The following is a 72089-nucleotide window of genomic DNA, read 5'->3' on the forward strand; positions in this document are numbered from 1 at the left end:
GACCGGCCAGATGACGATGATGATGATTACTAATATTCCTGTAGGTCTTTCTTGTTCTTTTTTTTTTTTTTTTTTAAGCGTGCACATGATCTGGCGAGGGAGTTACTGGGCTGCAGCCTAATGACCATGAACAGAGCGAGACAGGCTCCATAATGAAAGCCAGGACTGTAGGCTAAAGAAATGAATCCTCATTAAGAGCAGCGAGAGCAGCTCGCAGGGGCGAGGGGCTGTCCCCCAGGTCCCCAGCCTTTGTTCCCCAGAAACCGGCCCGGATGGGGAGATGCTGGCAGCTCTGCCGGGAGGGGAGAGGAAGAGAAAGAAAAGGCGACACCGAAATGGACCCAGGAACCCTGTGTGAACCATTGAAAGGGTGACCCCAGGGGGAAAATCAGCCCAGCCCCAGCAGCTCTGCGCCCTCTCCAGCCGTCAACGCCGGGCTCTGTGTTTGGGAAGTGGCACAGTCCGGGGGGAACCGGCTTGTCCCTGGCTGAGAAAGGCCCCGGGGGCTCCTTGCTCTGTGCCACCAGCGCCGAGAGAGAGAGATCAGCTCCAAGGGAGCCCCTCCGTCCCTTTCTCGCTCCCTCAGGTGTTTTAGCCTCGCAGGGACCCCGGCAGGTTTCCCCCCGCCCGGTCGCTCCGGAGGAGCTTTACGGCCGGGCCGGGCCGGGCTTTGCCCCCGCGGCGCGACCGGGGCCCCCAGGAGCGACCCTCACCCCCGTGGGACCCGGGACCGCGTCCAGGAGAGGGTCCCCGGGAAAGCACAGGGTCCTGGGGTGCCCCGGCTCAGCCCCGCGTCTTGTTAGAGCCGCCTGCGAGCCCGGGTCTGCTTCGGGCGTGTCCGCTTCGTTCCTGCTCCCCCCCCCTTTTCCTTCTTCCGCCCCCCGTATAATCGGGACACTACTCGTGACATTAACAGCCGGCAATGACAACCACCTTAATTTAGGTCACGGCTCTGACCCTTGCTACAGGTAGAGTGAGGAGTTATCTCGGCAGAGATGAACCCACTGGAGAACGAGGAATAAAACAGCACGTTAAAAAAAGATTAATCAAAAATCCTGCCAGCAATCCATACCGGCCCGACGGCCTGCATCGACACGGTGTGCTCTCTGGCATCCCTTCCCAGGGCCTTAAAGCAAAAATATGCTGAGCAACATGTCTGTACACCTTCATACCAGCAGCTATCAGCTGTCCTGGGTCCCAGAGCCGCAGTCCCTGGGGATTATTTTTCTAGACGGAGTTTCCAAAAGCAGCAGAGGTGCGAATACGTTTTTTTAAACCTCTGATTGGCGTTAGGCATTGCATTAAAAAAATACCCCGGGAAGGAGAAGCCCCACTTTAAAGGTCTCGGTAGGATTGCCGGAGATACGGGAGTTCATTAAGTGATGCTAAGCGAGTCTGCGGCGTTGGCTGAGAGAGCCGGAGTGCAGGCAGCCCCTCGGGCAGGCACCTGGGAAACCAGTCGGGAAGTTTTGGCCTTGGATGGGTCCCGGCTGCCGGGATCCGGGGTCCCCCGGCTGCCGGCAGCGCTGCGGGTCGGGCAGGGCTGGAGCGGGCACCGGGGAGCGGCGCGGCTCCCCGCCCTCGGCCCGGCTGGCTCTTGCCCCGCTCCCCCGGAGGAGGTAGGAGGGATGCTCGGCCAGGAGAGAGTGCCCGCTGTCGCTGAGAGAAAAGGTTACTGCAAATGTCAGCCCCTCCGGGGACCGGGTCCGGGGTTTTCGGGAGCGGCTCCCACCGAGCCACCCCGGAGCGTTGGTGGAGGGAGGACCTCAAGCTCAGGGCGATGGGGCGGGGGTGAGTGGTAGGGAAAAGCCCCATGTTTCCATGTGTTTCGTGTGCTTGCCTTTTTAAGAGTGCCATAATAGTTGAAACAGCAGCTGTCGATGGCTCCGTTTCTTCCTAAAAAGAGTTGCGTTTAAAGCTGGAGTCTGCTCAATATTAGGGAGAGTGGGCAGGTTGGATCCCCGCTTAAATTACTGATAACCCTCGAAAGCACCGAAGAGTCCCTAAAGTGCTGCCGGACCGACACAGATGTTCACCCACTTTCAGTCTCAGACCACGCATTTATTAAATATTTGTCCTTCTGCCTATTATTTAGGTTACCTGTAATACGAAGTATCAGACCATGGCTTGTATATTTGATGTTAGAATAAAGAAGTACTGAAAACTCCAAAAACTGAGTTATTTTGAGACTGGTAAAGAAAGACCTTCCTCGTACAGGGCCCTGGTCAAGGCCGGGGCTGCAGGCAGGAAGGATCTACCGTCCAAGATTTATCTTCCATTTTCTTTAGGGTGTAGCCATGGGCCTGGTTTTAAAGTCCCCGATCCATCGGGATTTGTTTGGCTGCTGCCTCTACCTGCAGGTAAATACACACCCCACCAAATCTCCTTTTAAACTGAGGTGTGTTCACTTAAAATCTTCACTCTGCTTAAAATTCCGTTTCCATCAGGGTTTTCACTGAAAATTCCAACAAAAGCAATCAAACAAAAACCCAAAGTATTCAAATAAATCTAGAAGGTTTTGACCATTCAGGTGCTTTTTTTTCCCCCAATAAGTCCTTTTTTTTTTTTCCTTTTCCTTTTTCTACCTTCTTTTTTTTCCCCGTGGGAATTGGTCCTTTGGGAAAAGAAGGCATTTTTGCGGCTCCCTTCCCGTGGGAGAAGGGAACTGAGAGCAGGATTCGTATGGAAAACTATTTCTGTCTATGGAAATGCAAAAAAAGTCTTTCAAATATTGCATCTTCTCCCAGGATGGGGACGAGGGCTGTCACGAAAACACTTATTTAGCAGAAAGCAGGAATGGGGACAATTTGCGTGTTCGGGGGCGGGTGAAGAACCAGGACTAGGTGCCCTGAGATAGTGTAGTGTCTAAATGCTTCTGGGGCTGAAGGTATGGGGCTGGGTCCGGGAGAAATACTGTGTCGCGGCTGGTCCGGGCGCTGGTACCGAGCGGGGCCCCAGCCCTTGCTGGAGGTCGCTCGCTGCGGATGAAGGCAGCTCGGGAGATGGGGTCCCTGCTTTCTGGCGAGGCAGCTCCTCCGCAGCTTTGGGTGCTCTCTGGGAGTCAGCAGCATCACGCCCAGGCCGGTCCAGCTCCTGGTCCAGCTCCCGGCACCACCCCGGGCTTGTAAACGGGACTGGGGCCGGCGCTGAAGGTGGGCATCTGCCTGGGCTCCGGCATTCACGGTGCTGCTTCAAGGAGCAAGTTTATCCCAGGGCAGCCGCATGAGGACGGGAATCGTCCATCCCTCACCCCGAGAAATTGCCATGCCTCTGGGGTTTTTTGTTTGTTTGGTTGGTTGTTTTTTTCCCGAAAGATAACAGCTAGCAGGTGCCTGAACCTTGCCGAGTTTTAAGGGCCAGTACTTCAGCCTCTCCGCGTCACCTGCTCATGGCTTTTCTGAGCTAGTTACTCACGTTGAGAAGACAGGCACTTATCCTGTCCTGTCGCTCTCCAGCTGTGATCGCTCCAAAACACCGCAGGGACCCCGTTTCCCGCCGGTCGTTGCACCTCTGTGCCAGTTCTGTGCCTCCTCTGCGGGAGGACAGCCGGGGGAGGCTCAAGCAGCGCAAGGCAAGGACGCTTCCCCGCTTTCTCGGGGGGGGGGTTGGCGGGGGTGTCCCTAGAGATCTTCCCAAACTCGGTCGTAGGAGCTGCTGGGGGCACTGGGGGCACAGGGTGCCCCGTCCTCTCTGCGGGGAAGGTCCTGGGTTTCTTTGCCCTCTCCGTCAGCTGGAGGAGCGCTGAGGGGAGGCCGCCAAAATCAGAGGAGAGGGGCACGGAGAAAGCGGAACCCACCGAGAGGCAGTGTCGGGGCTCCCCGCTGACGGGGTGACGGGCCTGAGGGTCTGCCAGCTGGGGGGAGCGGGTTTTGGAGCCCTTTCTGAGCCCTGAATTGACGATATCTCTTTTCATTCATCATTGATGAGAAATGATAGTATGAAAGAGTCCTTCCTGCTTGCCGGCTGGTGATGGAAGTAGTTGTTTATGGCTTTGGGATTGCTTTTTTTAGAGGAATGCTATGGGGAAGCAAGGCAAAACAAACAAGGTGGAACCAGCGGGACACAAAGCCCTTCTGTCACCGTTTTTTGGTGCGTGCCACAGCGACAACCTCGGGTCGGGAGTCCTTGTAGTAAATAGATGGGCTAAAGGAGCTCCCGGGCCCTGAAAAGCTGCAGTGGGGACCAGCTCTTGACAGTCCTGAGAGGGAATTAACCGGGAAGTCCCCGCTGCTTTATCCAAAGCCTGTTGAAATGACTGACAGCCTTCCGGGTGAGCTCGGGTCCCTAGATCTGTGGGAACCCCAGCCTCCCTTGACATCGCTGCTTAAATTACCGGGACACCGGGAGGTGTTAATGAGCATCATTGAGGTTATCTGCTACTCTGCTATTAACTTCCTATCTCTAGAAGCTTGGGGGGGTCTTTAAGAGAATTGCTTGAGGTAGGACAAAGCTTTGAAGCGATTTCTCCCTGGGTTTTATTTAATGGTTTGAGAAGAGGGGTTGCAAAGCAGCAATTGCGGAGGCTCTAGGGGCATCTAGGAATTAAAGTGTCCCTGGGGAGCCAGGCAGGGAGGCGGCTCTTGCCCTCCGGGACAGGCAGGGAGAGAAGGTAGGTGATGGGAGCAGCACGGAGATGCTCTTGGGAAGGATGGAGCCCCGTCGCCAGCGGGGTGCACAGAGCGGAGGCCGCAGGCATGTGGCTTCCAAAAGAACATGCCGTTTTCCACTTGTCTCTCTCTCTTTTCTTTCCCCTCCTTCATCTCTGACCTGAAGCCAGGTAGGTCAGCTATTTCTCTTTGAAGCTGCATTTCTTGTTGGTTGAATTGACTCTTCTGAAAGCAGTGTCGCATCTGACCGACACCTGTGCTGCGGGTGGCAGAAATAGTTTTCTGTTCCTCTCTTCCATCCTGTTTCTATTTTCCCTGTCCTTTCTTCTGTCACCAGCCATGCTGATGTATTTTCTTCCCTTCCACCCTGTCCCCCCATCTAATTTATTTTCCTTTGCTTATTGATAGTCTAAAATCCATCGTCTGCCTCAGTAATCTCAATAGGGAGGAAAAAACAGCTCCGGTGCTACTGCAGTTTGGAGGGAAATATCATGTTCTGGTTTCTTCCGTGCCCGCGCTATGCATTTTTGCCTTGTAATGCTGCACATCAATAAATAAATAAACGCACACAATTTTGTTAGCGCAACTTGTGCTGAGGCGAGCGGCGAGTCTGCCGTGTGCATCAGAGCTGCCGGGGCTGGTGACATTCCCCAGTACCTTCAATGTAAAGCACTGTTCCAGGATGTGAAGTGTGACAACTTTAACGCGTTTTTAAACTGTCAGAGGGCTGGGCCGCACCTTTAGACGTGAGGTACGAAGGGAAGAAGGCTTTATGCAATCTCTACACCCCCTCCCTCCCCCCCCCCCCCCAGCTGGGTCAGCAACACGCGTGGGACCTGGAGGGCTAATAAAGCAAGTTACACGCTGCAGCCTCTTCTTTTTGTGTTACATCCCGGTGTGTGTGTCTATGTTTAACCCCGCAGCACGCTTCCAGCGGACGCCCCGTTCCAGCGGCGCTGCCTCCTCTCCCCGGCTCCCGCCCGCCTGCGCGCTCTCCCCGGTAGATGGAGCATCCTCATCGCGTTTCACCCACGGCCGGCGCCGCTACCTCGGCCCTCCGCCCGGAAGCCCTCAGAAATGTTGATCTTTCCTTCATAACTCTCACTGTTAAGGCAAACGGGTGTTTTTTGGGGGGAACACGCACCCCGCTGATGTGCCCCCGAAGGAGCGGAGGGCTGCCGGCCCCAGGCGATGGGCGGCGGGCCCCACCGGGCGCTGCTTGTTGACCTGCTTGCAAAATGGCCTCAACCCCTTCTCCCGGCAGGTGAAGCTGCTCCACGTTTCCCAGCGGAAAGCCCGACCGCCGGCAGCGGCCACCCTCGCCCCCACCCACCCCTGGCAAGGAGGGCGGCGAGGCGGCGGCGGGGAGGTGACACCTGCCGCCCTCTCCGCACCATTTGACGGGGCTGAGCTGCCCGTTCCGCCACGCAGGAGGCAGTTGCTCCAGCCCGGCTCCGCACCCTCCTGCCAGCTCCCCGCCGCCCGCCCAGGGGCGCGGGGGGCTGGCCGCCCATTTTCCCGCCTCACGGCGGCGGGGGGCGCGGGCAGCGGCCAGCTGTGAGGGAGAGCGACGAGGCGGTGCTCGACGCCCGTGGGGGCTGGAGCAGGCCCTTCGCCGGGGTCCGGGGCTCCTGCTGGGGTAGGTTGGCGGCGGCTCTGGGCCGCCCATGTTACCCTCCGGGACGGCGGGGACGAAGCTGACGGAGCGGGGCGGTGGCCATGCTCCGGCCCCCTCCCGCCTGGCGGCCCTGGGTGAGGCCGTGGACGGCTGTCTAGATTGTCCTTGCCCTTCCCCTTCTGGCAGCGCCTCAGACGGTGCAGAGCCAGCACGTCCTGGTCACTTTCCAAGTGTTGATGGCCCCTCAGAATGAAGAGAGGCCACCTGGCCGCCCCGGCCCCGTCACCCCTCTCCGCAAGGGGGGACCCGCGCCCTTGCGCCGCCATTTTGTGGCGTTCGTCCGCCGCCCATGTTGGTATGCCACAGGATGGGGTTTTCCCCCTACTATTTTGACAAAAACCCGTTTTAATTTTTAAATTCTAGGAGTTTAGGGAATAATCTGTAGCAATATCCTTTTGTTTGGTATATGCCCGACTAAGTAAAATGTGGCAATCCTGAGGACTTCCTGAGGACTTGACAGGCACGTCGGTAGCTAGTAATGAAGGCACGGTACATAATGCATGGTGGCAATGCGCTTTAAAACGTGTTACGGACTTCATAAATGAAGAACCCTACAATTATGTTAACTCAGATGTAAACTAGAATTGTCACCAGTCAGGAAAGGGCTTCGACGTTGTTAGAAACAGTGAAAACAGCAGCGGGTTTTAAAAAAGATGGCACGTCCTCACCTTGAATGCAGGGTTCAAGTGTCCTCACAGGGTTCCTAAAACGGTGTTGCAGAAGAGGGGCGGAGGAAGATAAACAGCACGATGAGAGGGACAGGTTTTATAACAGAGATAAAAAGGTAGTCTAGAAATGTGAACTTTACTAAATTTCAAGAAGAATCAAATGAGCAGTCACTTAATAGAGTCTTACACAGTAATGAATAGCACAGGAGAAATACAGTTTGCTCTCAAAAGAGCCCTGCTGGAATGAAAATTATTTATATAAAGCCAACAGAAATTAATACTGTTGCACAACTGACAATGGGTAGAATTGAGCGTTTGATTTTAAGGAAGAGATTTGCCTCCTAGATTATGGGTATTTTTCACCTTTTAATGAAGAACTGAGAAATGGCCGTTGTCAGATGGGATATGAAGCTACTGCTGTAACTCTGCTATGAGAAGTGGCATTAATGTTAGTGTTATGATAATGGCTAGAGACTCCATCAGGCAGTTTGTTTGTGGTTTCTGCACTCAATACAATCTTGTAATACATGAAACTTCATTGCCACGATTGAATTCCGTGTAATTACATTAATGCAGTACAAAAATGCAAGATGCATAATAATATTTTTCTTCTGGCAGTGTTCTGAATAGCACCATTAGAAATAATATATGCAGTTTGAAGCTGTTTACCCATTGCTATGTATTACATATTTCTCTTTAACAAAAATAACAGCCCCATATGAGAACATCCTCTGAATTTGTCATCCAGAGTTGGCTAATGGTTCGATGCTACTTTTCTCCAGTAGGACCAAGAATCAGTCTTTACTACAGTTATGTCCTGGAAGTCATCAATTATTAGATGTCTTTTGTTTCAGGCTGGTTTTAACTACTGTTTTTAAAATCTAGATTACCAGTGCAATTGAATCTCTCAGCCCTTTCTACTATTGACACGTGTATTCTCTTAATTCACAACACAGATTAGCATTTGTCATTTGCAGTTATGTTACTTCATTTTAACAGTATCCAGAATAGCAGGTCTTTTACATATGCATGCTTTCAGAAGCACTGTCATTTTCTGCAACTTTACAATAAACGGTATTGTAAAATTACAGAAAAAAATTAGTCACTTTAGTTCTGTTTCTCTCTTCTACAAAAGCATTGAAAAGATAAAATTAATAGTAACTGTCAGTGACTAGATGATAGAATAGTATGTATCTTAATAATACACAGCTGTACAGTCTGCTCTATTGGTGAACTTTGTGTTGTGATTTATAAACCAATGAATATAAATTCTTTGCCATTGAAAGTAATGTTTGTGCTTTTTATTTTGCATTCATCTGTGTACCTTCTGTGTACACCTCGATGTCGTGCAGTTTTTATGGGAACTGTTAGGGAAGCAACTAACAAACATTGTTAAGCTGTTTCTAGAGAACGGATTTTTAATATATGCTCCAAAGTGATTTTTGCATCCAAAGGAATTACTTAGGATTTCTCTCAAATCGTGTAAAAGCAAAAATATTCTGCATTGACCTGTGGCTTGAGGTAGTACTTCTTAGTATTTATCTTAGTATTTTCAGAAAATGTTTTGTTTGCTATCGTAAGTGTTTCCAGGCACTAGGAACTAGGGTTCCAAGCTTTTAAATACATGTGGTAAAACTATTATCTCTTTATCAGAGTTTTTATCACAGTCTATACTAATCCAGTCACTTGGATTAGGTCTCCTGATCCTCACTTAACTATTAGGCAAATTCATTTCTGTCAGACATCCAGCATTTTAGATGCTCCCCCCACCCTGTCCCGTTTCCACAGTCGCAGTGCTACAGTATGTAGCCTTAATGCCCCTTTAGTTAAATTCTGCAGTTGTCTTCTATTCCACTTCATTCCGGATTAGGAAAATCCATCACCAATTTGTTGTGGCTTTACTTTTTACACAGTACTAAGGGTATGGGGAAGCCATTGTGGGACAGTTAAGTATGAGATAACTTTGCTTAATGTTAAGTATATCTGAGCTAACTAGCTGTATTCAGTACGTTCTGATAAAATGGTGATTGCATCCTTTTTAGAGGACTGCACGACTCCCAAACTGTTTAAAAACCCGTAACTGAATTTCTGCACATAGCAAGCAGAAGAATGGATTTGTAATAATCTGCTTTCCATTGTATGTGAGTTCTGTCTTTAATCACACTTATGCATATACTTTCTGATTTAAATGTACTTTGCAATTACTATGGGAGGAGTGTACAGAATGGATAAGTAGCTTTTCCATTACCAGCGTTGCAGTCGTTAGGCTTAGTAGAGCTGTACTTAGTACTCCAGTTTACCAGCTGGAGTACAGGCTACGCATTTTGTACACAAACATCTTTTGCATTCTTCATGCCTTCTGGGAACATGAAGCCTCTCAAAGATAGAACTACTCCAGGAACAAAGCTTTACCTAATTGATACACCTCCTTTTTTCCTAACTGTGATTTAGACGTTCAATGAGTCCATTACCACTATCAGTGAGAAATTTGGTTCCACTAAAGTGGTTTAGAGACTAATTCAAATGCAGTTAAAACTTTTTTTCTCCCTTTTATCTTAAAATGCATGGTATTGTCTTGCAATTTTGGCTTGTTTATTGTATCAGTAAAGCTTTTGACAGTATAAAACTTTGAATTGCATTTTTCTTTTGTAGTTTACACAATGAGTGACAGGCTTTTGAACAACTTAGACAAACTTCTGCTCGAGTTTGGTAGGTCATTATATATTTTTTAATTAATAATTACTAGTGCAGTGCATATAGTAATGTTTTCTGCTTTAAACAGTTATATTATTTTCAAATAAATTTATAATATTAAGGTTTGATGTTTGCCTACATAATGTTTTGTTAGCTGTGAGGTTATGGAGAAGGCTACTAACAGCTGTTTAATAGTAAAATTTCTATGTAGATATTTTATTAAAATCTTTATCAGTATTTGTGCAATTAATGCTGCACAATATACATTTGTTTCACAACTCAAGTCATATATATATATATGTGTATATATATATGAAAAAGTGTTTATTTTCTGCTTAGTTTTCCAGCTAGAACAAACTTCTTATGCTAAGGAACATGTGAATCAACAGATAAATTGTGAGTAGTGATAAATTGTCATTTTATTAGATGTTGAACACACTGCTTTTGTTTCATTAGTCCTGGTACATGTTCTGTGTTTCAGGGGCGGAAGCAAGCCTAATAATGAAAGCTGTCCCGTGTCCTGCTCTCACCCTACCTCATCTTTTGCCATCAATACTTGCTCATTCTCCCTAGCAGACTTTGCTTTTGCTTGCGACTTTCAGCTAATGCTGTTCAGCTGTCTCATGGACAGCCAGTTTCATGCTGCGCCATTTCCTGCTCTTACTCTGTAGCTCCTCACAGTCACTGGCAGTTCTTTGATTCAGCTGTGCTTGCTCAATACATCTGCCACTTGCCTCCCTTTCTTTCTTCATGTTTTTGTTCTTTCCAGATTTGGACCTCTGCCTCACTGCTTCTTCTCTCTGTTTTCTTATAATAATGAAAGTTCTCTCAGTTGCTACTACCTACTCAAGCCTGGTTCTTCTTTTCTGCAATCAAGCAGCTGGTAATTTTATTTGAAATTCAAAACAGTAAACCCAATGAGAAAGTCTTGTTCCACATCAAATTCTTTTTCCCCAGGACTAACAGACAGCATAGTATTACGGACTTAGGTCTGGACTGAATTTTTTTTACCGTGCTACTATGTGGTATCACTCATGAGAATGATTGAGGTAGAGAAACTAATCTTTAGACATCTGTGCTCATCACTGGTACTTCATAGGTAGAAATCAAAGCTCATAACCTTCAGGAAAAAGAACAAGAGAGAGTTCTGGTCTGACTGGTCTTCCTCTTGATGGCGACATTTCTAATAATCTTGACTGATATGTCAAAGCAAGCACTCATTTATTAAGAAGATTATCAATATTAAATTAAAGCATGTTAAACATTACAACATCTGTAACACTAAATCTGGTACACCTAGAATTCTGTTTTAAGTCTTCAGTCACATAATTGAATCTTAGAGTTGAGGTTTTTCTCAACATTTATGCAAGCTTATGGTAAATGAGCATGCTTTTAGGGAAAATCCAAAGGCTGTGGAGTAACATGGCATCGCTATTTGCGTGTTCAGTTCAGAGATATCTAAATATGTGTGAGCTCACAACCAACACTCAGACTTTTAAAAGTTTGGGTTAAATCCTTCAAAAAGTTACCCAGAAATAGTTCCACTGATTTAATTTTGTCTCTGTGTGAATGTTACTTGGCAGAGGAACAGTTGTAGCATTCAGCCTCAGACTTTTAGTGTAAGATTCATCAGGCTTTTTGGCTAGAGTCTCTTTATAACCAGTGGAGGGAAGTAGGCACTTTTAGGGTGTGATTTGTCTCATCCTGAAGAAAGAGTTTAAAGTAGGTTAGATAAAGTAAGCTTTAAAAAATGTCTGTTGTCTCTGCTGAGTGTGGCTGGAGCCATGCGTATCTAGTTGTGAAGTAGATGCTTGCATTGTAAAGTTGGGTGAGATGGGTTTCATCCACAAGGTCCTTGTGAAAGCAAGAGGTGAGTAGAACAACTCACACATCACAGAAGTGCTCATCTATAGAAAATACTAAATGAAATGTTAAGTTTTATGTTAAATATAAGCTTTGCTTATGTAAAAGATATTTTGTTAATACACTTACATTATATCTTGGTAAATCTCAGTCATCTGCAGAATACTTCCAAATACACCTGTTTTTTTTACAGAAATGAAGCATATGTCAGTTGTCCAATAGTTATGCTTCATGCTAAGTAAAGGCAAGTTACTGACTTAAGATATTGAAAATATTAAGATATTGAAGATATTCAGGATAACTCAAGATATTAAAATACATTGAGAATCTTTTGCTTTTTACTGACTGATGTTTCTCTCTGAGAAGTGTTTTTTTCTGGTATAAATGCAGCTGGTGTTGAAAGTGAATATATAGCAAGGACTGCAAAACCAGACCCAAACTTCGGCATGACCTGAAGTTATAGAGCAGTAATTCAAACAACTCAAGACACATCTCGCATAACTAAGATGCCCTTCCTGGTTAAGTAGATGAGAAGGGCAGGATGTCTGTGATTGAATTCTGTTTAGGGCCACCAACTTTGGCATATAGTGCATCAGGGCAGCAATGATGGCAAGAGATGATTAGGCACAAATAAATCTGAAACTGTCTATGAAAAAATAAGAAATAAACAGCACATAGAAAAAAAATGTGCACCTAGTTGTGCTCATTGCATTGCAATGTGGGCAAGCACGATAGCTCTCACAGCTTTTACTTGTGAAAGAGAACACTGATCATGTTCAACAATATGTATTCTCTACTAACCACTCATTGAGAAAATGTTGTTAGCTCTCTGCTGTTAGAAAACGCAGAATTAAGAATCTGCCTCAAGAATCTCTGCAAATATAGTGCTTGAGGATTTGTTGTTATAATGCATGCTTTTCATAATTAACCTCTGTCTCCTATATTAATTTGTCATACATTACACATTCCCACCTTGAGTAAATTCCCTTTTTATTTTAATTTCCCAGTTTCTGTTTCTAGTAATAATTTGCTTATATGCCATTAGCGATGTTTTTATTTCTCCCTTCTTGCAGTCAGCTTTCCCATTCAAAACATTTGTGTTTCTGGACTTCTGTAAAAGAAAACAAATGTTTGAAAGAGACCTTTATCTCAAGCAACTTTTGTACTCCCGGCAGTCTCCCCAGTTGCAAGCATTACCGAGGGCAAAGTGGCTTACGCTCTGGTTTCCATGTATACTACTTCCAGTATCTGCAGACGCTGTGGACTGCAAAAAAAAAAAAGAAGGGTCAGCTCTAACTGTTGAGTGCATTGGTTTCTACCACTAATAGTTACTTCAGTTTTATATAGATTGGGGTGCACAAACAGCACAAATAATGTTTTTCTTCCAAAGTCAGTCTCACAATATTAGATGATAATTAAGGTACTCACCCCGCAGCTGAAAGTCCCTGAGTTTTTGACTCACTTTGTTGTTGCTTTGCTTAATTGCAGGCTGTCCACTCATCTGGCACTATCGAGATTAAGTATTTTGGAAGAAATTTTGAATTGTTCCGAATGTAGACTTTTTGTTTCATGGATATGTTGAAAATACATATGCTTACTTTTTTATTTTTATTTTTAATTTCAGTGTATACTGTAAAAATCACAGAAAAAAAGAATGAAATCGCCAGGTTGCAGGAAAATATAAATGACAGCAATGATGCAATTGCTGATTTGTGCAAGCAAAATGAGAGTAGTAAGGAGAGCTGTAATGCGTAAGTATAATATAGCCTGAGCTTTGAATTATGGATGGCATTAAGAAAGTCAGTGAGGAAGTAGTATAAAAATACGTCTCCGTGTGTGTTCAGACAGGAGTGATGTTAAAGAAAACTTGAGTATTCTCCTATTTTTTTCAAGCTGCAAATCATCAGGTGCAAAAATTACAGTATTACCCATCCCCTGAAAAAGTAAATTATAGAAAAACAGACTACATTTCAGTTTGTTTTAATTTTTTATTAGAATCAACAGTTTTCAGAGATCACAGGTACTGTCTTTGCAGCATGCTAAAGTATTCAAGTAGTAAGGTAATAGAAACATAATTCTTCTATAGTTGTATGCATCTGAGTTCTGTCAAATGTGACCATTTTTAAGAATACTGTTAATTTTTTTTTTTTTTTAACTAAAAAAAGTTAATAACTTTTTTTAATAATCAGTGACAATAAGGCTCCATTATGTTCTTTGTTTAATTCTGAATTCGGCTTCCTGAAGTCAAAGCATCTTTCAATTCTTTGTTCATAACATGTTTCATGTTGCTTTTTGTTCTATACATGTTCTCTCCTAAGATGTGTCATAACTGCCTCTACATACAGATATGTGTGTAATTCTACTAGCAGTTTTTGGTATAATTTTTACTGTAGACTGCAAAATTGTTCTTCTAGGCACACTGTTTTGATGAATGCAATGGACTGCAGTTCTGTTTTCTTCATAGAAATTTTTCTGTCGCATTATTAGTGCAAGTGTTAAAGGCAGATCGCTTTTGAGTGTTAGTAATTAGAATTTTCTCAAGCAAGAATTTGTCTACAAGGAGTTTATTCTTACTGACACGGAATGTCTAGTTTTTAAAAATGAAAATCTCAGGTGTTTGCAAGGGTAGCTAAAAAGGCAAATCTATATTTGACAATACAGAGAGTTTGGCCCAGATGATATAACCGTGTCTTTTCATTGCAGTGTTCATCTCTCCACAATCTGTCTAGTTCCTTGGCAGCTGAAGTGATGATTTGTTAGCAAATTCTATCCATTTTGTTTTCTTGCAATTCTATACCTAAAGCTAAGTATTTGAATAAAATTGTCTATAACATATATTTGAAATTTACTTTTAGAATGTGAATGGAGAATGTGGGTGTTTCTAAGAATAAAAAGAGAATTAAAGATAGCATCAGGGTCCTTTCTAGGTTTATTTTTAACTATCTGAAAACAGAAGAAAGAATGGAATCATTAGTGAATGAAGTGGGTTTAGTGGCTAGCTGTTTGAATCAATTGCCATAACCATACTGATTTGTAGCTTTATTGTAAAAAGAGTTAGGAAAAGATTTGACCTTGACAAGAAAATTCCAGTTTTCCTTTACATGAAATTCTTGCCTCCAATGCAGTATAAAATGAACACTTTCCTAAGTTTCTCAAACCATTCACACTACTTCCTTAGATATCTTTTGAAGTCGCAAATCTGTTTGCAAATCACAAACCGTTAAATGATGCAAATAAAGAAATAAAAAATTAAGGGTAGGACTAAGGATCTGATCTAAATTTTAATCATTGAATTCAATGGGTTTTGGCTCAGGTCCTACAAAGAATAATTAATGGCATTAGTGTAAAGAGACAAAATGAGAAGTGACTCATTAATGAATACATGTATTCATGGCAGGACAATGCTTGCAGAAGAGTAGAGACTTTGTGTCTTAAATTATTGAAAATGTCATTTAACGACATACTGAAAACTGCGATAAACAAGCCCTAGCTATAAGATCAGACAATTAGAGCACTTATGTAGTAGAATAATCTTAAACTTCTAAAATTTATTCTAGTTGATACTCCATGTATACTAGACATGATTCTAATGTTGATTTTGTAAATTCAAATATTGTTTTGGAGTCACAATCAGCCTCATAGTTGACTAATTGCCAGTAATGCTCAGTAGAGCTCTCAAAGAAACAACTTTTTGTCTGGATTACTGGACATCGTAAGTATATTGAAGCATGTTTGAAAACTTTGAACACAGGATTCTTATATTCAATAAGTCTACAGAAAATAAGATGTATGAGACAGGTGTATTGGGATACTACTGTGTTTTCTAAAGAAATCCATATTGGTCTACGTAACAAAGAATGGAAGGCACAAAATGACCAAAATGAAATACATATTTTTAGACAAGTGATGACATTTTTTCTAATATTTAGTTTATTGAATGATTCAAACTAGAAATGTTGATCCCAGAACAATAAGAAGTGGTGAAATACTGCTGATGGAACCTATTCCAATTTTATTGTTTCTCTTCTATTTTTTAAATTTGGGTTCAAGGATGGTGAGATTTCATGGAAATAAAAAAAAAGCCAGATGAACTCAGAACGTTGCTAATTTGGAAAAGAAATTGTTGTCTGGTCCCACTAGCTAAACTACAGGATATTTTTATTGCTTTCAGATTAGTCTGGATAAAGATGTTTTTATACCTTAGCTGATGAAAGGAAGGACAAATAAACGTGATAGCTACCAAGAACCTCTGTGAAACAGTGATGCTTTTAGTGAACTAGTAGATGAGCTACTTGAATCTTGTATACCTTGTTGTGTTTACAAAACAGTGTTCTTTACTATGTGGTTTTTGCGTGTCCGCAGAATAGATGTGAACACGAAATGTAACGCACAACATGGTTTGTACTTTGATTAATAAAAGCTCTGTGAATTTTTCATTGCTTGTTTTTTTTTTTTCCCTCCAAAGAAAGGCATGGAGTTTTCTGAGTAGAGGAAGATCACAGCATTTGTGTGCCAGTACATTTTTATATAAGTATATAAGTATGTTGGTTTCTACTTTTTTAAAAATCTGACCCTTTAAAAAATAATCTGTCTGCTGAATTTGCAGTAGATATGGTGAAGCAGCATTTTGTAATTACATTTTTAATCACCAGTGGCGTAAATGATTTGTGCCAAAAGTGCTAAATTTCCTAAATGGATGCTGCAATTTCTCATTCAGCTCTTTTGTTGACAAACTTTACTGCTGTTACAAGTGTTGATTATATGTTGTGTTGTCTCAGCACCTGGAGTACACTATTTTTTGTTCAAGGTTATTGGACTTCAGTTCAGCAAATTAATTGTCAGGTCTTTGTTCTTTATCTATTTCCTTGATGGAAATTGCATTAAGTTATCTGTTACTGAAGCCTCTATTTTATTCCACCTTTGTAGTGATTGTCCAAATGCACATTCATACTTTGTGTGATTGCATGCTACAAACCCTCCAGTTTTGAACCATAGGGCATACTCACATCCAAAAATGCCTTTTACTTACTCTGCTCATGAATATGCAGTGCAAAGTGAACCATACATGCTCAGTTGCTCTCACCTGTCTAGTAATGAATTATTTGCTTTGTTCAATTGCAACCTTGTTCTGTATTGCCATTTCTCCTCTCCTTGCACCCCTTGTCTGGAGACAGGTTTCTGGAACCGGTGCATTTAACACTGTAGACATACTGTATAGCCACATACCAACTGCATGAAATATGAAAATATATGTGGGTGATGACTTAGAGATGGAAAAGAATGTTACCTGACAGCAACTGAAGTTCAGTTCTCACCTGCCATTAATTTATTATTAACTGTTAGTGGGCGTGTTTTCCTTTATGGGCAGAATTTGAGTTCAAATGTAGTCAGCAAGAGGTGGTATGTGGACCTGGGACTCCAAACTACTAGGTCAGTGCTCCCAGTGTCTGGGCTGTTGTACTGAAAGACAGCATCTCTTTCTGGCTGTTTTCTGAGCAGGACTAGCTTAGCAAATGGAGGAAATTCTGAGTTGGTGACTGCTGCTTGCATTTAGGTATGAGATAGGTGCTGGTGATATCAATGTGAACGAAGCTGTGTGCATCTCCAACAAGAAGGTTGTACATATCTTAAGGATTTACTGATGGCGCTGTTGTGAGTACCTCAGATGTGGATTTAGATGCCTAATTGCTTAGCATTAGGCTCCAAAAATTTGTGAAGCTCACTCCATTTATTCCTTAAAAAGTGCTTTATAATCTTTGTTAATCCTATTATATGTATTCTTGAATTTACAGCTTTAAAATCTTAGGAAAATAAATGTATGCATGTAAAAGCTTTCTGTACTAAACCCGTTTATGTTTGACTTTCAAAACATTAGGTAAATTATTTGTTCTAGTAAGCTAGCTAAAGTAACTTGATGTCTTCATTTCTGAATCACTTTTTATTAGGAAAGACCACTTATATGCTTTCTTTATTTTACTTTCTCCACAGCTGGAAGCCCACCTATGTAATTCTTAGCAAGCATGAAGAATATTTGAAAAATGAACTTGAAGCTTTGCAGGAAGCTACAGAAAATGAGAGGTATCTATGATCATGTGAGATGAGGTGTCTAGCAGTAGTACTTATTAACCTATTTAAACTGATCAGCAAAGATAGTGCAGTCTGCATCAAAAGTTCTTGTAAACTTTTCAGGATAAAACAAGTGATTGAGTAATTAAAAGAATTTTCGGTTTACATTATTATGAGGCCATATACTATTTTATAGTTGCCAATGGAATAGCATAAAAAAGGGCTTCTTCAAATTTAATTGCTGCCCAAATGCCTATTATAATTTTTCAGAACATTGTTCAATTGCCTACAATTTCAAGAAAAGCCCAAGAAATAAAGGCAATGAATGTTTCAGCTTTGGCAGAAATATGAAATATCAGAGCATATTTACAAAAGCATACATAAATTTTATCTATGAATTATTTTTTTGCCATTATTATGACATGTTTTTGCATATACTGTGATTTCAGTAGTTTCAGATATTCAGGTTTGGGAAGACTTTTTTGAAAATACACAAGTTTTATGTTTTTTTCAGAAGCATCATTTAAGTGAGTCTAAGCCTTTAAATTCACATATGGTCTAAGTAAGATAACAGTTAGAAGCATTCAGATAATTTTATGCTTTTCTTTATTTGTGAATATGAATTGCATATGATTATTAGAATATACAAATCAAGTTTTTATATACTGCTGTATATTCTTCAGAATAACCACAAAGTATGCAAATTCAGTATTAGATCCTGAAAAATAGGGTGAGTGGCTCAGGAAAGCCTGGTCTAAAGCCATGGTCTAAGACCAGTTGCGGGTAAGATTCTAGTCAGTATTAATTGCAAATTCAACTCTGTTCAGTAAGTGGCATTTCAGGTTTGTCATCTTAATTGATTAGATTCTGCCTTGTAAATAAATGATTAGTTGTGCAATGTAGCTGCCTCCATTCAATGGAATAAAGAACAGTCCCTGAAGATTTTCACTGAAATGTTCCAAATGCAGTGTGCCAAGTTAACCCTCTGAAGTTCTATTTAACACTCAGGTAAAATTGATCTTCATTTTAGAGAGGTTGCTCACCTTTACTGATCTGCTTGTGAAGGGCAAGAGGTTGGTTAGCCCTATGGTAAAAAAAGTCATGGCAGACCCATCTAGGTATCTAAATACCAATTTAGAGCTGTCAGTTCAGGTAACTTAAAATGTTGGCTTTGTTTCTTTTGTAAGTGTTCTTTTTGCCAGTTGTCCAAGACAGCAGAAATACCATGCCTGATAGCCTTTAATTAACTCAGTTAGTAGCTTATCTGTCTTCTTCCTGTTCAGAGCTCTATATTTGGTGGAAAATAAGGCTAAATTGGCTTTCTATGAGTATATGATTAAGCCATTTTGGCTTTCACTAATGTGAGCTGACAAGCCAAAGAAGCATTACTTTTAAATTGCTCCTTTAGATAACTAGTTTCAATTCCAACATGAAAGTGTTTGATCTGTTTTCCTGAGCTTAATTATAAGACATCATGAATATAAATCATAAAATAAATTTAATTCATGTATTTTACAAAAGTGGTCTCTCAAATATAGTCCCTCTGTACCAAAGCATTTGATGATATATTCAAATCAGCAAGATGTGCATTCAGCAAATTCTAAATACTTAAATTAGGAAGAAAAATAGGCACATTTAGAACTTTATGTGCTGAATGTACTTTTTAGCCTGGCATTTGGGGGCACTGAGGACATACTGCTTTAGATGGGAAGAGGTTTTAAAAAGATGGGCAGATCACTTTGCATTTAATTAGGCACTTATGGAGGTTTTAACAACGTTCCACGTTTTTTCGTTATTATTGGTTTCAAGAACATATAAGAATGCTTATATGAACTGGAAGTTCATCCTGAAAATAAGTGGTATGAAGAAGGAAAAAGGAATAAATAGCTATCCACATAATGTTCAGGGGTTTTGTGGGTGCTGTCCTTTTCCCATTGTCATTAGATTAAACCTTTTTCTAATGACTTTAATGTGAACAGTGCTGAATTCTAAATAGTCTATGTTTAACTGCATGAACTAGAGGATGTGAATTACTTAGGAAAAATATTTAAAATAGTGACAATTTTTCAAGACTGCTGTACTATACTATATATGGCCATAAATATTAATCTGTGGAAAGTACATTTTGGTAAAAGAATATAAAGTTTGAGGATTATTTTCAGAAGCTTGAAATGTACCTGCTACAACAAATTATTTCACTTATTTATATTTTTAAAATTTATTTGCAATGTATTCTTAATTGTATATCAGCAAATTTCTTTGTTGCTCAGTTATTGTTTGTAGCATCTATTAAATTAAATAGAACTGATTATTTTCCAAGTTTCATACCTGGGAAATTTTGTACAGTATATACAAATATTCAGTAAATCAAGAAACTTAGATTCCTGAGAACACCCATGTAGAAAAGCAAATAGATTAATGTGATTTTCTACATGAAGTTTGGGAAGTGTCAATTCCTTGGTTTCACAGTGTTGATCTACAACTTCTTTCCCCTAAACAGGTGTATTGAACTTCAGTCAGTTTAACAGGAACTAGTGCCTGGAGTGTGGTTTTATTTGAAAATTAAGATCTTACTTTTTTTTCCCTGTGACTTTTGTTTTACTTTTGTAAGAGCGGAAGCTTCTACTATTGAATTTGGACACAAATTTTTCTCTCTTCCATTGCCTGGGCTATCCAGCGGGCAGCCAGGAGTGTCTGCCTTTCAGTCATGCTGCATTTAAATGATTAATAGCAGTTTGAGATAAACCATGTTCTTTAAAGAGGAATGCTGTATGCTTCGCAAGCAGTGAGAGCTGGTCCTTAATGTAGGCTTTATTCATGGTGCAGGTAAACAGGTGTGTCTCTGACTGTAGTTGCTGTTATGCACCATAATTTGTTTCATAAAGGAATTTCTGGCTAATCTACAGGTGTACTAATAACTTAATATTTTTAAATTTGCCTCTCTCTGTTGTTCTAATCTTTTCCTGGAGAATGACATTTCCTTCACCTTCTGTGATTTTGTATTGGTATATTCTAATATCAGGCAACTTTGTGTAATATTTCTTTCTCAGTTAAATGACTAGTCTGCGTTAATGGTACATACTGGATGTCTGTAGCTGTGATATCTCTTTATAAACATGTGCCATCTGCATAAACACTCACCATCAAACTCTTATTATGTACTTTGCATATGCCTAAATTTATCTCCTTTTCAGGAATAAGGGGCATAGAATATCAACATTCAAAAAAATTGACATATTTTAATTTCATTTTAAGCAGCTATTAAGCTTTTGCTTTCACATGCAGAGAGAAGTATATTTACTGGGCACTGGTTGTTATTATTCATAATTTTAAAAACTATTAATAGTTAACTCTTGTCTGTGTGGGAAATACAGACTTCCTGCAGGTCTATACTTAGGTTACCTGTGTGTGACATTAAGAACCAGAACCAGTTCCTTGATTGCATTGTTAATTATTTAGTTTTCCCAAAAGATACTACTTTTGTACTGGAAATTACCTGTAATGAAAGTTACACCTAGCAGCACTGTTGGTGTAATAAAAGACTCATCCCAATGAAATAGTTGAATATTTGATCTGCCATTAGCAATCTATCCTGTAAATTCCTTGCCCGAGTGAGAAAACCTGAAAAAATAAAAAGGTCTTTTCCAATGTAGTCACTGTCATTGATTTAGCACAAGAGATTGGCTGTTCTGTGCAGCAACACTTTTCTCTCTCTTCTTTCCAAACATAATATTGATCAATTTCCAGCTTTATGTGATGCGTTACATCCTATTACTTGTTATGGTATTTGTTTTTATAGTACAGTCTTTCCAAAAGCCTATTTAAACTTTTAAAATGTCATGAACATTAATTGATGCTATCTACTTTAATAATTTGTAGCTATGTATTCACATGATGTCAGTGAAATTATATTAGTGTAACATTAATTTAGAGGGCAGTCCTACAAGAAGCTGAGCATTCTGGCTCATTGCCAGTTAAACATTTAAGTGTTTGCTTAACCTTAAGCATGAATAGTCCTATTGTTTTAGTGTGACTAATGTGTGTGTCTAAGGCTTCCCTGAGTCAGACACAGATTACTCAGCATCTCCTTGGAGGCAGCTCTTAGTCCAGAGATTCATCAGGCTGCTCTAAATACGGGATGCTAGGCCAAATTCTCTTTTACTGTAAGTTCGATACAACTCCACCGAAACCGATGGAGTTGTGCCAATATACACGAGCAGAGAATTTGGCCTGCTGTGAGTTTCATGATAATTACACAGGGAAAAACATTTGTCATCTGCCAGGCTGCCTTTGAATACGGTATGGTCTACATTCCTTTCAGAACAATGAGGTTTGACTGTTTTTTACATCATGAGCGTATTCTTTGTTACATACAGTGTAGTCTTCCTTGAAAATAACTGGAAGGTAAAAAATAGAGCCAAATAATGATATATTAAATATAATCCAACTTTTTTCCAGGACAGCAGCAAGTCTAATTGAGCTGATGCCATAAATTAATAGGTTTTTTCCTTATAAACAATGGCTTATGTGAAAAAAAATTAAATTACATGTATTTTTATAGGAAAATGTATCAGGATCACCTAACCCACTATAAAGAGATTTTGAAGCAACACCGTGAAAAATATGCAGAAACTGCTCTTGCACAGGAGTATTACAAAAAAAAGAAAGAGCTTGAAGAAATCCGAAACAGAGTTTTGAAACAGGCTGAAAAATATAAATTGAAAGAAGATGCTTGCTTGGATATTCTGGGTACTACTATTATCAATGCTTTTACAGTAGAGCTTATTGATAGTGCACTGCACATTGAAAGTGCTGTACAGAAATCCTCTAATTAATTTTCCACAGTTTCTCTTAAGCTAATAAAAAGTCTTCTTTTTGTTACACCATTTTTAGGAAAAAATCTGCAGCAAACCAAGACTTTGAACAAGAATTTTGAGTATACATACTAATATTCATTCCTCCAACCCATGAATGCAATGGGGAGAGGTTTGCCATTGGGCTTCTTGGGGTAAAAAGGTCCTAAAATTACTTTAGAACTAGCCTCTCAAAATTTTAAGTTTATTTTTCATATATTTTTTAGTGCTGTTTTTAATGGCATTACTCTCTGTTATACTGCTATTTCTGTTATGTATACTAAGTAAAGATACGTGGTCCTGATCTATTAATTTATCTTGTGTTTGTAAAGAAAATTAGATTTGTGAATTAATGATCTGAAATTAAATTTTATTTCTGCAGAGCCTGTTCCTTTTAAATCCCTAAATGATTGGGCTTTACAGATGTATCCTTGATTTGTAGTTTTCAGGGAAGAAAGTTTATATTTACCTTTCACAACTTGCTATTAAAAAGTATAGTAATTATTTACATATTTATGTTTAGAGTGGCAGCATTAGCATTTCTGTGTGAGAAAATTGAAGGTTGAATAATACTTTTCAGTTTAAATTTATGGGAGCATTTTGAGGAAAGAAAATAAAATTTCACTTAATGACATATCTGTCAAAAGTGCTCAATTAAGGAGGAGAAGCCTAACTGAAGTTAGATTTGAAGACTTGTCTAGGAAATGTAGATTTGTCAGAGCTTTCTGCACCTCCAGCATTTGCACTTGTGGCATAGAGGGGTCAGGGATTTGATAGTATCCCTTGCTTGAAAAAAGTAATGTTGCAGTCTATATTCCATAACATGGAAGTGCTTCTTCAAGGCAAAAAACACAGGAAATGTTAAAGCTTGCTGCAGTTGCTACACAAGAATCCATTGAACTGCAAAAAGAAGCAGAGGAATTAGAAATGAAAATTAATTATTTAAAAAAGGTAACTGTATTTTAATTTTATTTTATATAAATACATTTAATATATGTAGCTATATATACCACCATTATATTTTCTGAAACATAAAAAAAGTAGTGTATTTTCAAGCACACAGACCAACAGGAAGGTTGCAGTATTAGTCATGATGTTTCTATAGCATCACATATATCTTCTTAGAGAAGAGGGGTCCATGAATGTAAAGGCTTTTAAAGCTTGCTTTCTATTGACCTCAGTTTACACCATAATTTCCGTCAAGGCACTGTGTCACAGTGACTTTTGTGCTAGCTCAAGAGGGCCAGAGAATACACTTCAAAATATAGCAGGACCATTCCTTAGTAAGTGCTTGAGTATACAGCCTTCACAGGTCCTACTGGTTTTTAAGGTTTTGTTAATATGAATGTGTTTAACTAAATATGCTTTACAAGAAGAATCATGTAAATTCCTTTTTTTAATTTTTTTTTTTTTCCCAAATAAATGTATGGGTAAATAATACTCAGAGGTAAAACTGTCTGATTTTAGACAGGAGATTAGTACAGTTCCACTGACTAGAAGCAGCACTGATTCCAAAGGGATAGTCTTCCAAAAAAAGGACTTTGTCAGGACAGCATTCTGACCCACTCCTCTGCTAGGAGGTAAAAGGTCTCTCCTAAGCCTGAATAGCCCAGTAGGCCAATCTGTGGAAGAGTTTGGTAAGTTTTTATAGTATTGCATCTGGACACTTTCACCTCTCTGGACCAGATGATCAAGGACTCCATTTACTGCTGTGTCAGCCATGTCCACTTCAGCCAGCCTTATGCTGATAGAAGCATATTGTGCACAGGTGGTGTTTTCTCTTTATGTTTTGTGATACTGTTTGACACTCCTTAGTTACAGACTGAAGTTCCTAATGTGGTATGTGCTGTATAAACATACAGTAAGAAGGGATGTGGTGAATTTATTTATAACTATGAAGGAAACCATGTAAGGAGCTCCTTGTTCTGAATAGATATTTAGAGTCTATGGTCAAAAACTTCGGTGTTTATTCCAGTTGTTACAGTTGGTCCCACAAAACATATTGCCTCTCTTTAACCTTGTTCTGCATATTTCTTCAGACTGTCTTGGCTACAAAAACTCTGCTACCGTGCACTGATTCATCAGGTTTAGAAAACATTTGTAGCATGTAGTTATAATTTTTCAAGTTTTTTTTATTTTTATGTTATTTGTTCTTTATCTTTTAAGACATTTGAAGAGACTACAGAAGATCAAAATAATTCCAAAATGATTGAAGGAAAAAATCAGAAAAGTCTAGAGAAGCCAAAGGAGTTTAAAGAAAGGTACACTTAAAAATGATTTATTTCCCTTGCTTTCATCCAGAGTACTATCTCAGCATTTACATAAAGACTGCCACGAAACACAAATTGTTGCTAAATAATGACTGGCAAGTTTCTCTAACCCTGGTCATGTGATTTAATTATGTAATTTTAAAAGTTTTATATTTCTTGGGGTTAGGATGGTGGCAAATTTTGATTCTTGGAAGCTAAATGTATCTCGAAACATATTATTAAAAAGTATTTTGTAGAAACCTTCACTTCTCACAGCTACTGCTGATAGATCTATGTGAATAGTTTTATGAGTTTTGAACACAACTACAGTTACTGTGCGATCAGAGATAAAATACATTAACTCTACTAAACACATATTTAGGGAAAAAGAATCAATGTTCCACATGTCGTTTGTCTTCAGCTCTGAACTACTTAGGAAATTTAACTCTTAATTTAGTTCTTAAAAACAAGCATGAGTGAAAGTTTCATAGACAGGATTAATGGCTTAGTAAATTAGTCAGTGGTCATTTACAACTGGGACTCACTTTAATTTGAGCTGAATTACAAGGACTGAAAATCACCATCAGGACTGTCTTGCACTTATCTGGAGTCCTTGTGGATGTTGAAACATCACCCTTAGAGCTGATGCTTTTAGATCAAAATCCATTTTAAACTGAAAATATGTCCAAAAGACTTTGTCCAAGTGATTTTACATTATGGTGTGCTTGCAAAAGAAGCTTTTCAGGGCTTTAAATAGGGATTTAGTGGACTATATCTATCAATGTATAGTATCAAAATGATACTATAAAATGTATCATTGTAATCATCCCTAAGATCCTTTCCACAGGGGCATTTTAAGTCTTTAATATCTTCTTACAGACCTATGAATTATTCAGATGATTTTTTTGTGTGGTTTAAGCCCTTACACCCGTTCTATCTTCTTATATAAGCTTTTTGTAACTGGCAAGACCTCAGAAAAATAGGGAAGCAAGAAATCCACTTCGTTTTAAGACTAAGTAAAAAAAAAAGATAGGAAGCATTCCCTTTGAATTTTCAAAGAAACCCATGTATGTTTGGTCTGCAGAAAGCAAAATGCCAATTAAAGACTTGTTATAAAAGGCAGAGATCTATGCTCTGCGCATGGAGGCATAAGAAGCACTCAGTCAGGCTCCTCGTGGAAAGGAATTCACAGGGTGCATTGCTAGACCTGCCAGTTATATGTTTACCTCCATGTCATGGAGTCTTCAGGTGCTTGTACCTTCATGTCAAGTTGTGTCTTGATTGCATACAAGTAGATCTTTTTGGTGCTCTTACTGAAGCAATAATTCCACGGCTTGCATCATGGTTATAAGATGTTGTAAACATTTTACACTATCCTAATTCACATTGCCTTCTAACTTCCATGTGTGCATTTATGTGATACAGCATATGGTATCAGACCATAACCTGATCATTAATTAATATGTTTTTTCTAGAGTAAATTTTAAAGCTTATTTATGTCAAAGATATCTATAACATAAAGGCTTGTAGAAAATGGCATAAAAATTGTGTTTAAAAATCCCTACTTGGCACTAGTGTATTAAAAAAAAAAGTCTTAACTAGAAAGCTTAAAGTATCTGATTAAATAACTACTGATGTTAAAAATAGGTGTATTATGAATCTGTGATTACAATCACTGTGAAAAAAACACAAACAGAAGATGTACTAAGATAAAGAGTATATGAATTAAAACCTTTGCAGACTCAAGGCAATGTACAAAAATACAACAGCAGAATATGGCTACCAAAGGCAGTGGTCTCTTGTGAGCTGTTCTGCAGTCACTACAAGGTTACTACCGAGCAAAGAGAGCTTTGTGAAGAAAAAGGAGATATCTTCATCTTCTGCCACAAAAGAAAAAGAAGAAAAAAGAGTTGTACTGTGAATCTCCATGAAGTGATGCAGACCAGCATGAAGAGAAACCAGCAGCAACAAGGGAAAGAACTGAACAGAGCAATGAAAGCGCTGAGCAGAACAATGTACAAATTAATACCCATGAAATGCTTTAGAGGGCTACAAGAAAAGAAACCAACTTGCAAGTTAATGAGTAGGTGCTGATATATATGTTCTCCTTTGGGCAGGAGGATGGCAGTGGTAACTGTTCTTTTAAAAGGCTTGGGACGTTTTAGTTTGAATCACTTACTGCTGGCCAGCTAGTCGTTGATTAGGCTGACTGCAAAACATAGATTCCTCTTCTCATACAGCTGTTTTCTCTGGTTAGTGGGCTTTCATCGTTCACCAGTTACACAGACAAGTATCATAATTAAAATTTCCAAATCAAGAGTTCTCATCAAAATAGGACTCAATTCTTTTGAAGCCCTGGTCTTGATTCCTCAATTAGAGATTACGTTTATTACATAGAAGGGCTGACACCTTGAACTGTGCTTTGGCATATATCATGTTCATTCTCTCTGCTTTTGTAAAATATTTGGGAGAGCTTTAATTCCATTATTCTGTAACTCTGTTTTTTTTTCCAATTTGATTGAGAAAAAACTTTGTAATATAATTCTTGGAAAAATACTGATAAAGCTGCTTCTGGACTGCTACATGTAAACATATATGAAGAGTCAACCCTGTCCTGACCACAACCTCATAGGCAATTATTAGTTACTAGTTATTATGGCAGTTAGTTATTAAAAGTCCTGCTTCCAAAAGGACTTGCTGGCATGCGTCTGATTAGAATACTGAACATGGCTTCAGTAGAGAGTCCTGGTAAATACCACAGCAGCAAGTGTGGTTCTTCATATGTATAATCAAATACACTTGATTCCTGTAGTGAAGATAAAGCCATATTAATCTTTGGGCTTCATTAGGCTACAAAGAAGAAACTACTGCTAAGGAAATGGGATTTTATTTTGACCTAAGAATATCTATTTTTTTCTTTGCACTTTATTAAAAAAAAAGTTATCTATTTGGCAGTATGGATCAAGATAAAGATTTTTTATCTACTCAGATGTCTACTAACAATGAAGTAGAGAAAGAAGACAAATGATCTTTCTTGCTACTGCAATTTGGACTATTTTGAGCTTCGTATGCAGTTTGATTTTTCTTTCAATTGTTATTAATTATGTCAGAGAAGATGCACGTGGTTTTTTTTTTTCAATAGTGTTTTTGGGGAGGGGAGGGGGCAGGTGTATTGCATATGTGTAAAGTTTAACTGCAGGCTCTTTTGGAAGGTTTTGTTACTTAAAAAAATACGTATCTTAAAGAGCTTCTGAGTCCTGTTTGTAACTCTGCCATCGTTACGTTCTTCTGAATAGATATGCACTGTAAAAGAATGCTTTGTTTCATGGAGAGTGAAGTTTTAGAAGTACAGAGTTGTCTGCTAGGCTCTACAGCAGCACATGGAAACTGACTCTAGGAACTTTTAAAACTACAATCTGGCATCCTAAGTTCTGTAAAAAAAAAATGGTTTATGGCAATCTAACTCATGACCTCAGCAGCAGCAGCCTTGTTCAATTAATTTTTGAATTATGATTGTGGTAAAGTGGCCAAATAAGCCATGCTGAACAAAGTGAAGCAGTTTTAGCCAGGGCTCTGTGCTCAGCTCTGTTTTTATTTCTCCTTGTTTTTGTGCTCTCTGCATCTGAATTTAAAGATACACCAGCCATATACACATCTTATTTCCTGTAGTACTCATTCTTGACACAGGTAATACCTATAATTACTGTAACTGAAAGAAATACAGATTTTTAAAAAATCTTTTATTATTCCTGGTTTTTTTGATTGATGTATTAGGTGATATATGGTTTATATAGTTTGTGAGGTCTCAGTCCAGCACAGCACTAGGTGTATATGTAACTTTATAGGTGAAGATAGTCCTTTTCATGAGAGTTATTTGACTGAGGTGCATTCATGGTTTTATGTGATCACGGTTGTGCATGTATATTAGTTTAATGTGTTGTTAGGTCCATATATCTTAACTAGTGCTTCTAGTTTGGTATTTTTTTAGTAGTGTTGCTAATTTTACTCCACACTACCTTATAAAGTGCATCCTACATTTTATCTTATTTTTATTTATGGAAAATTTCAAGAAGAACAAAAAGACTGACTCAGTTCTTCATCTGTTCTGAATAGCATTGTTTAGTCAGCTATAAACCAGATGTTGTAGCTAGAAGCACAGAGGCGCTAAGCAGGAATACCAGAGAGAAAATAAAATAGAACTCATTATTTAAAAAAAATGGTAAATGTTCCTGTGCCAAATGGCCACTTTACCCTGTGTTGTTCTGCTAACCTTTGTCTTTCTACACTGTAAAAGGCTATTTACCCTACACAGATAATTACCCCACAAGTGAAAACACTTGCTGCAGTTTTCTCTTTTGTGTGTGTATAGTGTGAGTATTCCAGACAATCTCAGAGAGAGAAAAAGTGTTTTTAAATGTGAAAATGTGATTTCAGAACTACAATAATGAAGTACTGTTATCAAAGTGTAAAACCCCAAACTACTAATACTTTTCCTCGATACTGACAAAATTTAAGTCAGCAGTGTTCTTATGATTGGCTTATTACTACTTTATGTCTTCTGCTTTCAGCAATATTCTCTGTCTGATGTTATTTAAAGAAAACTTCAATTTTTATCAGCTGCTGGAGTTGAAAGAGGTAGAACCTCTCTGGCAGCATGCATCTCCCTTGAAAACTCCACTTATTTGAAGCAGTTGTATTTGATGATTTCCTTTCTTTTGCAATTGTTAACTTAATTTTTTTTTAACTTAATTTTTTTTAGGATATTTGAAGAGAGCGAACATCCATCTTTGCTAAATGAGAAACATCAACTGTATAAACCATTACATGTCCCATGCATTCCCCGGAAATTAGTCCAGTCTGTGCAGAGTATTAGATTCTCAATGCAACGAACAGAAACAGGTGCAGTGTGTTTAATGATCTTTCTGTGAGGATTTTGGATTATTTTTGTGTAAATGAATGGAAACCATGATAACAAATCTAGTGAACTGCTCCTACTGTGATAGTTGAAGCCAGGCTTTCCATGGAAGTTGGGTACTTACCTGTCTTTATGTTCTGAAAATCTTCTATGTCCGATTCCTGTCTTATCTGTGCAATGAGTAAAGTAACATGGCAGGTATACTTGGTGCATAGTGTCAGAAAAATCTGAAACATACCTTTAGCACTGTTTGCATAAATACAGTAAATATTAACCGAGTATTATTTGCAGTAAATTGATCTATACTTTTGTATTTTGTGATAATTTTATTTTATCTCTCTATTAACAGGAAAATTTATAAGTTTTGTTCCCAAGTTCAGTTTAACAATGCCATGCTTTGGATACCTAATCCTATTGACAATATTAAGTAATACTTGTTAATTTAGGGAGAGAAGAAAAAGAAAAACCTATGGAACTTTCAGTGGCCACTAGCAGTTCCTCCAGCCTTGCAGAAAATTCATCACAGGTATGCAGCTCTCCCACTGGTAAAAGCATGAGATTATCTAATCTGTTTTATGTGGTTGTTTAAATTTAAAATGCTTCAAAATATCTAGTGCTATTGTCTTTTACATAAAACTGAAACCAGGATGCTAATCTTGGTAATCTGCTATTACTTGGTCATCATAATAAAAATCTTTCTTTGGTGCCATTTCTAATTCAGCTGAAAATATGTTTGCTCTTATGAAGTGCAACTGGTAGTCATAGTAAGCATTCTAATGCCAAACTTCAGGTGGACCATCTATCCAATTAATTTTGTATAATAGTTTTTAAAATTTAGAACAACCTTCGTAGATTCACTTGGTTGTATATAGAAAATTTTTGGAATTCTAAAGGACTAACATAATCTTCTATTACTGATTAATCATCAGTCATCTACTCCATACTGAAGGATTTCATAAAGGACTAAATGTGCAGGATGCTGTACAGGACTGCCTACAGTTAACAGCTCAGTTCTGAAGTTTAACCAGAAACAAAAATCTGGGTGAGAGGAATAAAACCATGAGCAGCATTGCTTTGTACACTTGAGAAGTCCACAATTACATTTTCCATCTCTCACCCTATAAACAAATAGTTCCTATGGCACTTTTTTGAAAAGGTGAAGCGTATTGCAGCTTAAATATCTTAAATATACAAATACAATAAAACAATCCAGAAACAAGTTGGAGGAACATCTTGCACAGTTATGAAAACCACTAATAAAATCTCATTAGGTGCAAGAACATTGATAGGATGTCGTGGTTTAGCCCCAGCTGGCAGCTAAGCACCACGCAGCCCCTTACTCACTCCCCCCCGGTGGGATGGGGGAGAGAATCGGAACAGCAGAAGTAAGAAAACTCATGGGTTGAGATAAGAACAGTTTAATAATTGGAACAAAATAATAGTAATAATAATAATGAATTGTAATGAGAAGGAAAACAACGAGAGAGAGAGAGAGGAACAAAACCCAAGGGAGGGAAAAAAGCAAAAAAAATTAAAAAAAAAAGATACAACTGCTCACCACCCGCCGACCGACGCCCAGCCAGTCCCCGAGCAGCGATCGCTACCCCCCGGCCAACTCCCCCAGTTTATATACTGGGCATGACATCATATGGTATGGAATAGCCCTTTGGTCAGTTTGGCTCAACTATCCTGGCTGTGCCCCCTCCCAGCTTCTTCTGCACCTGGCAGAGCATGGGGAGCTGAAAAAAGTCCTTGACCAGTGTAAACACCGCTTAGCGACAGCCAAAACATCAGCGTGTTATCAATATTATTCTCATACTAAAATCCAAAGCACAGCACTATACCAGCTACTAGGAAGAAAATTAACTCTGTCCCAGCCGAAACCAGGACATAGGACCAATAGATTGTTAAAGTATAAAAGGAGTACTCAGATAGGGTAAGGCTATAAGAGATAAAATAGTTTGCAACTATGTTTGCTGTGCAGAAGCTTGGGGAAGTTTCTATACCAAAACCTTTCTTTATAAGGGACATCTCACTGGATCTATTTAAAACCAAATTTTAATGAACAACAAAAATTGTCAAGTAAAAAATTAACAGAACCAGTTGTGATTTTTCCTAAGAATTTCAGGGGAACTGAAGGATGAAGTGAGTGAATCACTAAATGGTTTAGGATGGAGCCTGTGGTAGAAGAAGAAGCCTTCCTAAGATGAGACAACATGAAGGGCAATGGCTAGACTGAGTGGAACAAGACCAGAAGAAATTTCAAGCAGTTCTGATTTGTGACTGGGTGGGGGAGTTGAACATGATGAGGATGATGGAAGGGCTGTTGCCAGGATAATCCGGAGATGAGGATGGGAATGTGGGAGGGAGAATTGTACTTAGAGCATAGTGGGAAGCAGTAAGTCAATGTCAAGGGAACTTTAGGAAAGGGTGATGGCAACAAGGAAAAGAAGATGGAGTCTGAGGAAAAATAAAAAAGATTGGACGAAAGGAGGTTGCTATGCTTCAGAAAAGGGGTGCTGTAAACCACAGGAGTTGAGTGGCAGGCAGATTCTGCGTAACCAGCCCTTTTGTCCCTCACCCCGAACTGAATTCAGTTTGATACATTTTGCAAATTAAAACCAAACCAGAACTAGCAGCTCCCTGTGAAATAATGTGTTACCTGATGCTGAGGCACAGATTCCTAGGGCCACTCTGCCCTTAAGGCACGAATACATGCTACATACGTATAAGAGTTAGGGCTTCTGATCTGATGAAAGTCTGTGAGGTGGGACTATTTCCATGTTTTCTGCAGTTTTTCAGTCCACACAGGAGACATATTCACTGATGATATATTCACTCACTTTGGCCTTCAGAGGTGGAGACAGGCCTAGCTCCAGCCCTTTCTGTGTTGTCAAGCAGGAACAACCTGGCTGCAGTAGTAGCAAACCCGGATAAAGTTTGTAAATTATGTAATGTTGCTTGTATGACAGAAAAGGTAATTATTCACCTCTGTTCATCAATGCTGTGAATGAGACTTTATGGAATATTATAGAAGTTGGTTTAGGTATCATGCTGTTAAAATGTAGGTAAAGCAAAGGTAGGCAAAAAAGTTTTTATGTTGCCTGACCCCTAAAGAGAGGTTAAAAGAAGGGATTTCCACAGTCTAAGGAGAAATCAGAGTGATGCTGTTGAAGTGACAATTTCATATGCTGCCTCATTTGAATTTTTTGCTATGTTTTAGATGGTTATTGACACTGGAGGGACTAATAACCCACAAATTGCCCAAGTTCCATCAATAACAAGCTTACAAAACCAAATGCAATTCAGGTAACTTTTCTTTAATAAAGTAGTTTTCATTCTTGAGATTAAGGTTTATGGAAATAATCCATATTCAGACGAACAGTAATTTTTGTCTTTTAGACTGGTAATGCCTCCAAAGCAGACAACTTCTAATCAACAGTTTGAGAGTGAAAATGCAGTAATAGGTAAAGTACCACTGTCATTTTTTTGATAGGATGTGCAGTTACTGTATGCTGGATCATACAATTTTAAAAGAGAAAATTCTAGAAGCCAAATTTTCATTCTGGTGTTAAGTGGGCGACCATTTGTATTCCTTTTCCACCTTGATTATTTAGTTCAGACTTTGAGTATAGCAGACAGGCAGAGTCCTAATTTAAATAGAGACTGAACTGCTTAGGAATTTGGGATTCATTCTGCATTGACCATTGCTAATGAAAGGAACCTTCCAGCATCTCTTGTAAATCCATGCTCTAGTCTCAAATTACTTGGGTAAAATGAAATCCAGTCTGAAAATCTGCCCAGAAGGCATGAGAAAATACAAAGAAAAGGGACATAATAAACTCAGTAATTTAGGAATCTTGAAGCATCAGATTAAGATTATTAAAAATGAAAATTAACTTGAGAAATACATACAGAATGCTTACAGAAACAAAACAGGGTAGTTACAAATACACCTATAGTTTTTGAAATCACAAGGCACTGAACTTCAGTTTAAATATATTTTCTCTAATTATACTGCCAATTTAGATGTATGTCAAAAATTATAGTCTATTTTTTTTAATAAATGGGATCCTAATTATGTGTCCTGAAACACATGATCTTAACCCACAGTGCCTGAGATGTTGCATGGTCTGAAGCTTAGAGCAGAAAGTCTGATAACAGTTTTCCCATTTCTCATCCTGGCTTTTGCTCAGTTCTTTAAGATACACTTCATCAGTGTCATATGGATGTGCTTTTTATATTGTGTCCACCTGGTTTCTGTTGACTGATATTAGCACTCTCAGAGGGCAATAGCTGGATTAGACAAACATAGCACTCTCAGGGAACAATAACTGGGTGTGAAGAACATACCAAACCATATGAAGCAGCCTAAGCATTGCTTTAATGATAGTAAGTGGCAGAACGAGAGGTAACTATTATGGACATAGCCACAAAGCGGGTTATTATGAAAACTACAGAAAGAACGCTTCCTTACCAATAGCGATGCCAAGTTAGTAAACCTTTTTCAAGGATTCTTTCCCACAATGTAATTTTTATTTACCCATTTAAAATGCTGTTACAATACAAGCAGTGCTGTCTTTTTTGTATAGCAAACCAAGAGGCCAAATGTGGTGATAAAGAAGCAGAAGATGAGCCAAAGGATTCTTCGTGTATACCTCAAGTAAGCAAAGCATTTCTTATGTCATAAGTAATTATTTTATTTAGAATAGTCAAAGTATCTTGACATTTGAATCTATTGGCAAGAGGCAAGTCTCAGAAATTGGCAAAGTGACTCATTAGAAGGCATCCAACAGGTGAGAAGTGAATCGATGCCTTCTGATGACTAATATAGTGATCATTGCTCTTGATCATGTCAGTGATCTGTGGGTTTTTATGCTACCTTAACAGTAGGCTATTTAGGATGACTATCCTATGCACATGATAGTTTTTATATAAATTGGTGCATATAATTTTCATCAATGTGAGCCGATGAAACATTTTTAAAAAATGTTTGCATTTGAAACTTACTTCTCCCATAAAACTATAGTACATAGGCTCTGTGCTGGCTACAGAGTCTGTATGGCTACATTGGCACTGCTTTTACTAGCTATGCCTGAATGTGAGATCAAGCTCACCATGCCATCATATTCAAGCCAGTTGTGTGTACAGCTTGCATATATAAGGTGATATCAAGATGTGGTTTAACAGTGGCCAGCAGCTAAGCACCACACTTCCCCCACAGTTGGATGGGGAAGAGAATCAGAAGGGTAAAAGTGCAAAAACTTGTGGGTTGAGAAAAAGACAGTTTAATAGATATAGCAGAAGCTGTGCATGTTAGCAAAACAAAATAAGGAATTCATTCACTACCTCCCATCTACAGGCAGTTGTTTAGCCATTTCCAGGAACGCAGGGCTTCATTGCACATAATGCTTACTTGGGAAGACAGATGCCATAATTCCAAACATCCCCCCCTTCCTCCTTCTCCCCCACAGCTTTTATTGCTGAGCGTGACGTCATATGGTGTGGAATATCCCTTTGGTCAGTTGGGATCAGCTGTCCCAGCTGTGCTCCCTCCCAACTTCTTGTGCACCCCCAGCCTACTCACTGGTGGGGTAGCATGAGAAGCAGAAAAGGCCTTGATGTTGTGTGAGCGCTGTTGAGCAATAACTAAAACATCCCTGTGTTATCAATGCTTTTTTCATCACAAATCCAAAATATAGCACCATACAAGCTATGAACTCTCAGCCAAAACCAGTACACAAGATCAAGTTTGAGAAACCCCTCATCTTCTGGTTGGCTCACTACAGGCATATGCCTGCAGGCAGCTGGTGGAGAAGAATGTCTTTAAAACAATATTGAGTCTGGTGGAAATAGCTCCACAGAATCCAAGTGTACATTCTCATTTAACATTTTCTGAGGAAAAGGAAATATCTCAGTCAACTGAAATATATTCTGATGCTGATGTTCCTTTATTTCACTAGGGAGCATCAAGAGGATTCCAGTGTGACTTTAAGCATGATGCCAATACATACTTCAGAGTGAAATAGTTCATTTATTCAAATCAGTGTTTTCAGCCAGTTCATGAGTTTGTTTTTTGAATGAAAATTTTCATATATAGTTTCATTCACAAGAAGTCCATTTTAAATTAGATAAATTAAGGTTACAGTTTTAAGTATGGTGAATATGTCACTGTGAGCATTTTACTAGGATCCTTTTATTTTTCATAAGAATATAACTAACTAACCCTAAAACATATAATGAATATATTTATAGGTAAATGGGCTAATGATATTTTGGGAAATTTTATATGCCATAAACATTATCGTATATTTCTTTTTAATAGGACATACAAACATGTTTTAAGTCAAATGAAGATAATCCTGACACAGCAGAAGAAAGTGCAGAACATTTTCTAAGAGCACCTGAAACACCTGAGTTTGTAGGAACGCCAGACTCAAAGGGGAAGAAAACCCAGTTATCTAAAACACCTCCATTTGACTTGTATGATTTCAGCTGTTATTTAGATTTTGAGCAAAGTTGTATTGATGTTTGTTGTATAAGCTTTTCTGCTGTTTTTGAAAGCTACTACAGAAAGACTTCTCTAGAAAGCTCTTTGAAAATATTCAAATTTTTTTCTGAGTTATGCGAGGTAGTTTATTAGATTTTCTTCTTACAGTATCATTTCCACTTGAAGCTGATTTGAAAGAGGGGGACTCTGCTTAGAAATATATGAGAGACAGGTTCTTTGTAGCTCCTTTGCTAAAATTGTTGTCTTTTCCTGCAGTAATACTTGTTACACCAATTTCTATCTTTAAACATTTTTTTTGGTAAAAGGGTAGGGAATTGGTAGGAACACAACCTCACTTTGCTTTAAAGAGTTGTGTTAACCTGTTCTGTGTTGCAAGAAGCAATTATTGGTGGAAGCTATGGGAATCTAAAAAAGTGACAAAACAGAAAAAGAAAAAATAGGACAAAAAAGCCATCTACGCTACTTTTAAAAACTATTAACGTAGTTTCTTCCTTTCTGTCTTTACAGCATTCGCAGTTTAGGTTGTGAGGAAGGAACATCAAAATCTCCAGCTTTCTTTTCTCTCATGAACTTCTCCCAGAAGTCACCTGGCTTTAATTTATTTGATTCTTCTGTGTTTGGGGCAGAAAATTCATCTGACGAGGTAAAAATGAGTACTTGACAATATTAAATTTCCACAAAGCAAAATATGCTAAGAAAACAGCATTGACAGTGAATGAGGTTTTTCAGACTGGTTATCTTTGTAGCAATTAATTTTTTTACTAGCTTGCTTAATTTTACATTTGATATCCTCTGAAAATACTTACCTCCTTTCCTGGTGATCCCCCTGTGATGACTTCTGATCGGGTATGAATCTTTACCATACAGGCAGGATTGGATCTTCTGCAAATATACAGGTGACTAGATTCACAAAAAGGCTTCTGGTTCAGCATTGCGATGCAAAACTTTAGGTACCCTAGCAAAATTCACAACTCACAGGCCTATCCTGTGTGGTTTCATCTTGCTGAAGTGGGGAATCAGGTACTTAAAATTTTATTTTTTCCCCTCCATTTTTCACAAAATGCATAACACTGAGAAAAGGAAGAAAGGACTATCTATTAGGAATATTGAAGAGCAAATATGAATTAGCTATACTTAAATGGAGGAGATAGGTAGGCAACTAATTGCAACAGGGAGTGGAATCCAGGTCTTTCTTTTCCTTTGTAGGTTCCCTAACTACGGTGCTCTAGAGTAATTTTTACTCTCCTGGGCTAATAGATAGATAATTGGGTATTCAGGATAGATGTGTGCCAGTGCATGGTGCAGTGGTTAGGTATCACTCCCTGGCTATGTAGATTCAAACCCCATTATGCAAATGAGGGATTTGAACCCAGGTATCTCCTATTTCAGTAGGTCCCAGGTATCTCCTGTTTCAGTAGGTGTGCTCAGTCTTGAGGTTACTAGATAAAAGCTGAAGGAGGGAAGAGGAAAACCACCATTTTATTTTGTATTTAGCAAGATACGTGTTGTTGGTATCTCCTAGCATTAGCTGTGTGTAGGAGAGAATAGACCAGTGAGCGGTTTGTGAATTGTTTAGGAATGAGGTAGGTATTAAGGCACCTGGTGCTGTTAGAACCCACATTCTTTTGTGCCTGCTGAGTGGCAGAAACCAAGAATTTACCAGCTTCTAGTAGTCATGTGGGATCCTCTGAAGTTAGATGGGAGTTTTGAAGGTCTTAATTTGTACTTAAGTATCTGTTATAAATCTAGGCTAAGAACTCTTCTCAAGAGTGATGAGTGGTTATTCTGCTACTCTTCTAGCAATATCAGGTCCTACTCAGTAGGCAGTAATTATGTTGTTGCTTAGAGGTTTTCCAAATTGTCACAGAATGAAATAATTTTGAATCTTTTCAGTTTAAAAAACAGCAGGAAGCCAGATCAAATTTGGGTCTGTTCTCAATCTGATGTTTTTTTCCCCAAAGAAAGGAGGGAGTGTATTTGCAGATGTAAGCAAATATCATGAAACTGATCTCATCAAAGAGTTTACCGTTTACCTTGCAACTTTAGGGACTGATATATACATTTAAATACAGATTTTGTGAAGGCTGCTAACATTCACTGCAATAGTGTCTTTCTCACCAAAAGCAAATGAATTAATTACATATCAGCATTAAAGCTTATCTTTTGTCTTTCCCATTTATTAAATAAAATGACTGTTTACATTTCAGACAGATGAAAATTATTCTGTGGGAAACTTGAACCCTCTGTCCCCACACAAAGATATTGGTAAGTCTGAAACTCAGATGTACTTGTGTATACCATCTGTCTCCTACTTGTGCTTATATAACTAACAAGCTCATGGTCCTGCTTACCAGGGCACCTTTGGTTGTCTGAAAGGATGTTCAGTTGTGATATTGTAGTTCAGTGGTTTCTTGTGTTAATTTGTGTTTTGACTAGCTTAAATCTTTCCCTGCATGTTTGACTTCAAATGTATGAGATGTCATGAAAAAAGAGGTATGAGAAAGAAAGAAATAGGGATAGTGTTAGGTGGGTTTGAAGCAAACTGAGAGGAGCTGCAAGGGAGAAGAAAAATTTGTCAAAGCTGTTTCACTGATAAAAAGAACCATTCTTGTAATGTAAAAATCTATAGTACTTGGTAAATACTACTTTTTAACTTAAGGCTACCAGCTTAGTGTTGGAAAGAGCACATCTCTTGGGTTTTTTCCTCCCTCAACTAAAATGAAAATAAATTTTCTATTTGGTTAAAGAAATCTCGATAGTAAACTGACTTCCATCAGTTTAAACTGTTGGAGGCACACAATGTAAAAATAGCACAAGTTAGAGGAGAATCAAACTTAATAAACAATATCTTCCACTCATACTAAGTGAGCCACACACATGTACGCATTCTGTGTGAAATCGTGGCTTTACTGAAACGAAAGCCCAATTTTTTGTCATATCAATAGGATCAAAACTTACTCTTGATCAAACAGTTTTCTGAAGGGAACCGTAATCTACTCTCTTTTTTGAGGTGCTGCAAGTCCAAAGCTACTGTTTTGAAGTGGGTGAATATAAGGTTGTATGCATATGTAACTGTTGTAGAGAAAAGTGTATGAATTTTGTGTTACTAAATATAAAACTCAGGTGTTCTTCTCTTGGTAGCTTTGTTTCTCCAAGTATTTCAGTGGTTGATCGCATTGTTCTTTAGAGAAGAAAGAATCTGCAAAAATATATCTGTTTACAAAGACCTCTGTTGCTTAGTATTCGAAATATTTCACCCAGGATATCATATAGAAGCATTTTTTTTGTTCCAAATCATTCAAGTACTTCACACTTCATTCTATGTAGATTCTAATAATGCCCTCCTTGAAGTACTATTTCTAGCACAGAAATAAACACAACTGTAGGCTGATACTCAGTGGGATGTTGGGAGTACAATATTATTAACGAAACATATTATGCTGAATGCAGTATTTTTTCAGTAAGATTTAATCTAATAAATATAATATGTATTCCATATAGGAAGCTTGTTTGGGAAATCAGAAAGTGAGGATGTATTTGCCTTTCCCTTCCCCTCGGAATCGACTTCTCATGCATTTGGAGATGGAAAAGATGACTTTAGTTTTCCATTTGCATTTGGACAGGATCAGAGATCATCACGGTCTCCTTCTGTGAAAGGTTTGCATTCTTCCTTACAAAATACAAAGCCATTTACATTCTTTTGAATACCTTTGACTTCCTTTTAAATTCTTTTCCTACTTAGCCTTGACAAATGTTTTCAGTTTAAGTTAAAGTACAAAGCATTTCATCTTCTTCTTTCATTTCATGTAAGAATACATTATTCCAATTGCTGCAAGAGCATGTGTACGTTCATCAAGCACACATGCTTTGAGATGCTTCATTTTTCTTATTTATTTTCTAAATACGTTGTTTTCAAAAAATGTTATGATACACTCTCGCTAAATTGGCACTTATAAGCAGCAGAAATGTTTTACAGTAGTGTGTCACATTAATTCAATATCTGTGAGAGAGCCGCTAAACTTCTAGATGAGTACTTTCAGCCTCTGATATAAACTAAATAACTTGTATAGAAAGTGTTAGTAACTGTTTATTGTCACAATAAAAGCTGAATTTGAGTTAATGTTCTTAAATTAGCTGTTATACACAGAATATTTATAACATTTTTGAAATAAATATTTGTGTTAATCTTATGTAAAGTTTTGTAGGTATTTCTTAATATCTGATGTGAAATAATGTTGCAATTATGATACTTAACATTTCAACTTCTCTCGAACTTGAGACACTGAAAGCAAGTTCCTTCCTCTTTATCTAATATCTTTCAAAAAAAGATACAAAAGCAGACAGTTCCCAAAGTCTAACTGTGGTCAGTACAAGTGTATCCACCAGTTCTCCACAAACGTCTTTCCTGATGGAATGGCTGGCTGTGAAGACAGTATCAGGGTTACTCAGCAAGGAATGCTGACTGTTCTGACCCACCACAGCACTGTGCCCTGTGAATCCCTCAGAACCATCTTCTCTAGAACCAGCACTTTCACATTTATGGCCTTTGAAGGAAATACCAGATCACTTTTGAGTTATTTTTTTGTTAGATGTGAAACCTAGGTTACTCATTTTTGAAACTCTTTATGAATTTATAAGAGAAATTGTTTCTTAGTCACTTACTATGAAGTAAACACCCTGCCTGACAGCAGGTAAGGAAAATGCTGAAATGGAAGCAAAGCAAATAAAGAGGAGACCACATCATTCAGCAGACTTCACAGAAGACATTGCAAATGCACAAAGTAGTCAGAAGGGCACATGCAGTGAGTGGAAGAGGTTGACAAAAAGCATCCTACCAGTATAATCTGCACAGTCTGCCAATAAAGTGTCAACAAGGTCCAAAGGGGAGTAGAGTCCCCTTCCCTCTGCTGACCTGCAAAGCCCTAAATGACCAAAAGCTCGATTATCTATGCCACTACTTCTTTTCTGCCAAACTCCTAAATGCCTTAGGACTATTTTTTGTGCAGCCCAGCTTCTCCCAGAGTACTCGTGCCTAGAGATTTGTGAAAGTTGTATTTTATTTTTTTTTACTGGAGAGGGATTCAGGAAGTTTTAGTGAAGTGCTGCTGAGATCCAGCTAATAAGAAGTGAGACACATGGATTTGGTGGACTTTATGCTCTCCAAATGTGGGTTTCCATTTTAATCTATTTTAAACAGCTTTTCTAATCTACTGCATGCCTCGCAGTCTGAAAAACATAAGCTAGAGGCAAGTTTGAGAGCCTATCTACGTTATTTGGGGTAGAGTTTTAGGGTATGCTACTGGCAGATATTCCGAGATCATTTAGAAAGCTGGAAAGTACAATTTTGTTTGCTCAGTTATTCTGTAACTGAAGCTTGCTTTCCTGTCTTTTGATGAATTCTGTCATCCATGTCTCTGACCTTACTGTCTGGTAGTCAAGGCTGCTGGCTGAAGTGGGAGAAACCATACTTCTAGGTCTTGCTGGATGTTACACAAATTGGATAGGCTGATTAATAACATTAAAGAGAAAGCTATTTCAGAAAAGGCAATCACTCAGTATTTGGGATACTTTTCCGATATCTGAGAGCATGATCTACTTATAAGCATGCATTGAGATTTTTCATTAGTATCTGTCAAATTCTGCCTAAAAATGATCCCTTGTTATTATGCCTATAAAATCAATAGCAGTCGTGTTGCTGGATTGCTGAGACTAGCGTGTGTCACATTGACCAATGTAGTTTTGTTTTGTCCTTTACACACCCACCTGACTACATCCATCTCTGGTCTGAAAGTGTAGACAGAGATCCTCCTGTTAATGTAGCGGGGGCTACTTGAGAGCAAAGTGCTATTTGCTCTTTATCACTTGTTATTTGCAGTTATTACCCCCGTGGTGCAGATACAGTAAACGGACTGTGCACTTGTTCTTCATTCCTCAATGCAGAGTCAGTAAGTTTAACTTGTGTCACTGTCGAAAGTGTGGAAAGCTAACTTAACTGACTCTGGACTCCAGTAGGTGAGGAACAGGTATTACACACATGACTACAACTTAACTAGAGACTGGTAACCTCCAGCAGCAAGATAGCAATGGCAGCTGGGAGCTGTGATCTCTTAAAAGCAGTGCAGCTGTCTGCAAAGTGGTTACATGGTTATACTGTGTACTTCTACTGTGAATCCTTGGAGGTGGGGGTTGCCTTTTTTTTCTGTCCTTATATTGCGCCTAGTAAAATAACAGTTCAGGTTCACAACTGAGCCCTAAGGTAATAACAATAAAAAACCTCTCTTAAATAAGCAGAGCAGGGATTTTACTTTGAATCTTATATGAGTAACCTAACCAGAAGGCAAATGTTTATTTAAGGCCCTGATATCTTCACTGTTCCATTTAAGTTTTAATGACTTTTTTGACGGAAAACTATTTAACTTGAAAATTCCTTGTAAAAGCTAGTGTACCACCCAGCATTAGGTCAGTGCTGGTTAAATACGTTATGTCACCAAAATGGTAGGACATATCATGACATTTGAATAAATCAGTTTTTTAATTTGTTGAGTACAATTTTTGAACAGTGAAGAATAAAATTTACACTCTTACCTGCTGCTGCCAGGAGGAAGACACTGATGCCTCTGTTTTCTTTCTCCAAGAGAAACGATACCTATATGAAGATGTCATTTTTCTGATCAGAAGTAACACAAAGAGCATTTCTCCACATTTGCCTTGTTGTGCAAAGTGGTCTTCCAGTAAAAAAATTTCATTATAATTTGTAAGGTGGTATAACACTTTGACTGGAGCCCCATCTACTATTTTACTGTTAGTTTTACTGACATATAAATGTAAAGCATGCTTATAAACAATCCAGGGTATTTGGCTAACAAGCTGGACAAGTTTGATGCTAAAAAATTACTTTAGAAACTAGGAGGTAAAGACTAATGGAATGACTTCCAGCAGTTGTGGGATATGGCATTTATTTTAATGTAATGCTGTTTCATGTCTTCACATACCACCTTTGATAGAAAATTAGACATTCATCAAACTGTTGCCACTCAAAAATCAGGTTTCCAGTAAGAGCAATTTATTCATTTTCACCCAACTTCAGTCTAAGTCTATCAATGTAAAGCATATATGCACAGCATAACATTCTTTAAGACAAATTTCATTGTGCTGTTATATATAACGCTGAAGGTGATAAAAACACAAGAGTTCTGACATTTTATGTCAGAAAAACTGTTCAGTGTTCAAGTATGAATGGGGCATGTGATAGTGTTAAGATTGGTTCTTTACCATATTAAATTTTCAATGATAACATTGTGTGAATACCTCGAGGAAAAAAAAATGTATATAGCATCACACTGTAGACTCATCTCATAAAACTGATCACTCATTTTATGTGTAATATAGCAAAAGCAACCAGAATTCTGGGTCAGAAAAATTGCAGTGATACAAGTAGTACAAAACTGAATTACAACCTGCAGTGTTGATTAGAGAACATTAAATGTCAGTAGTGGCTCTATTTCTACCTACCTGTTAAGATTAATAGCAGGGTGCGAAAAATATCACCTGGATCTTTAAACATCAAACAATTAATTAAAATGCTGGTTTCAGTTGCAACTGTTTGCAGTCTGAGTTGCAGTCTTTCCACACAATTCAAGAAAATTACTGCACTGAACCCCATTGAAATTCTGTACATGGTTGCCTGCCCAGTTTGGGCCCTATACAAAGAAAAAACGTCTGTTTCATTTTTCATTTCAAGACTATGAACATAGTTAAAACTTAATGTTGGAAGTAAAGGGGCGTCACTAGATATATGTGGGTAAATGCAAACTTTGGGGGCAGGGGTAGACAAATCATTGCATTGTAAGAAAACAATCTTACACTATAGCATTAATACGCTTAAGCATTTCAAGGAAATAAGCTTTAAGTGCTACTTATTGTAACAGATTGGAATGTGTAGACTTACAGTATTAGATGGTAGTAATCTCCCCAGTGCAAGGCTGATTGCATGGGTAGCAAGAGTTGGCTAATCCTTTTCGGCCAATGGCATAAAACAAGGATTAGTTTTTCATTTACTGCAACTGAGTGGGTCATTAGGATCGAAAGACACTAATGAGCCTGAACAGGCAATTGGATTCTGGTTTCAAAGTTATGGGCTAGTTTAAAGGGAGGTGATTGTGTCTTTTAATGATTTAGAACATGATGTTTCAGTGACCTTTTTCCTGAAAAAAATGAATGAAGGATATAACCATGGAACACAAACCTGGAATGTTGACTTTACTCTTGGAGCTTGAGTTGTTGCCAGATTCGTTGCCTTAGAGGCTGAATGGCTCATTTAGAAATATCTCTGTTGCCTTGCTTTTATGTTCTGCTCTTGATGTCTCCAGAGTTGACACAAGTCACATGCAATCAAGTCTGTATTCCTGGTGGACAGGCACTGTCCTAATATTCTCTGACTCACACCCAGGTTGTTTGCAGCTCAGCAGTTCTGCTTCCAGACACATCACTTTGTGTTCTGATGCTAACATCTTGCTGAGAAATTGCCTCTTGGCACGTTGTTTCTTGAATCCTGTACCTTGCTTGATTTGATGTGAAGATGATGCTCCTTTTTAGCACTTGCAACACATTACCTTTGGAAAGGTAAATTTTCCCCCCCACCTTGCTACATCCCAGATTTTCTTCTTTTCAGTAATCACTGGAATTCAGCAATAATAGGTAGCTTGTATTTGGTTTCATTCAAATCAAAAGATGCTGCCAAAACGGTATAAAAGAAAATATCAAAAGATGGGCATTTCCATGTTAATAGAATGTTTAAACATATACAGAGGGCAAATACTTTGACTATTATGATTCCCCAGGAGAGATAATGCCAAATATTTTAATAACATGAACTTAATTTTCTATATTGTACCACAATCCACAAAGCAGCCACGAAATTATTTCACACAGCACAGGACTTACTCCGTAATCCTGTGAGACTTGGGTTGGGGAAAATCAGGGAAAGAAGTACAGGGCTAAGTAAAAAAAGTTCTCACTAGTGGGGAACCAGCTGTTATGACTGGTGGGAAGCTTGGTAGTTGACAGTCCATACTGAAACTCAGTTTGGAGCTTGCAGTTCTTATCTGCTCCCTTCTGCTGGAGCAGGACTGCCTTGAGCTAAGTGTGGGCTCTTGCTGCTTTTTTCTTTTTCCTGAGGCACGTGTTTGGCTAGTTTTACTATTTCCACAAAATGCATGATGCTGTGATCAGTGTTGTTGCTCGTTACCACAGCTGCAAAGGGCTCATGTCCAGAAGCTATGGGTATCAGAAGTGGTTAAAAATGTTTCTTAACAATTATCCACAAAATCCTTTGTAAGCAATGTTTCCATTACATTTCAGGGAGGTGCCAAGCCTTTGAAGCACTCTACCCGCTACACAAGCAGGACTGGTGTGCACCACAATTTCAAGTCATGCCACATGAGTTGACAAATGTCACTGGATACAATACATACTTCAAGGTGATTTTTTTGCCTTGGGAATCTTGCCCCGAACACTTGACCAGTCATGTTTCTCACTGCTACATATATTGAAGGAGTTATCATATGCAGCTGCCCATTTCTTTTTCTCCCTCACAGTTGGAAGAAGCTCTCAGAAATATGCCAGTTATTACCAAGGCGATCTGAGAGGTGAGATGTTAAACTAAGGCCCTGACCACCTGTGCTCATTGCAGACCCATTGCTTGCCACTGCTGCTGTTTTATTGTAAGAAGAGTGATGCAGAACATGGCTTCTTAGATTTTTTTTTTTCCTCTTGAATTAATACTTTTGACTCATCATCGGAGGCGAAAGAGCAGTAGAGTTCTGATAAAAAAATATATAAATCATAGATCATGTGGAAAACCAACACTGAACTTCAGAGTTGCTTTTAAACCCACATTGGCTATCCATCCAGAGCACTTAAAAGAAGCTGGTTCTTTGAAGCAGGTCATGACTTCATGTAAACTTCCACTTTACCTTGGATTGTGCTCTTACCAGGTTTCAAAAAAACAAATTTTTTTTGCTAGCACAGGAGAAGCATTCTGATCACAAAACGAGTGCGATGATAACTGTTGGATAGATCTTTCTGCTTTAGGCTAACTTCATAGACCTGAGAGCTATGAGAGTGGCTCTACACTGTGGGGTTTGGAGGAGTTGATGTTGCTGCATAAGCTTGTAATGCTCATTTGCCAATTACAAATTAATATAGTATAGTTGTGACTAAAAATTATAATCTGCTGAGTGCGTGGTGCCACATATGGTAAGAATGTAGTGTTATTATCACTTGTAGACAGAGTTGTATCAAAATTCCCAATTGTAGTGACAATTTTTTAAAGAATTGTTAAAAAAGCCAGTAATTTGATGGACAGAAGAGGTTAATTGTCCAGATCGCTCTTTTAAATAGTCCTGAGATATTCTTGGCGCTTATCGATAGGACACTTGGATTACTTGTCTTGTGTTGCATTGAAACTGCATATAGATCTGCCTTAGGTGATTATATTGCCACATTATCACAGTGATTGAGCATCTCACAATCCCCAGTAACATCATGAGGAACTGAGTTTGGGGTCAGATTGTTGAGGGACACTGGATTGTTGTAGACTTCCCACAGGTCTACAAGCAGGATCCAAAGCAAGAATATTAGCTCAGATCTTTTGAAACCGTTGCTACTGTCTGAACTGCTGCACCATGTATGGGTATGTAAAGGACATTTATCTCTGTGGCTGTCAATAGTAATATTTCCAACAGCTACACATTCACATAAAAGAATTAAAAATATTACTGGTAGGCAAGAGATTTTTGTGCTAGCATCAAGGGACCATAAGCATTTCTTTTCTGAAGAATCAGAACTACTGCATCAGGATGATGAGATACAGATCCACTCCCTTTGTACATAAAGCATCCGTGGGTTTGGCCTAAAGTCTATGCACTGCCTGTGTCATTACCATAACCAGGGTTTGCTGGGGTACGGAAGATCCACACATACCATCTGCTCATGTCCCTGTGCTGATTTTGGAGAAGGAGGAAGGCACAGATGATCTAAACCAGAAGAATTCCTGTGTTCCCAAAATTGCTTTAGTGTTACCTTGGGCATTGCTGTGATACACAGCAAAAGCAAAGGGTTGAGGCACATCTTTTTTGGTATGTAAATTACACGTTCACAGCAGCGTAAGGCTGGCAGCAGCATATGCCACTTTGCATGTTTATTGCAGCTAGCTCACATATTGCAGTGTCAATATTTTAACACAGAACATTTTACATCACAAAAAGAAAAAAAAGAAAGATGCTCCAGTGGATACTGTATGTATTTCAGTTCCCTTTTGTTGAGTTTTATCTGAGCTGACACTACTGGAATAAAGTAGATTGTCAAAGGCTGGGCAGAGTGCTTTTATCATTTGCAAGTATTGGCATAAAGTAAAATAATGATTCGAATTTCTGTTTTCTGTCTTCCGTGGCTTACGTTGTCAGTTACGGTGATGTTTTTGACAAGGGAGTGCTGCTGGGTTAGTGATTTCTTCCAGAGCTTCAGAAATAGTTAAGTTATCTGTTATTATCATCATATCAAGACTGACAGTTGATGGTCAGTGCTTATATATTGTCTTTGTAAATTACAAAATGAAGTTAGGAGCAGCAAATGCATCTCTTTGCTGTTATAAGGTAAATTCCATGGGATTATTTGTCATGTACTTATATTCAGACTTTGTAAAATCCTTGGTACTTGTTAAGTTGTGCAGAACAACTTCAGAGAATAGTTTTTGCCATCATAAAGCAGAGAAGATAAAAATACTATTCTGAGCAAGTGTCTTGAAAAATACTAGTGTTTTGGAAATATTTATATCTCTGCAAGTTCCTGAGTGGCAGTTGTTATTAGAACAATGTTGTTATGAGAGCAAATGTGTGTTTCTATTAGCTGGTTTTGTTATGTATTACAGTACAGTGACGCTAACACTATTGTAGTTTTACAACCTAATGATCTACACAGGTAACATTTAACTGTACGTAAAATTTCCCTAGCTGAAGCACTAGTCCTTATAATTAGAAAGTTCTGTCATTGAGGGTTGTAATATGAATACAGTTTAATTAATGTACCAGGATATTAAAAAAAAAATGAGAGAATGGCAAAGTTTGAATACTGAAGTCATAATTAACTCTTCACTCATATGACTAAATGATAATTAAGTATCAAGACATATAACTGCATTGTGCTGTAATTGCAATGTAGATATGTGGAGTTAAGTATAACCAATGTGACTATGGTATTGGTAAAAGAAAACAGTAATCACTGCTAAATCATTTTGGTAATATGGATGAGATTTCAGGAACTGTGTAATATTGGACCAAAACTGAGTTTTATGCAATCAGCTTCTCCTAAATAAAAAATAGGCTGACTTTCTTATTGACTGTATGTGAGAACTGGATACACTTTGTGTAAATATTCCTAGTTGGGAAAACATTGCTGCTGTTGTGACTTGAAAGATTGATTTGGGAGCAATCCTTCCTGTTTGCCCTTCGTCAGTGAAAGCAAGCGTGTGTCCGAATTACTTTGTAGTTATAGCTGGAAGACCTATGTAGCAATTATCATTTATATTACAGGAGTGCCCACAGGGTACAGCTTCAGTTAGGGCTGCATTGTGTTATGCACAATGGGAGAGAGTCCAAGCCTTAAATGTTTCACAATTTAAAAAGACTGGACTGACACTGATGGGCTGGATCATGAAATGTGAGTGCTTCCCACAAGCGCTGAGCGTGTTTGGTTTCCAGTGAAGCCAATGGGAATTAAGGTTGCTTAGGACCTCTCAGTACCAGTCAGTCTGCTCCATCAAGCCTATAGGACTCATTAAAAATAAAATGTCAACTAAAATAATAAACAATTCCCACTAGTTTCATAGCATTTGCAGAGGGGGAAAAAGCCTTACAATAAATACTAGGCGTTTGGAAAATGTGATAGCTGGAAATAAAACAGAATTCCTCTCATTGGCCAGGTTTTGCTAGGATGCCTTGGGAAGGCATCATGCACCAAATTCAAACTGGGCCATTTCCACTAGATCAATGTTACTGACAAGCCATGCTCTGAGCAGAGTTGTCATCAAGAACCTAAGCTGGGAGAAATTTATAAAATCTGAAAAACAGCAGCTTTCGAAGTGTTGAATGTCCTTTCAAGTGCATGTCAGTCTAGAAAGATGGTGAAAGAGCAAATCTGATGAGGGAAAGGGAGGCAAATAGCAAGAAGGAGAAAGTCATGGAAAAAAAGACAGACTGACCATTAGTGCCGGAGATATAACACATTTGTTCCTTCTTTCTTACCCCCAGATTGTGGTAAGACTGTAGGTAAGATTAATCAATGTCTGCATGCTCCAGTGCTTTCAGAGCTGGATTCAAGCCCAGTAAGGTAGATCTGCGGCACAGGTGTACATAGCCCAGCATTTAGCATGTTTCATATCACAGCAGGGCAGCAGTAGCCCCTCTGCAGGCCAGTGTCAGTCAGCGTCAAGATACTGCACTCAGCAGCAATGTGCCAGGTAAGTGGCCTGCGAAGCTGGCCTTATTTATCCTATAATAAATACCGTCTCTGTTGGGGTTATTTTTATTGTCATTACTACAGTTGGCATTACAGCTTCTGGCAGCTGTTGTGGGAGGCGAAAAGAAGGCCATCCATATGGCGCTGCGTGTCGTATCAAAGGCGTCTTGCACTTGAGAAGATTCTTACAGATGTCAATGGTGGGTCATTCAAGGCCTGATTTTATTTCAGCAAAGTCAATGGGGATTTTGGTGTTTATTAGTAGGAGCAGAAACAAAACCTTAATCCCAGGCAATTCTGTTGTGTTACATTATACACAGAGAGTCACAGATGTGCACAGGATACTGTGAAAAACACAGGGTCGTATGCTGCCATCACCTGCTCTCCTGCAACAGAGGGACTGAAGCCAGAGTGGACCTGCAGACACGCAGGCTTGGGCCACTGTTTCAGGTCACCAACTTCATTTTTTTCTCTCCCTTGTGAGAGAAAATAAATTTTGGGGAAGTAGATGTGATTCACTAAACTTATTTATGCCACCTCCAGTCTCACTGCTGGTGAACTCTCAAGATGCTGAGAGTGTCACTTGGCCAGATGCAGTGTTAGTTACTGCATGTGGCATAAGATCTAGAGCAGAATGACAGATGCTTACAAACAAAGTGAAAGGGAGGGCATTTAAACAGAGGTTGAAGCAGGGGAGGGCAAGTGGGGAAAAAAGAAAATAAGCAAGAAGCAGGATGTCAGAAAAAGAACAGGATCAGGAAGTGTGAAGAAGGAACACTGGGTGGGAAAATAGATCCCCAAATGGGTCCCGTTAATTCTAGCTGAGTCACTTTTCTTTGACCCAAATGCTTTACCTCCCCCGTGTCTCCTCCGTGCTGTGCGTTGGCTCCAGTGAGCGCTGAGCACTACTCTGAGGATGTGGCCAACTACTGCTAGGCAGGGACCCCAGCTTTCTTACCGCTTTTATAACTTATTGTTAGGACCTCAATGCCTGATTACATCAACTTAGATGGGCAGTGATCTGAGGAGACACTGAAGTAAAGACATAGCTAGTAAAACCATTGCTGAGATGGACAGTAGCAAAGAAATTTGGAAATCCTGATGCAGAAATGTCTACACCCCTGTGTGCTTCCACTTACGTAACTCCCCTGTTGAACACAGTGCCAGCCCTGTGGATGCTGCCACACCGGCTTGGTTTGACCACAGCATAAAGTATCTTTTCATTTGGTGTTTGCTTACAACGTGCCTCCTTGTTCTGCACTGCTGACCTGCACATGCCAAAGCAGTTGCTCTTCGTTTGTGAAGTGGGCTGCACTTAATCTAGGTGCTGCTCCAGCCTGACAGGCTCTGCTAAAATTGATTTCTGCATCTGAGCTGCTTGCACGCTGCTAGAACAGGACTCATGTCTGGCAGAGCTTCTTGGATATACTGTCCGGAGTGCAAGGACACTCAGAGCATCACGGATGGAGGATGCCTGCGTCACTGGGGTGGGATTTTTGCAGTGGAAGGAGCAAGTCCCCTGAACTCAGAGCTCGCTGCCTTCTCTGTCTCCTTGTGACAGCCAGAGGTACCACCTGATTTCAGCAAATGAGTTTGTTGACAGAGTTATCCAAAAGTGGCAATATTTATCATATGATAAATTTGTTTCATATGATGAGTTTGTTTAATAAGAAGCCAAGTGTTAACCGACTCTGGTTACATACCTGATAACTTTCTCAGAGCCTTGGAAAGCAGAGCAAGGACAAAGTGCATGTTGTTCTTCAGCTTTGTTCCTCTTGCCAATACCTATGGCATGGTATAAGTACCACCCACACACTCCTATGGCTGTCAGACCTGGCCGTTCACGCGTTCATGATCAGCAAGAACGTTATCTCCATAGACTGAATATGTGCAAGAACAGCAGCACGGTCCCTGCTCCACACACACCTCAGTTGTCAGCCTCTTACTTCCCAAAGCACACGTGGATATAGGAAGGTGTGGTACTAGCGTAGAGTCTAAATAAACTGCTGAATGAATGTAAAGCCACTAACATCCTTACGTATTAGTGCCATTAAATAAATTTCTAATTAGAACAACTATAAATGCAGTGTCACAATTTCTGGAGCCAGTCCTATTTTGTTAAGGTCAGTGGCCAAGCTCCAAATTTATTTGTTTCATTAAGCCTCTGGAGGGCTGGATCTGTCACTGGGCCAGTCACTAGTCTTCCTGTATCTCTCTTCTCAATGGGTAAAAATTATCATGTTAATAATGGCTTTGTCATCATCATTATTATTTTTATGTGCTACAAGGTCTGTAAGAAGAGATAGTGTCTTTAATTAGACTGAATGAGTGGGGAAAAAAGCTAACTGTTAGTTAATTTCACTTAGCTTCAGTTGTGATGGTGCATCTTTTGGTTGTTTAGATGGCAAATTGAACAGGGCATGACTAGTCTCTTTGTGGGAGTGAGCTGAGTGCCCTTACGGAAAGGTTTTAGTCTCTGAACTTGTAGTCATGATTCTGATAAAGCTGAATTATGATCTTACTAATACATAAGCATGACTCATCCCAGGATTCCCAGTGACAACAGACCCATATGCTACCGCTCCGCTTCTCCACTGATGCATCCAGCCTGTCTCGTTGCTTTGTCTCTTTCCATTCACTCTTTTCGTACATGGGCAGCTTCTCCCACTCCTTCATAAAGGCTGAACTTGTCATTTGCAAAACTGATTCCTGTGTCTAGCGTTGGGGGGATTTTGTAAATGCCTCTGCATATTTCTTTTCAAGGTCTCATCTGAAAACATCTTCTCTCCCCATGGTTAATATCTGCAGTGCTGTCTACAAGGATTGTTCAAACTGACTCTAAGGTGAAAAAGTCTGGGGTTGTAGCACTGGAGGGGAGCACCCAGGGCACCGACTCCGCTGCTGCCACCTAAGTCTGTGATTAAAGCTGTGCAGGAGATGGAAAGGTTTATGACAGGTTTTGACATCGTGAAATGTTACCTTTCTTCTGTGTTGGAGGAGAGGAGTAGTTTTCCATGAGGAAAACGGCTTATGGATGTCTGGGGTCAGTTGAAACATTTTTATTTCAAGTACTTAAAAACTAGATCTCTTTACAAAATATAAAAGCTGAAATGACAATCTGAAAACTAAGTAAGTCCTGTGACTCTGGCCAGATCTGGTAAACCTTTCAGTGTTATGGAAAATGAAATATTCCAGCTGGTGTTGACTCTATTCATACCTTGCTGATCAGCTTTTCATGCAAAGCATTGTGAGAAATATTTAGATTTCTTACCAGAATCGAGATTTGTCAGAAATATATGTACCCTTAGGCCAGCATGAAGCTTGCTCTGAGCTGTCTGCTCTGGGTGCAGCTCCCATTTGCTCTCCAGGAGAGGAACAGTGTCCTGTGGCCATGGCTGAGTATTTGCTGCAGAGGTAGCAGAGGAACAGCTATTCTTGGCTGGGGAAATGTAGATCCCTGTCAGTGTTGGACATTTTAAACTTATTTATGACAACAAATGCTTCTTATTGCTAGCACTGGGTTGCTATGCCTGGGATGTGTTTCTGAGAATGTATCATCTACTACATGGGGATTCTACTTTTTATCTAATGCTAGTTGTGTAAAAAAGGCCTGAAAGGGTCTTTACAAAGGCAAGAGAAGTGCTGGGTGCATCTCCTGGCATGCTGCAAAAAAATCACCTCTCTACTTCCGTCTTTGTCTTTTTTTCTTTTTTGGAATGAGAATGAAAGAAGACTCGTTTCTTGTTACAGTACTGGAAAGATACATTTTTCCATACATGAAACATCAGAAACGTGCGTAGGACAGGCTGTTGGCCTGCTATTGGACAGGCTATACAGCACAGCAAAGCTGTGCTGAGCATTTTGCTCCAAGAACTTCAGGTGGAAACCTGGTGAAAGCGATTCTGAGCTTTGGTTGAGAACGTTTTTTGAGGTTTTTATTCACCAGGGACATAGTCTTTCTTTCCCAGGGAAAGCTTTCTAAAGCTATTGGCAGGAAAAGCCAACACTGTTCAATCGGATGTTTCACCAAAGGGGTATATTCATGCTGGAGCCCTCACCTTCCTGAGCACAACTGTCACCTCTCCCGTCTATTTGGAACTGCTCTGGGTATCGTGGGCACGATCCTGGTCACATCAGCCTGCCTTTCTAGCACCAGCCTGACAGAAGGGGTCCCCTCTCTCCCTAAAAATCCAGGTGGAACATATACACCCACCTCATCAAATGAAGTTAAATAAACTCTTATATATCAAATACATTAAGGATGATAATGTGCTGTTGGATCATACTTCCATGTCTTCATTTACTGCTTTATTTGGTCAGAGAAGGTATTCCACTAACACTGGGGGTACGTTTGACCGACCCATCCTTCTATACCTCAGTGGAAGGGCTGATCACTCAGCATTCAAACCTCAGCTGGGGGAAGCAGAAAAAAAACAGTTGCCAGCACTTCCACCAATTAAGATACAGAATTTATTGACTGTTTCCTCCTATATCACAACAATCTTCCCTTCTGCCAGAACATCTCTGAGACTGATCATTTCTTAGACTGCGTACATCAACCCGTTGACATGGTTTCCAAGATCAGCTCACCTCATACATCTGCAAAACAAACCAGAATTTGATCTACTTTCATTAGGTTTTGTCAGTGTGCACGTGACATAATTTCAATAAGCTTATCCTACTCAGAAAGAAAAAAAACCTTCCTACCACAGTTTAGGTAAACCAAGCAATTATTCTGTTACTAAGTGTAATTAATGCCTAATGATTTTCTTTGATTAATAGGACAATCAGCATCTGCTCCTAGAAATAGGGATTAGTAACCCAAGCCATCTCTAATATTAGAAGGTAGGGGGTTCTTTTATACTAAAATCTATTTTTCCACATTCATCTCAAAGCAGAAAAGAAAAGCCCTGTGCTATATTCTAAAAGTAGAATAAAGGGAAGGTAGTATATTTTTGAAAGAATATAGAGAAAACTTTATAATGTCTTCATGAATTTGTGGTTTTGAGTGAAATCCAGGCATCTCCATCCTTTAAGAAAGAAATTACTTTGGTCTAATTCTCTGACAATTTTTTACAGGCAAAGTTACAGCCAAAGCATTTAAGATTTTGCATCTTCTAAGCAGTAGAGGCATCTCCTGGAACAGAAAGTTGAACTAAATAAGACTCTACATTTGATATTTCTGTGTTGCTGATTACTGCAAAATATTCCCTCAGTTTAGGAAACAATGGAATGGTATTTTTTAGAGATAATAGTCATTTTTCTAAATCTTCTGATTAGTTTCTCAATTTTTTTGCTGTATGGCTGAAGAATTATGACATACAATGAAGCTGCAAGGCTAATCATTCTTTATCATCTTCTATTGATCCTAAAGATAGAGATGGAGTGCAGTTAGATGCAAATACTAATCCAATCGTATAACAGGCATCCCCATATGGTTAGTCACCGGCTTTGCCTTAAACCAATCAATAATCACTTTGATGAAGAAAAATAAATTTGGATTTTTTTTGTTGAAAGGTTGGTTGTCAGTCACTGAGCTCTGAACGCTGCATCTACCAAGTGATGCCCAGGTGTTAAGGACTTCTCGGTCACTTCAGTGTCCACTCAAAAATAGGCCTTGCAATGGCTGGCAGATAACTTAGGAAATGGTTCTCATTACTGGGATTACTACAGAGCCAAGGACAGAATTAACTTGAGCCACACACCTTGCTTCTAAAAGCCTTTAAAAAAGACTAAACACCTCGTAAATGAGTTGTGCTTTCATTGTAATATAAACAAAAAATGTCCCTGAAGAAACGATGTCAGTACGAGCCCTTGAACACAGGAGGTGTGTGATGTAGGCTCACCTGGAGGCTTTTATTCTCCAGCCTGTGGTTGAACATTGTAAGAATGGAGAGTGAGTCCACAGAAGGCACCTGGTAAGCACTTGGTTTATTCTCTTCATGGATGCTTTCACAGAAACATTCATCTGCTGTGATATGTGCAGTGCTGAATACAGTGAAGAGACACCAGAAATGCCGACATTTCAAGCGGCTCTACTTCAGCCCCTCTCTGAGTTTGTTTGGTCTCGGGCCATGCATCTGTCCCATCTACCAGTTCCTCTGTGTCCAGGAACTGTATTTCAAATTCTCGCATAGGAATTCATGCTGCAATTGCAGAGGGACTCCAGCAGGTCAGGGCTGAAGGTGAAGGATGATGACTGATGATTAAACACTCACTGTACGCTCAGTTTAATCCAGTGAATAATTCTCTAATACCAAATACTCAATATTCACACTGAACTGCCTTTGACCAGATGGGAGCTGAAACAAAGACTTTACAATAAACGTACAAAATAATGTCAAATACCTGAACACATAAAGGAAGTAAGACATACTGTGAGATGCCACATTTACCATATATTAATTAAATACATCGTATACTAAAACTTCTCTCTTCCCTTGGCTTTATTTCCTCTTGGCTTGTATCTTTATTCAGATGGACTATTTCATAGACCTGCATCAGTTACAAGCTTAAGATCTTCCAATTGCCTTCATACCCTTTTTGTTTTTCCTCCTATCTAACGTGGCTTTACTGTGCCTTTCAGATGTGCATTTCCTCCTGTTGCTTATCATGGTGCTGAGATTCAGGGTTTTATTTCGCCTTCTGGAATCAAAGCTCCCTTGTCATCTTCTTTTGTCCTTATGGAGGCCCAGAGACACAATGACTGAAGGAGGACATTTACTCTCGTATCCTCCATTAGAACCAAGTTCTGTCTTCATGGTCTGTCTGTAATGTTTTAAAACTAACGGGTGAGTAACCAGATCCTCTTTGCCATTCTGCAAATCCCAGCTTGAAGCGTTACTCGTTATAATGCACATTGTGGACACATCTAGGAACCCTCAGCAGGATGAAGTAGGAGCTGTGCAAGCACAGTCCCTGCACTAAGGAGTGTGGCCAGGTCTGCTCACTATCAGCCTACTTCACGTGAGTTGCATTACAGTATACAGTCAGCTCTGAACTGGATGGTGTGAAGATACTCGAGTAGACTCAGAAAGAGTAGAGTGGCATTTTTGTGACTCTGCACTAGACCCTCTCCATCCGTATTGCTTGCACAGTGCCCATATGCAGAAGTGATTTATCTGCAAGCTGGATAATGTGCCAGGGGATAATGGCAAGGAAACAAAGAACGCTCAGGGTACGTAACGACACATCGACATTTATGGGTACTTTCCCCCCGCAGGTCCTTAAAATAGAGAATCTAAACACTAGCAGGTACTAAGCACCCAAGATGCCAGAATTTATTGGTGAAAGTCATTTGTAAGCCAGTATACGTACTGCACGCAAAGTAGGAACCCAGCAAAAATAACCCGCCTAAAAGATGCTCAAAATCCAGCTCGTGGGCAAAGTCTTTCTCAATATGTATTCTCTAGCTGGAGGATGAGGACAGTTCTGGTATATGTTCTCCAATAGGTGCCTGCATTCCTCATTGCATCTTTTTACCTTTGGTTGTAATTAGAGCTGCTTTTTGATTGGTCTTGACAGCAGTTTGAAGTGGGTTTTTTGTTCAGAAATGTCACCAGGAAGTATATTAATGGAGAGATGCCAAAGGTATTAAAAGCTACAGAGCCCCACGTTACAATGGAGATATATTCTTGTGCATATTCCAGTGCAATCTTTATAATATAAAAGCAGAGACAAAACATCTCCTGTCTTTCTTTCCTCCCTTTAATTCCATCTTTCACCACTCTATTCCCTTTGCAGATTGGTGAGTGGCAGTTGCTAAATATATGCATAATAGTGAAAACCACTACATAATACACTACATTGAAAAAGAGTCCTGCCAGGCTTCTAGGTCAAGGGAAGGAATATCTCTTTCTTTCCTAGTTAGCTTATCTTCCCATTTGTCTCCTTTCTCTTTATGAAAGAGCTGATGGGGAAGGTCTCCAGTTGAAGGAGCTATTCAGAAAAAGACCTAACAATTTGAATCAAAATTCAGGCTGCCTCCAAACGTCGTGTCCCCAGTGCTATTAAACAATAATCAAAGTATAATGAAATTCATATTTACTCTGAAAACAAAATGCATACAGGTATTTGATTTAAGGAAACCCAGATAATTGCCTTAGAAAATAAATCCATGACAAATGGGCGTGAAATGGGTAATTTAGGTATAGCGTGAAAAAAAGTAATGCTTGAATGTACGGGAGGAAGAGACAAGAGACAACAGTAGGCAGAAGCACAGATGTTTGCATTCTTATTCTACAGAGGAATGCATAGGTACATGGGGACAAAGGCTTGGAAAGGGCCCCCCATTTCAGCAAAGTCCACCCCTGGCATCCCCAACAGCGTGGTGATAGACGCCTCAGAGAGACACAGCACGGCACACGTGCCAGTCCCCACGTCCCATCGTTTCTGGCCTCTGTGCCACACAGCACTCTGACATCAATAGCAAATTTAACACCTCCAGTGTGTTAAATTAACACCTTCCGTGTGTTTAACACCTTTATTGTGTGTCGGTGAGAACTTGGGTGATGCTGGGGAGAAGACTTTACCCTGTGCTATGGGTAAAAGCAAAAAATTGTACCCCTAAACCAATGGCACGTGTCCATCTGATCTATGGCACTAATTCCTTCTTGACCCCAAGCCTGTCATCAATTTAACCCCGACTTTGTGATAAATCACTCGCTACTTGAGAGGTTTCTCAGGATCAGCAGAAGCACTAACTTAACTCACACGAAAATCCATCCACATGTGGGTGTTTCAGAAGAGGCTGGAGAAAAGCAACCCAAATGTGGTATTAAGCGTGAAAAAAAAATCCTTTCAGTCTCTTGCCAATGGTCAGAATTAACAGCAAAGAGCTAACAGAGAAGCGCTTTGGTATTTGGATGAGGGCACTGAAACTAAAATGTTGAAGACCATACCTGAGGAGCGTGCTCCTGCCCATCGCGGGTGCACCCTTGCCTATCTCAAGCTCCCGGGAGGTGTACAAGGCAGATCAAGAAGAGTGAGGACTTGGGTGCTCAGGTTAAAAGTCTTTGTTTGTGGCTTCTGGACTTGCAGATGAAGTGGTTTTTTCTGACTCGCTGATTTCATCGCCTCCTTCAGACTTCCCACAGTCCTGGCGTGGACTCTGCTGCCATGGAAATTGTCACAGACCAAGCTCTGTCCCACTCCCCCGACACTGTGGATAGAGCATCCGAGGAACGCCTCTTTCTGGGTGACTACTCTGTCACTGCTTCTTAAAGCTCTTCTTCGTAAGATGGTTCCTGAGCTGTAAACTGATCCCGTTGCAGCGGCCAGGTAGAAATTACTGGCATGTGCTCAGGATTCCCAGGCAACTGTGTCAGGATGCGGTGTTGCTTATCCTGTCAGTCACGGGTATGTAACCACAGAGGATAATGAAAGAGCATAAAACCAAGCAGGTGAAAAAGGTCTTTGTACGTACTGTTTGTTGCCCTTTAATCTGTCAGTAAAGAGACAGCCACGCTGCAGTTATTAGGAGCTCTAATGCAATGAGCTGGAACACAACGAGGACCAGGAGAGAAGCATTTAGGTGTTTGCTAACCTCACCCATGATCCACAGTTTGCAAAGGCCCGCACATGTCCCACACAAGTTCACACGGTTTGCCACAACCGGTGGCCTCATGTCTTACCGGTGTAATACATCTCCAAGCAGAGTAATTCAGCAAGGGTGACAGCAAACAGATGTCATCTATCTGGACTTCTGTAAAGCCTTTGACACGGTCCCCCACAACATCCTTCTCTCTAAATTGGAGAGATACGGATTTGATGGGTGGACTGTTCACTGGATAAGGAATTGGTTGGATGGTTGCATCCAGAGGGTAGCAGTCAACAGCTCAATGTCCAGATGGAGATCAGTGATGAGTGGTGTCCCTCAGGGGTCCGTACTGGGACCAGTGCTGTTCAATATTTTCATCAATGACATAGACAGCGAGATCGAGTGCACTCTCAGCAAGTTTGCAGATGACACCAAGCTGAGTGGTGCAGCTGACACGCCAGAAGGACAGGATGTCATCCAGAGGGACCTGGACAAGCTGGAGAAAAGGGCCTGTGTGAACCTCATGAGGTTCAACAAGGCCAAGCGCAGGGTCCTACACCTGGGTCGGGGCAATCCTCGGTTTCAATACAGGCTGGGGGATGATGTGATTGAGAGCAGCCCTGTGGAAAAAGACTTTGGGGTACTGATGGACAAAAAGCTGGACATGACCCAACAATGTGCGCTCGCAGCCCAGAAAGCCAACTATATCCTGGGCTGCATCAAAAGCAGCGTGGCCAGCAGGTCGAGGGAAGGGATTCTGCCCCTCTACTCTGCTCTGGTCAGACCCCACCTGCAGTACTGCGTCCAGCTCTGGAGCCCTCAGCACAGGAAAGACATGGAGCTGTTGGAGCGGGTCCAGAGGAGGGACACGAAAATGCTCCGAGGGCTGGAGCACCTCTCCTACGAGGACAGGCTGAGAGAGTTGGGGCTGTTCAGCCTGGAGAAGAGAAGGCTGCGGGGAGACCTTATAGCAGCCTTCCAGCACTTAAAGGGGGCCTATAGGAAAGACGGGGACAGACTTTTTTTAGCAAGGCCTGTTGTGACAGGACAAGGAGCAATGGTTTTAAACTAAGGGAGGGCAGATTTAGACTGGATTTAAGAAAGAAATTTTTTACAATGAGGGTGGTGAGGCACTGGAACAGGTTGCCCAGAGAGGCAGTGGAGGCCCCATCCCTGGAAACATTCAAAGTCAGGTTGGACGGGGCTCTGAGCAACATGATCTAGTTGAAGATGTCCCTGCTCTTGCAGGGGGGTTGGGGGTTGGACTAGATGACCTGAAAAGGTCCCTTCCAACCTAAACCATTCTATGATTCTGTGATTCTGTGATAGTGCAGCTGTGAGATGCTTCCTGGCCCACCACCTAACAGAGTCCCTAAGACTTTTGAGCACTGCAGCAGGGTGAGCAGGGTTGCTCAAAGGGGAATTATTGCCACGTATATGAGATCTCCAGACTGTTGCTGAGACAAGTGAGTACCAGATTGCTGGTAGCTTGTGTGTGACCACAGTGGATTCTGCAGACTGCTGCTCAAAAGCGATGATCTACCAGATTTCTACTGTTAAAATGCTTGTGTAAGAGTTTTGCTAAGTAGCCCAACCCAAAGGCTGTATTCTGCTCTCAGGGATATGTACGCACAGCTCCCATCAATACCCATTCGTGCTGAACGCACCTGCCTGTTGACGGGTACCAGGACATCCCAAGGTGGTAGAACACCGCAGGAAGGTTCACGTTCTTCAGAGGCTGGATAAGAAACTTTATTGAGCTAAAGAAAACATCAGCATCATTAGAACTACCTTCTGTGCTTCACAACAGAGCTGACTCCATCAGTTCTTGCCCCTGCCCTGCCTTCCCTGCCTCCCTGCTACAGGTTTAAAAAAACCCCAGCCATACACATATCTTCAAAGCCTCCAGGGGCAAAACTTTCCTCTGCAGCCTTCATCACATCACTCAGTCTCATATTCACAAGCACAGAATTCATTGTATAATCCACACCCACTCAGCACAAAGATCATTCTTGACACCAGAGGAAAAGTTAATGTATGAAGAAATAAAAGAATATGTAATTGAGATTTCCCCAGAGCAGAAAGGAGTGGAGAAATCTGCCACCGCATATCATGCATCTCACTACATATTCATTCTGCTTAAATGTATTCTGGTAGTTCTTATGTATTCCTTGTAGTTCCTAACAATTATATCTGATCTCTTTGTTAGGGACAGAGAATGTAGACTTAATAAGATGTCAACAGACAAGGAGTATAAAGTAATTGCCCATTACGCTATAAATGTGTTATAATCATTTGCCAGAGGGAAAAAAGTCTAATTGAATGAAAACTCTTGATGGTTTCATTATGCTTCTATTAAGAGGCAGCCAGTCCTCCTGATCCAAATACAAGGCTTGATGCTTCTTGCATTTACATCTGCAGAAAATTTGAGGCAACTGCAATGTTATGGAAGGATTTGCAGCGATGCAGAGCTGGAGTAAGAGAGATCAGAGTGGGTCCTGAGCATTTCTGAGCCAGGATGAAATGAAAACATTTACCACGCATGTGGCTGAGGAAGAAAAATTCAATATAAATGAAAGCAAAGCTGAATAAAATGCCAGTGCTCTTTCCAGCAATGGCAGGAATCAAACAAAGTCTGTGTGCGGGGAGAAAGCAAAGTAAAGGGCTAAATTCTGCCTTTCACATTGCACTGTTAAAAATCCAGGCTAATTATTTGCTTATTAGTTATTAAATAAAACTTCCTTTTCTCCATCCTCCCTGCCACCCAGGCAGAACACAGCTGTTGAAATCCCTTTCTGTCTTTGCCAAGATCAGCCCAGCCTTTTTCAATCACTCACTAACTCCCCCTTTCTCTACTGCATCTTGTTCGAGCTCCTTGTCCTTGCCTTTGTGCCCTGCATAATTCCAGCTCTTCCCCACTTCACGTGCTACCCCCCCCACATCCTCCATGCCCTACGTACCAACTTCAGCATCCTGTGCATCTGCTTCTCTGCGAACCTCTTGGCATTTTTCCCCTCCTGCCACTATTCACAGCCTTCCTGAGGTGCTTCACAAAGTCATCCCCCTCACCTACTTTCAATACTTTTTGAAGAACCTTTTCTCCCATGACCTTAAATAAACACAACTCCTGGTGGCTTGATCCACTTACCACGTGACAACAGGAATTGTCGCTCCTCCTCTGCATTACCCTCACTGAATATGTAGCTCCAGTGCTGGTGCGTTTGCCCATGCTTCCCCAGCCCATCCATCTTGGTAGCTGCTGTGAAGTGGTTTGTGAGCTCCGTGGGACAGGAATGGCGAGTTGCTGTGGGGTCCCACCTGCGCCGTGAGGAACGGCACGTAGATTTGGGTGCATTCATGATATCAGCAGGAGGGTGTCTCTGACTCTTTAGCTGTGGCTCCTGCAGCAGGGGTATGGTGTGGGGCTGGGGAAGGGAGAGAGGTAGCTGGGGTCTCGGGTCAGCCTGGGACAGTTGCTGGTCCCCTGCCCGCAGCGGGAAGCCCTCGCTGTGTCCATCAGCCCCACCTGCCCACAGACCTCCATGGGACAGGGTCTGTGCCTGGTGAGTCCTGTCCACAAGGGGATTCGGGGATGTGGCTCATAAGGTCAGACAGAATGGACGCTCCTAAGCTATCCTGTCTTGGCAAAAAAGATTTTTCGGCTTGTTTTGATTGATAAATGTCAACATTTTTTTCCAGCGGGAGTAAGCACCAATCTATCATGCCTTTTAAAGGATTACTTTTCTTAATTGCCCTCCATGAGTCGCTGAAGCACCACACATAACTCCCCGAGGATCTGCAGACCACCGGTGGGAAAGTGTGTACCACTCAATTGTTGGCTTCCTCTGATCAGACAAATAAGTAAAGCTACCTGAGCAGAGGTATTTGCTAGCTGAGGGCCTCTCTCAGCAGTGAGGACAAGCTCTGGAGGTAGTGAAGAGCAGTGATCTCTTCTGCACAGGGAGTTTAAAGTGGTTATAAAGCCAGACAGCTGCTTCTTATGCTCGCTGGCACGTATGCAAGATACTGTGTAAGTTATAAGACAATGAAAAATCACACTGGCCATTATATATGTTGTGCAGATGATGTTCTGACTAGGACCATCACCCTACACCCATTCCCTTGTACTCGGCCCTGGTGAGGCCGCACCTCGAATACTGTGTTCAGTTTTGGGCCCCTCACTACAAGAAGGACATTGAGGGGCTGGAGCGTGTCCAGAGAAGGGCAACGAAGCTGGTGAAGGGTCTGGAGCAGAAGTCTGATGAGGAGCGGCTGAGGGAGCTGGGGTTGTTTAGCCTGGAGAAAAGGAGGCTGAGGGCAGACCTGATCGCTCTCTACAACTGCCTGAAAGGAGGTTGTAGCGAGGTGGGGGTTGGTCTCTTCTCCCAGGTAACAAGTGATGGGACGAGAGGAAATGGCCTCAAGTTGAGCCAGGGGAGGTTTAGATTGGATATTAGGAAATTTTACTTCACTGAAAGGCTTATCAAGCATTGGAACAGGCTGCCCAGGGAAGCGGTTGAGGCACCATCCCTGGGGGTATTTAAAAGATGCGTAGATGTGGCGCTTAGGGACATGGCTTAGTGGTGGTCTTGGTAGTGTTAGGCTTATGGTTGGACTTGATGATCTTAAGGGTCTTTTCCAACCTATAGGATTCTGTGATTCTGATTCTGTGAAACAGAGGGAAACTAAATGACTATCTGCTTAGCTTAGCAGTACAACCTGCTGGCCCTAACCCCTACGCTTCCCTGTCTTTCTATCCCTCTGTCTACCTACCCAGGCAGTCTGTTGTATACCCAGTCTTTTGCAAACTGGGAATGTAACAAAGTCTGCTTTCACTCCTTCTCTCTATCAATCTGGTTTTCTTTTTAGCAGATTTGTGTGCTACTGGTGTGAACTAGTACCATTATCGGCATCTTTTTCAAAGCTCATGTTCGAGGCTCAGCACAATAAAAAACTGAGTTGTTTATGTAGAAAAAAGTACTGGGTGGATAGACTCAGCAGTGAAGCTGGTGTTTAGGCACGTCTGACCCCTCACTATAATTTTCTTAAGGAAAATATCCCACCTTTTAATCGGTTTAGTTTTTGAGGGAATCACATAGGTTTCTCCCAACCTCTGAACTCACCGGCCATTTTCAATCACGTTTGACTGTCGGTTTCCTTAAAGTTTTGCCAAGAAGGACTAGGAGAGAGAGGCAGTCCCGCACGGAAGGAAGGACAGGCAGAATTTAGCTGTTACCCGGTGTCTGGACATGAGCGTTTGGCCAGGCAGCAAGACGATGGAGCCGAGGTGATGCTGTCCTGCCGGAGAGGGGGAGGCAGCTGGGGCACTGCCGTGGGGAGGAATTTGGGGGACAAAGAGGACATACCCACTGCAACTGAGGCATCACTGCTTCGTGTTGCAGTATTACTTCATTGCTCTGCGTTACAGTGTTATCTTCGTTTAATTGGCTTGTGCGTTTACATGAACAAGCCATTGCATAATTCTCGAATCGTGAACATTTGAGTTAATTTTGTGCCTCTGTTTGGCTGGGGCAACGACACCTATTTGTCCTGCCTCCCTGGAGAGGGTTATCGCTGTATCTTGTCAGATAAGCTCAATGACTCCTCTCTGTTTGGAAAGCCGCTTGCTTGTGCTTGCCTGTGCAAAGGTGTCTTGTACCTCTTGTACAGATTTGCTTTCATTGACACCAATCTCCTGAGCTCATAATAAGATGGTATTTTGAAATATTTGCTTTCAAAGTATTTACTGAGAAACAACCCTCTCATCTCAGTTCATTGTCTAGAGTCATACTTCTGCATGTGCTCCTCGACTCCAGCAGTAAATGGTTTTCTTGTGCATCAGATTCAGGCTCTGAAAGGAAAATTGCTGGTGGAGCTGTATCTCCAAGTGGAAATGTTTCCCTTCAGACAGAGCCTGGTCCAAAGCTGCCTGGGATTAATGGCATTTTTTTCCCTAAGGCTTCTGAACACTGTGGATTAAATCTAACTGCAGTGAGCTAGTTTATAAATAGAGGAATCTTCTCCACTTTTAGACTGAGCAGACGAGTGGTATTGGTAAAAAATGTACAGTTTCTTGTACACAGCAGTGGGATTATTTGTGTATCTGCTGTTTTATATAAATATAGATACACTCTGTTCAGAAAAACCCAATGGAAGAAACATAGCTAAAATGCTGAATTGTGTGCCGCCCAGTGTGCTAACAGACACTGAGCTGCTTTATTTTACACTATTTGGGGTAAAAATCAAATAGAATGAGATGATAAACAAAAACTGGGGTAGAAGATAGACAAGGATCACCAAACCCATGTTGTTTAAAGGTGAAGTATCACTGTTGTTTTTAACAGTCCATACATACAAAACCAAGTCGGTTCCAAAATATCAGAATTATTTTATCACTTTGGGCCTGTATCAAAAACTCAGTAGTTTTAATATTTTCTTTTTGTGTAATACAGTCAAGGCAACGGATATAAAGGTAGTAGTATAAATTAGGAGTAATTCTGCTGAAATCTTTAGCCAAAATTTTCAGCTTGGACATGGAAAAATAGGAGAAAAAAATTGAGAAAATCTGACTTTTAGTGAGAATCGAACCATTATCTTTCGTGCTCTTGCAAATCCGCTCCAAATGCATGGTTACACTCTGACCTCAAAAGCATGCTCTATTTTAAATATGAGCCTGTTGCCTTTGAATTGCGGTTGTTCTGAGGGGAGAAAATCCAACTATATTTTGGAGAGATATCAAAGTATAGATTTAGGAGACTGATTTTAGGCACCCAGGCTTGAAGTTTTGACCAATGGGATTACATTGGTATAAACAACAGCAAAGCCCCAGAGCTGGGAAAAATAACAAAGCAGAACGATCTTCTCAAAGAAGGACAATCCAACTCTTGCAAAAGCTGCCAAGGATTACTGTAAGGCAATAATTAATGACCATTGCTGCTGGGTCTCTAACTGATGCAGGGGGAATATTGATATAATCCTGTTAGTCTGTTGCTCTCATTAATGTACTTATGTCAATTAGCCGAGCATTTTAGCAGAAAGGTGAATTTATGAATTTTTTTTTTCTCCATCCAACATAGATTTCCAGTGCAAAAATCAATTTTGAACAGCCACCAAAGATCAAGGTCCATTAATGAATCTTATCTGACACTAATGTTGTCTAATTACATTAAAATGTCACAACTAATTTAATGGCATCAGAGCTCCCTGCTCCATAAACAAACACAAGTTTGGTTACATTTCTAAAGAATTTAATTTTCAAACAGGAAAAAGATGAATGGAAATTCCAGTTTTGATCATTTTCTACATTTCTGTCATTATTAAGTGTTTTGAAATAAAGAGTAAGAAAACCCTGGGCTCAACAGAACATTCACCAACATCTCACCAGCCAAAACAACAGAGCTGTGGGGACCATTTAGAAGAATTTAATTATCTTTGCCCCTTTCCTTCATTCAATACTAAGAAAGCCCTAGAAAATTGGTCAAAGCAGCCTGAGCTGCTCTTTGTGAACCTATTTCTGCGTGCGCTTGTGTCTTGGGGCAGTCTCTTGGGTGGAAAGTTGAAGTCAGCCGAAGCTGTCCTGACTTAAGCGCTGGACACCCTTGTGCGTGTGTGGCTGGTGCCCACTCCGTGGCTCACCCTCATCGATGCTCCTGCTCTGTGCCACCCAGCACCCTGCTCTGCCCCGGCACCCACGTGCCACCCTCAGGGCAGTGCGGGAGAAGGGATGCAGGGGGGGTAAAACTGGGCTCTGCCCAGTCCCCGGCCTGTCAGTCTGGTTGCAAGTGGGTGGAAAAGAAGGGGGGAGACTGCAGTGAAGACTCAGCGAGGGTTTTCATCACTCCAACACACTTGAGCCTTGAAAATTAGTTAAAATAAGACACTGAACCAAGAACTCTTCAAATGACTGATAACTCGAGCAAAGAGAGATCTTAACCTAATTCCCACTGGGTTTTTTCCTTCAACAAAATAAAACAGCAGACTCTTTCACAGTTGCCAGAGCTGGAGCCTCAGTAAGAGATTATGAGAGGTGCAGCCAGTGACTAAGTTCAGATACAAAAGCATTTCTGATTGGTTTCCCACAAGATGAAATTCTGTTATAAAACCTGCTACTCATTTTCCATTGAAAGAGTAATTTGGGAAACTGTCTCTCTTTGTGCTCTAACTAGGCAGCAGATGGCTCCAGATAAGTTTTACTTGGTCCTATTGATTTCATTGAAGGGATTTAATTTTATTTCTCAGCAGAGCAGATTAAAATATGAGAGATGCTTTATGGGCTTCTGAAATGGCAGAAACCTGCCCCAAAGAAGCTACGGCATCAGTCTGTCAGCGAGAGCACCTCTTTCCCTTGTGTTAGCTCAGAGACAGCCGCTTCCTCACCACGGTCTCCTGTAGCATCATTTGGGTCCAGGGAATAGTGTTGGCAGAGACAGTGCAAACCACAGACAACGAGCAGAGAAAGGAGAAACGGGTGACTCTGAGGAAAAGACACGCGATGTGATTTTTTTTTAAAAGCCTGTCCCCAGTGTGTGCTTAATAAATAACTAATTGCAGTTATTTCCAAGCTCAGATCCATTTTCACGCAAATGCACTTTCAACTTCAGTTATAAAAAAAAAAAGGAATGCTTTTTTGTTGATACTTCTTCAGTGCAGCCCTGAAGCAATAAACCAAATTGACTGCTAAATTTAGACAAGAATACAGTCTGGCTGAGTCATCTCAGAGTCCATAAATTTATTAATAAAGGAGATCAAGACAAGTCAGGAAAGAATCCATGAGATGCAGAGCTGCTTCTCCTTTTAGTGGGTCAAGGATCATTTGGGATATGAAACACATACTGTATTCTCCAATTTACATGTCTAAGTCTAGATTTATTCTCTTAACTATGAAAAAAACCTGCACTGAGGAAGAGCAACTGGCTGGACAGCCCTGAGCAGGACTTCCCCATGCTGAGGTGTTGCTTGTTCCAGCCTAGTGACTTCACGCTTCTTCCTCTACCCTTGGGATTCCTGTCTTTTTCAGCGGTGGGTGGTTAACATGCTCTTTTATAAGTAGTATTTCCTATGTGTTACCTAGCGAAGGAGTCCCTGGGAGTCTATTTGAAGCCCTAGCTGGTGCCTGCGTATGTTTTGCAAAGCAGGTGTGATGACTGATGCTCAGTCGTATTCCTCACACGGTACCTAACCTTCTATCTCAGACTTTTTATGGAGGTGCCCGGGTATTTCACAATTTTTTCCAGGTAAGAAAACAAATCCATACCAAGAATAAGTGATCTGTCCCAATACTGCACCAACGAGGATACAGTCAAGCAGAAGATCCATCGCATGGCAAGGTAGGAAAAGAAAGAGGTGGGATATGAATCAGGAATTGGTTCCCTTCACTGGAGGAAGGGACTGAATCTTGTCTTCCCCGGGGAGGAGAGCAGGCAAGCAGATGTTACCTCAGAGTAGTTAATGGCATAGTCTGTCCTACTGCCCTTCTTGATGTCCTTATACTTCACAGGCATGGCATGGCATGGCAAGAACTTCTCTCCTGAAGAAGCTTGGAAGCTTCTACAGGCACTAGACACTAGTCTTGGCCTTGAGAAACATCTCCCATTTGTCTCATGATCTTCCTGCCCCATACAATGCATTTCTCCTGCAAGGACAACACAGGTACAGCCAGTAGGGTCATAGATTTTATGTGTAACGCTTGGGAAAACAGCCCCATATGGTGTAGACCTTGTGTCCAGAAACCGGGCAGTGTTGGATGAGGGACCAAGACATTTGCTTAGAGCTACCTCTGTCTGCCATCTTCTCCTGTCTGCCATCTTCTCCTCCTGTCCATGCTGTCTCCTTCTCTCCCACCGTCTCCTTTCATCTTCTCTTCTCCCGTTCATGCCTGGGGATCACTGTCTGCAAGGGGCTCATTCAGCTTTGCAGTGGCAGATTCTGGCAACAGCTGTGTCTGCAACAAGGAGTATATTAAACACTGAAAAAGCTAAGAGGGAGCTTGGAAGCCAAGATGTGGGGAAGGAAAGGTGTCAGATGAGAATGGAGGTTGTCTGTACTACCTTTCCTTGCCGGAGAGCCTGTTTTCCTGCAGTAATGCACTTCTGCAGGAGTTGGTGAAGGCAAACATGAATGGCCTGTGTGATGCTGCAGCTACTTTCTCTGAGGTTAGAGCTTGCACTCAGGAAAATTACAGCCTTTTAGTTACTTAGCAGGGAGTTCCCACTTTCATCTACTTTGCCGTAACACTTGTGTGCCCATCACCCTGGAGAGTCAGGGAGAGAAAGATAAGAACCTGCTTCTGTGCTTAGAGCATGAGCCTGAGGCTGGGGGGCTCCATGAGCTCGACCCTGTCCCTAATAGCATATAATTTAATCATCAGGTTTTCAGTATCAATCAGTGATTATGAAGATTACAAGTCAGACTAACTAATGCAATCGCTTGAATTCATAGCCAATCTCCCAAGTAGTAGCGTGAACCCAACTCACCTTCTCCAGGTGGTTTCAAAGAGCCTATTTACCTGAGTAAAGAGAGCAGAACTTCATCCACAACACCACACAAAAGGACCGGTGTTTGCTCTACTTGGCCAAAATTCATTGCAAAATGTGTCGGCACAAATGTAGGTGACATACCACTGTGAAGAAATTAGGACAGGCTGAACATCACTGTAACAAAACCATGTCACCACGGCACACCGTACACGACAGCCTACCCTTTAGACCATGCGTTCCACCCCAGCCTGCCCCAGATTTGTACTCCTGTCCCAGCACATTTGAACCTTGTACAAAGGCTGAAGAGCAAACTCTGGTCTCAGAGCAGTCAGAGGAGTGTAAGGCAAAACTGCTTTGTTCAACACCGGTGCTGGCTTCCTTGTGTACAAAAAGAGGATGAAATTGCTGCATTTCAATTCCAGACTTCTGCCTTATGTGATAAGGCCTTTATCTCCTTTTTCTGGCTCCCAAGAAGCTAATAAGAGTGTGACTAGATTTGTACCTTGTTTGGGTTGGAAAGCCTCAGTTGAACAGGTTGATCATCTATGGGTGCTCAGTGCTTCTTGATCAGCCCCTGAGGGTTTTCTCATACCCCATATTTCAAGGCTTGGATGCCAGCACATCCCCATGCTGGTGGCTTCTCACTGCTTGCCCTCTCCTGGCCCTCCCTATTACTGCGTGTGCTGCTCCTCCAAACACCTGAGTTTGCAAATTTTTCCTCTCTTCTTCCAGTGTGAAGCTGCGTTTCCCCAGGCAGGATTTTGCCCTTGGCTGATGGGAAGGAGAAACAACACCACGGTTATGGGTGAAAGTCCTCCCACTCACACTCCTGGGCTACAAACTTGAAGTCGGAGATCATGGACATTAATAAGATAGCTCTAATTATGCTACCTGCTCCCGGTGACCGAATCTGCCCTCAGTGGACCTGTTTCACAGAAGCGGATAGAGAGCAATAGAATTTACAGCTCCTGGTGTCAGTAAAGGCTTTTGCACTGGTGGGGAAAGAGTTCCTGTTAGAAACAGCTACTCAACAGTCTTTGGGATTTTTTTTCCTTTAATTTACCCAAGTTCAGTGCTCTACTGAGCAAACAGGGGACAGTCCCCTAGAAGCAATGACTACCACCTATTTTCACCAGCAGCACTTCTCACATCTACTTGGCTATTCTTCTTAAATTGCTGTCTAGTTTTCAGTATGAAGTGTGTCTCAGGTACATGCTTTCCATGATTGCAGCTTTATTACAAACCTGCAAGAAAAAAAAAAAGAGCTTTCATTGTTGTTTTAATTCCTTTGAACTTCTGAATTCAGCTTCCCCAAAATACATGCCCATATAATGCAGAAAAAAAGCGCACTATTTTAAAGAGTGCCCAGAATAAAGGTTGACATATATTTTCTTGTCATTTTCTAATTAAAAAAGCCAAGCAAATAATCACATTCCTGCAATTGGGACATTCGCTAAATACCATGTAGTTTGGATCAGCTGTTGGAATAAAAACTAAAATTAAAACAAACACATTTCTGAAGCGACTGATAGGTGTAAACCAGGGATGTAATTCTTGAATGCAGATCCATCCTTGGAACAACATAGAGCTTCACAAATGTGACTAACGGACGATCTGCGCAGGAAAAATAAGAGTAAAAATAAGCAGGGTAAACACTGTTGTTTAATTGACTTCTACCACTACAAATCTAGGCCAGATGCAGCCCTGGATTTCCAGTCATTGAAGAAAGAGCCTCATACAAAGAAAATCTCTTTTGCAAAATACACAAGTGAAAGAGCTTGGAAGGTCACCAAACCTAAACAGTTAAAAGCAATCGTGTTTCGATTCAGTTGAAGTGAAACAAACAGGCTTTAGAAAGAACGGTAAACACAGAAATGTTTCACTGAGCATTAAGATGAACAAAGAGCATATATCTTCTGAAATGCCTTTTAAGAGCCATCTCATCCCAGCGCAGACATGAGACATTGCGCTGCATAAAGCTCCCAACTTCTCCCCGCCAAGCGAAGCACAAAAATTAAATAGTTTTTCCTCTCCGTTCGAGATTAAATAATGGCAAGACAGCCATCTGAAGCAAAAGGGAAAGAAATGGCTGCACGGTATTAAGAGAGTTAATTATAGATGCAGATTAAAAGGCAAGACTGAGTGGTGGAAGAAAAGGGAAGAGTAACCTCCGGCGCAGAGATACTGACATGCAGCAGTTGTCAGTCACCTAGCAACAAGTTTCCTATCCCTGCTGTGCTCTTTAATTCAGCAAATCTGCTCAGGATGTTGGGCTGTTCTCCTGACAAAACGCATTATGTAGTAGACTAAAGGATACAAAAATCCACTGTACACAACACTCTGCTCCCTATTGACCACTGATCCTTTCTCTCAACCCACAAAAGAGGCTTGCATAATGCTCTGAAAAGAGAAAAGTCTCAACAGAGAAAACATTTGCTTGTAATTGAGATTGACTAC

The 72089-nt window shown here is 40.5% G+C and overlaps 1 protein-coding gene across 1 annotated transcript; it reads left to right on the forward strand.

The window, feature by feature from the left end:
* Positions 1-9613: 9613 nt before the first annotated feature.
* C6H14orf39 (chromosome 6 C14orf39 homolog) lies at positions 9614-39808 on the forward strand. The gene is made up of 17 exons (XM_072866050.1): positions 9614-9662; positions 9987-10043; positions 13135-13261; positions 17499-17588; positions 22138-22325; positions 22812-22854; positions 23260-23380; positions 24596-24690; positions 29438-29577; positions 30040-30119; positions 32817-32902; positions 32996-33060; positions 34186-34256; positions 35919-36076; positions 36612-36747; positions 38312-38369; positions 39606-39808. Exons 1-17 carry the CDS (start codon positions 9614-9616, stop codon positions 39806-39808), a joined length of 1767 nt encoding a protein of 588 aa, XP_072722151.1.
* Positions 39809-72089: the final 32281 nt, after the last annotated feature.

Source organism: Ciconia boyciana, chromosome 6 (assembly GCF_034638445.1).
Source record: "Ciconia boyciana chromosome 6, ASM3463844v1, whole genome shotgun sequence".
Lineage (NCBI taxonomy): Eukaryota > Metazoa > Chordata > Aves > Ciconiiformes > Ciconiidae > Ciconia > Ciconia boyciana.

What these genes read in the sequence shown, in the direction of transcription:
- C6H14orf39 (XM_072866050.1), top strand. Translation starts at nt 9,614, where the DNA reads ATGAGTGACAGGCTTTTGAACAACTTAGACAAACTTCTGCTCGAGTTT. An exon ending in AGTAAGGAGAGCTGTAATGC is followed by an intron (nt 13,262 to 17,498) that starts GTAAGTATAATA and finishes CTTTCTCCACAG; the next exon opens with CTGGAAGCCCACCTATGTAA. An exon ending in TTGCAGAAAATTCATCACAG is followed by an intron (nt 30,120 to 32,816) that starts GTATGCAGCTCT and finishes GCTATGTTTTAG; the next exon opens with ATGGTTATTGACACTGGAGG.